At 47.2% G+C, this 71,788-nt stretch overlaps 1 protein-coding gene across 1 annotated transcript; it reads left to right on the top strand.

Annotated features, from left to right (window-relative positions):
- The first annotated feature begins 21,323 nt into the window (after positions 1-21,323).
- On the top strand, positions 21,324-71,585 carry MMP20 (matrix metallopeptidase 20). The gene is made up of 10 exons (XM_047071305.1): positions 21,324-21,449; positions 29,171-29,418; positions 33,637-33,785; positions 35,203-35,328; positions 36,096-36,257; positions 38,655-38,796; positions 49,818-49,954; positions 51,143-51,299; positions 70,475-70,578; positions 71,485-71,585. The coding sequence occupies exons 1-10, from the start codon at positions 21,324-21,326 to the stop codon at positions 71,583-71,585; spliced, it is 1,452 nt and encodes a 483-aa protein (XP_046927261.1).
- The last annotated feature ends 203 nt before the right edge of the window (positions 71,586-71,788 follow it).

Genomic DNA, 71,788 nt, shown 5'->3' with positions numbered 1-71,788 from the left:
TTTTGCTTAAAAATTCATCTGAGTTTGGCTTTTGATTGCATCGTGTATCTGTTTTTCCTTAACGTAAAAACATTATAGATTCAGGCCTAACCTGGCACATGTGTGTTGCTGTGGGGGTACTAACAAGCACAGTCTGAAGTAAGATACATTCTTGTAACATTTTTCCTAATTAAAAACTACATCAAAGTACAAAGGAAAAGGAAACAGTCCCACATAAACCCTCCCAGCCATCGTGGTAACCGCATCTAATATCTAGGTGCCTGTCCTAGAAATTCTTTAAAGAAAAAAAAACCATTATAATACATAGTGATACATTAGGGGCGCCTGGGTGGCTCAGTCGGTAAAGCGTCTGACTTCGCTCATGTCGTGATCTCGTGGTTTGTGAGCTCGAGCCCCACATGGGGCTCTGTGCTGACAGCTCAGAGCCTGGAGCCTGCTTTGGATTCTGAGTCTCCCTCTCTCTCTGCCCCTCCCCTGCTCATGCTGTCTCTCTCTCTCTCTCTCTCTCTCTCTCTCAATAATAAATAAATGTTAAAAAATTTTTTAAATAGTGATACATTCTAGTTGTGAGAAAAAGAAAGAAAGAAAGAAAGAAAGGGAGGGAGGAAGGAAGGAGAATTACAATTTCGATGGAAGGAAGGACCTGGAAATCTAACTTTGAAAGACCTCGAGATGGGATAGACAGAAGATTAGATATAATAACCATGTTTCCATTGTAAAACACACCTTTCCAGTAAGGATCCCAGTTCTTTAGCTACAGCATGACAGAGTCTAGAACACTAAGAAGGGATGTCTGCACAGTTATCACCTCGATGCCTTGTTAATGTCAGGTTAGGCGTCCGTATGCTCTTTAGTTAGCCTTACTCAGCGGCTGTCAGCAGTCATCGCACAGGTGAAGAACACAGTTGGAAATTTATTTTCCACTTCTACATGCAGGTCTTTCCAAGGGACTCGTAAGAAAATAATTGTGCCTGCGAGACTATTCAACTCTGTGGTTGGCCACATAGAAGACCCTGGAGGGTTTCAAGGGCCCAAAAGAAGTGAGTGTTACACACGCACACACACGTGCACATGTGCGTGCATGCACGCAGCGAGTAGAACCATGGGGAGGGCGAAAGTCCTACTGGACAACAACCTTCCACCAAACATCTGGCTTATGGGCCAGAATGTACTCCAATGCTGCACGCCTGCAGGTAGCAACAGTGCTCGAAAGACATGGAATGTTTGCCACGGAGAGGTCCAAGCTGTACTCGTGGTTCTGGTATTCAGCAACGGGTGAGCGTTTGCAAGCCACCGCTCTAAGCCTGCTTTCCTATCAGGAAAATGGGTATAACAATGCTCACCTAGAAGGACTAAAGTTATATTTTATAATGCCTGGAACATAATAAATACTTAATATATGATCGCTCAGAGGGTTGTTATTCTGGTAAATAAAACAGTATACGTGAAAGCACTTTGTGATCTGCGTAGTTATCTGAGGCTGGGAAGAAGCCAAATCTTGCCAGAATGCTAATGTTTCTAACTAAGAATTACATTGGATAAGGTCCTCACTGACTCAGGAAGGCAAACAGATTTCTCCTGGACGAACAACTCCAGTCACTGAGGAGCTGTTTCCTGGAGTGCTGCCTTGTGGAAAAAAATCCTGAAGTTATGTCCAGACACAGAAAGAAAGGGTTTTGTGAGAAATCAGTTATGTCTTCCAACAACACAGAAGGGAAGAGACTTACAGCATTCGCGCCTGGCCCTGCAGTGTCAGACCATCTCGAAGAACATGTTGGACCTGAAGCCTACCGCCGGCGCCCACGGAAAGGCACCGCCTGCACCCTGGCCCCTGATCTACAGCTGCTCCACTTTGTGATGCAGAGAAAGTTTTCATGAACAGAAAACGGCAACCATAAACATCAGACCTGCAAGGTGCATATGCTGCACGAGAAACCCACGATATTGCAACCCTTTCAGGTTTTTCCAAGTGTGTAATCTCCACCCCTTCTTTTCACTCCCTCTCTACTCAGATTCTAATTTTTTTTTATTAAATCAACAGTTTACATTTCTTCTTATGTAATGATCATCTACTTCCAAGTCAAAATAGTTTAATGTAACTTTCCATTTACGTACAACTTTTGTTCCTAAAAAGGTTTTTTTCTAAAAGTTAGTTGTTGCTTTACTTTTCATTGCTTAGTTTTCTATGTGCCCATTCCAAGTTTTTTCAAATGTGCCAGCTGATTCAATGTGTGCCTATTGACAATTATCCAACTCAAATCTTATCTAACCCTTTAATTTAGCTCTACTTTTCCTCCCTGAGGTTGAAACTGCCCATACTGACCTTAATGGTAGGTCTCTAGCCTTAATGATCAGCTATTTTTCCCTTCATTTCTCTTCTGGGTTGGCTCCTCTACCTCATAGATACCATTTCTTTCTCTTCCTTTACTCTATAAATTCACTGAACCATATTCTCCTGTAACTTCCTGAGACAGGGAACTCCCTCCCTCTACCATCCTGTCCCCTTTACCAGGCCTTCTCCTTCACGTGCTCTAGGGCACCAGACAGCCCCTCCTCCGGGAAGTTTCTTAATTCCCACAGCTAGGGTTTCCCCCCACGTTCCACTCCCTTGGCACAGTGACTGGTATTTGTATCATCACGTTTATCAAAAGTCTTTCTCAAGACAGGAGGCCAGGAAATCCACAACCAAGTGATCAGAGTTGGCACAATCTGTGTGCCTTGAGGTGACAACCAGCTCATACGTGATGTTGACCTTCAGCCTCCTTTGGCCTTGAAGAGTAGACAAAAAGGAACAGCCCTCCTCCACTCTGTTTGAGAAGAGGACAAAATGAGTAAGCATGAAAACCTAGAAACCAGATGGGAAACAACAGAGCCTTAAAGACAAGAATGATCTGGCAGAGTTCGCAAATGGTGGTGTTGGGCAAATCCCAGGAAGCGAGTCACCAGCCCTTCCAACCGCCCATGAACGCTACCATTGGGCCTTTTCTCATGCCCTGTCATCAGCTCTGGGTCTACATCCAGATGGGGGATACTGACCTGAGCAGAGGACCAACCAGAGAGGAAACATGAGCATGTCATGGTTCTGGGAAGGAAGCACTATGTCGAAAGAGTGAAGGAGCAGATTCGTTTATATAGAAAAGTGTACGAAAAGGTAATGAGATGAAGAAAAACCTCGGTTGCCGAAATCCCTGTTAGGGAAAGCACTACATTCATCCTGGAACAAACATCTTCAGCACAGCGGAGACTCACCCTCACCCTGTGGGCACACGCTCCAGAAACAAGAACTGATTGCTTGGTTGCTGTGTATGTAGAGAAGCTAGAGGTTGAAAGTTCCCTTCCAGGCACATGGGTGACTCGGTTAAACGTCCCACTTCGGCTCAGGTCATGATCTCACGGTGCGTGAGTTCGAGCCCCGCACCGGGCTCTGTGCTGACAGCTCAGAGCCTGGAGCCTGCTTCGGGTTCCGTGTCTCCCTCTCTCTCTGCCCCTCCCCTGCTCGCGCTCTGTCTCTCTCTCAAAAAAATAAACATTAGAAAAATTTTTTTAAAAAGTCCCCTTCAAAAAAAGATTCAGAGAACTCCCAGAAGGGGCAAGAAAAGGAAGAACTGAGGAGAATCGTCTATCAGATGGTTACACCATAACCAAAAAAGACTTTGATAAAATATTATTTATTCACATTATAACTAGACATCTGTACCTCTTAATCCCAGACAGCATAGGGAATATAACCAATAATATTGTACTGATGCTGTTTGGGATGACATTCGTTGCGATGAGCCCTGAGCAATGTATAGAATTGTTGGCTCCCTGTGCTGTGCACCCAAAACGAATATAGCATTATATGTCTGTTGTACTTGAATTTTTAAAAATGCGAAAGAACTGGACCTCTATGTGTCCTCCCTTTTCCTGGGTATTTTAGAAGAAAACTGTAGGGTAAGCAGTTGTTTGCCAAAGTTTAAACTCCCGTCTCCTTAGAGACGTTCTGAGACCTTCTGAGTCCTGTGATCCTCGGCCTTTCGTGGGACCAGGCGCGTGATTACACCTCAAGAACTATAATAACAACAAGCGCGAGACATAATTATAAACCCAAAAGTGGCGGCTTCGTCTCTGCTGCTGGGGCTTATATTCTTTGCCCAAATTGCTCCAAACTGCAAGTTAGCGTTTTAAAAAAGATCCTGGGTTCTCCAGGGGGAAAAAAGCAAATATTTCTGGGTTCAGAACACGATTCTGGTTCCAAGGCAATCTTTTGGCTTCTATAGTTGGATAGAATGAGTATTTGCTAAACTGCTCTCTGCGTTCATCTTACAGGGGTGGGACAGCAAAGGTGAGTGAAACGTGATTTCTGCTTTCAGAGAACTCATAATCTAGTTTGGGGCTCAGAAATACAATCAATAACCCAAGCAGAAAGGAGATAAACGTACTGAAACAGAGTTTTGCGGAAAGGCTACCTGATAAGACACACTTGGAAAAACACGTTCACTGCAAATCTGTAAGCCTGTCTCCTGGGTGCTATTCTATCCTGTTTTCTTCCTATCAAAACACGAGGACCATATCAGCAGGCTTGTGGAGAGAAACAACCTTGACAACAGATGATGACTCCCCAGAGAGGAAGAATAAGGCCGGGACTGAGAGGAGGAGTAGGACTCCATAGAGGCGACCAGCCTGGAGGTCGGATGAATTTGCAGTGGAAGCCAAAGTGTGGCCTCACCGCTGGAGAGGTCACAGGGGGTCGGAAGACACAGCAGACCCCAGAAAGAGTCCCTAAGGAGGCATCTCTCGCCCCCGCCGCCAACATTTCATGCGGGTGAAATCAGGTTCAGATGAACACCAAGGGAAGAGAAAGATGTCATCAAGGGCAATTTGCCTCTTTCTCGGGCTGTGCGTTGGTGTGATGATGATGGTCTTGGGGACCAACCCGGCAGGGCGCTGTAAACGCAGCCTCCGAGGCCGGAGGTGAGGCGCACACGCCAACAACTTCTTTCCGTCCCCGAGGGCTCCAATTTCTCAGGCATGCACAGCTTCAACCGAGCCAAGGTTCTATTCTTGGTACAAGAAACACAACAAGAGGTCAGTACAGGAAACGTCAAGAAGCGAAACCCTCCATGTTTATCCCTCACCTCCAAGGTCAAGTTCAAGCGCTGCCTGGTGTGCTCAAGACTCCCGCCATCGGGCTGCCGGCCTCTTCTGCCTTGCGTCCCGCCGCTCCGCTTGCCCTGTGGCCTCGTGAACTCTGGGTTGTCACGTTCTCGCACCACCTCATTCTGTCCTCTCCTTAGCCTGGTTCCTGCTGCCCGTCCCAACGCGCCCAGGAAGGCTTCCCCGGCCTCTGCGACGATCCCACGACAATAACAGCCCGCATCCACCCTTGACTCCGGTTTCAATTGCCCTTTTGCAGGACCACCTGTTGGCCCACCTCTTGAGCTGCTCCCCTGCAGAACCAGGTCCTGTTTACCACCTGTGACTGGTGCCAGGCAGGTGGTAGTTAAGTGAATGAGCAACTGGGGTATTTGTAAACTTCAATCAAATATTCTCTCGCCCTTCGTTTTGGCTGGCACGAACGTCCCGAGCACCAGGGACCGTAGGGACACCCAAGAGAAAAGAAAAAAGAAAAAGTGAGCCCGTATCCTCAAAGAGGATGCTTCTTAACTGTGCCGTGTGGGTGGGTGGAGGCAGGAGAGAGAAATTTAGAGTATGTTTGGGTTTTTTTTTAATGTTTATCTTTATTTTTGAGACAGAGAGAGACAGAGCATGAGCGGGGGAGGGGCAGAGAGAGAGGGAGACACAGAATCTGAGGCAGGCTCCAGGCTGTGAGCTGTCCGCAAGGAGGCTGACGCGGGGCTCGAACCCGTCAACTGAGAGATCATGACCTGAGCCGAAGCCGGACGCTCAACCGACCGAGCCACCCAGGTGCCCGAAATTTAGGGTATGTTTAAAAGACTGGGAAGAAAAAATGAAGGGGAAAAGAGCAGAAAAACAGGGAGTATTCTTGTAAGCACTCATTACGCCCTGCTCGCGTCCTTAGCGGTTCTGAGCATGTGTGAAGGACCCCAGTCAAAGGGGGTGAAATTGGAAGACTTGTGCAGATAAATTAGATCTTATGATTATAGTAATTAGCATCTGTGATATTGAATTATAATTGTAACTTGTAGATGAACATAATGTGCAATGGTGCATGTCATATGTAGTATATGTATCGCTGTGTAATGACAGCAAGCCCTACCCAGAGCTCTCTGCACACCATCTACACACCCCATCTCGCAGTTCGTACAACGTGGAGTGGGCTCCAATATCCTCAGTCCGTGGTGAAGAAAGTAACGCTCAGAAAGGCTAGCTTTCCCCAAACCAGACAGCTGTGGTACCTGCCTGTCTTGCGTGCATCCAAATAGCCGGAGAAATCAATACCTTCATTAACTGAAACGTGCCATCACTGTGACTAAACACACTTGCCCAAGAAGTAGGTGTTCTGGAAAGAGCTTGCGAGGACTACTGTTTTCTTACAAACACGTCGCCCGTGTCTCAGACCAACTAGTCCTTCCCAAAATGGAATGTTGCCCTCAGTTAGAACCTGGTTAATTGTAAGGGAATCAGAACTACTGAAGTGTGTCCTTTGAATTTGTCCCAGATTATTAGGGAAAGGGCTTATAAAACAAAATGAAGACTTCATGTAACCATTCTCTGGGTCTTGAGAAACCATTTACTGACAGAAGCACTTTGGGATTACCGAATGGAGAGAGTTAGGGATCTGTCCTCACAGAGAGTAAAATAAAATTATTTGAGAAGCTGGATGAACACAAAATACATTTGCAATTGCTGTGAACACTGCTCAGGAAAGTCTGAGGTCAGGAATCACTAAGATTACGCGGTTTAGGACAACGAGGCTTTATTTCCATGCACCTCCTTTAAATCACCACCACCCACATTGTGCCTTCTTCACCATTTCCCTTCTTTAAAAATGCAAACCTTCACATTCAGCTACTTGGATCCTATCTCTGGAGATTTTTAAATGACTGCATTTGTAGAATTTCAATACCTGATCTTGTCTATTCTTTGGGCAGAAGCACTAAGCATCATAAAGGCCCCTGGGAGCAGGAAGGGTGGGAGTTGAGGTATTTGAAGTCATTATTAGCAGATTCGGTTGGCGCTGGGCCCACAGCGGGAGTTCCATGGCCTCTGGCCTCTGTCTGCATCCGACGACCCAGCTCTCCTTCCCCTCCCTGCATGGCTCACTCAGAGGAGGAATTTTCCACCTGGCCCACAGCTCCCAGCCCGGTGCCTTCGTAGCAGGAAGGGGGGCTCTGTTCTGGCTCCCACGCTGAGGTCAGTGGGGGGCTGGGTGTGTGCCCCTGGCTGGCGGGCCTCCTGCACACACTCCTGTTGCGTCCACGGGAGCCTGGGGGTCATGACCACCCCACTCGCACCCCATACACTTGGTACTCATGGGGTCCAGACCCCCCAGATTGCAGAACTCGTAGATGCAGCACCCACGGGGGCATCTGGATGTCCCTCTGGGGATGTACTGATGTCCCCAGCTGTCATGGGCCCTACAGCAGACGGCCCTCAACGTGGGCTCTGATAGGAAGAGCCGTCCCCTTCCAGCCACCCAAGACTGGCCCGTGGGGAGGGCAGATATCGAGGCTCAACGACCACACCCCAACGCGGGTCAGCCCAGAGCTGCCCCCCCACCCCGGTGCCACCGTGGTGAGACTGCATCACCCCAGCCTCTCCCTCTGCCCAGTCCTGTTCCTTCCCTGCCCCACCCCAGGCGGTGGTCCCGCACGACCCCCGGTAACTTCTTGTCCCCTACTGCCCACCGTGGGGTCTACTCCCAGGGGAGCCTGCTCTGTGACAAGGGACAAATCACTCTGACGAGGGCACCACAAAAATCAAATACTTCGATTCAAACCGTATTATGTTTGAACACTTTCTCGAATCTCTAGAAACGACTATGCGATATTCTTCTTACAAACCAAGTCTTCCTGTTTCCCCTTGTTCCCAGTGATTCTGTTCATTCGTTCACCAAATGTGTTTTGTTAATTTATTAGACGTCTGGCCATCGACAAATGTATTTCTGGGTGTCAGCCTTCTAAGGAGCAGAGCAGGGTGGAGGGGGACAGCCACCGACCCAGCAGCGTGAGTACTGTTGCAGACACACAGACAGGGGGGCATCCCTGGGCCGCATTAGAGCCCGTGACACAATTCAGGGGCCACACGGGGTTCGTCACGGGTGCAGCAAAGGCCACAGGGAGAGAGAACGGAAAGGCGGCTGGTGAGGCCAGGCAGGGCGGGAATGTCCCACAAACCACGGTGGGTGTTTTCTGAAAGGTCAGTGGAGCCCTTGGAACCTTTACGTACAGGGTGATGTGATTCTACCTTATTTTTTAAATGTTACCTTGGTAACAGGACAGAGTTTGAGTCAGAAAGTTGCAAGACTAATAATGCAGGGGGACGGGTCAGGAGGGTGTGTTAGCGACCCGAGGGCAAAACAATGAGGCCGCTCAGACAGCCAGAGGCAGACCCCGGGAACATTGCAAACACTGGCTTCCAGGTTCTGGTACACCATTTAGAAGTGAGGTTTGGGGGTGCCCGGGGGGCTCAGTCGGTTCAGCATCCAACTTCGGCTCAGGTCATGATCTCACAGTTTCATGAGTTTGAGCCCGAATGTCCCTCTATCTCTCCCCCTGCTCGCTCTCTCTCTCTCTCTCTCTCTCTCTCACATGCTGGCTTCTGCTTCATTCTCTCCTACAGCCCCCTGGCATTTCCACCCATGGGTGACATGGCCACCAGTGACCCCACAATCTCACATCTCCGTTCCCAGAAAGAGCTCAGTCTCTAATCCCAAATCTAGTCATCCTGGAAAACCAGCCTAATCCTGGGAAATGGGTCCCCGATGGCACATTCCTGGACCAATTCGAGGTAACCAGGAAAATGGGAGCCTGTCCTCAGCCCAGCACAGCTCTATGGCTCACGAGGTTTTGCCTAAAGACCATGCACAGATGAGAATACGTAGGAGTGAACACTCACACAAGATGATTAAAGGTGAACCCTGGAGAAAACGAACCAGCATTTCAAGGCCTGAATACAGGAAGGGCGATAGATTAAGGAGACTAGGAAGCAGCCCAGGGACTGGGTTCCACATGTGCACACGGTTAATAGGTTGCGGGTGAGGCCTCGGTAAGCCACCTGGTAAAGGTTCATCTCTGTACAAATGTGCTCATAATTTCTTGTTTTCACTATGGAACTTGATACCATTTTTGAGATACTTAGAGATTCAGAAAATAAAGAAACCCGTTATTAATAGGATGACCTCTTCCATGTACATTTCTAACCGTTGTAATTTTTCCTGGGCATCTGCGAGATCGTATAAATCTCCTTCCCCAGTCAGGGCAAGACCAGGGCTATACTAATATTTATCCTGGTGACTTGAGATCCTTTCAAATCCATAATCGTTGAGTACTTCTCCAATACTTATTAAAAGGAGATCAGAAGAAATGTTTTCTGTGAATAAAGATCATATCTTTCATGTATAAAATGAGGTTTATCACAGCACTTAAGGAATCACAAAATTCTAACTTATTTGGACGTATTTGTAGGTTTTTCCCTTACATAATCAAGCTCAGCTATAGTATGGTTTTACTGATTGTTTATCATTTTTAACAAGATTTTTTTGGCTCGAGGGTTGTCAAAGCAGCTCCCGCTTTCCTTCTCTTTGGTTGATACAACAGTTGAAATTTATAAATAACTTTCTGGCTGTCCAGTTAGCTCCTCAGAGCCGCCCTGTGAGGTATGCCCCGCTGTGTGCGTTCCGAGTTCTATTTTTCCAGCATAGGAAACTGAGTCTGAACTATTTAGATGACCGTTTTTTATGATTTTTGAAAAATATTTAATTTTCAAGCAGATTCAAACTTAGGGAGGCGGCACGAATAGTAGAAAGACACTCGCCCAAGACCTCATCCAAATTCTGTCACTTGTGCCTGTGACGTCCTTTCCAGCAAGGGATCCGTGTGGCACCAGGTTGTTCCATTCCCTCTGTTTTCTCCAACCTGGGACAGCGCTCGGTCTTTCCTTCATTTTCAGGACCTTGACCTTTTAGTTAAATTACAACAGTTATTACAGAAAGTCTCTCGGTTTGGGTTTGCCTGCTGTATTCTCATGAACAGGCTCAGGTTACGTATTTCTGGCCAGAGTGCTACAGAAACTCTGTTCTTTTCTTGGCAACCTATTGGGCGGCATGTCACGTCCATTTATGTCCTTATAGATGACGGTAGCTTTTCCCCTTGGTAACTGACGCACGTTTTGTGGGACGACGCCTTGGAACTAGGTAAAAACCCCTTGCCTCACCCACTTTTACCCACTGCTCTTAGCCTCCCTTGCTGTTTCTGGCCTCGATCGATCATCACTAAGCTGGCTTCCAAATGATTATTTTTCTCAACTGTCATTCCCTTTGCATTTATTTATTAGTGGGCTTTCTACCAGAGGGAAGAGCTTTCTCTTCCCTCCACAGTTTGTTTGTGTGTTTGTATCGGTATCGATCACGGGTTCCGATTTCACCCAATGGGCTGCAACCCAGTACTATCATCATGTATTTTGGTGCTGAGTGTCCCAGATTCGGCCAGAGGAGGTTCAAGAAGCCGCCTTGGGTCCTTCTGACCCACCTCCACCACTGCCTGGGCACCTCCTTACTACCGGCACCACAACATGCTCCAGGCCTGTCTCTTCCTTTCCCTCCCTTTGCTCTAGACTCTTGCATTTCCCAGAAGCCCTGCTTCCTTTCTGTGGAGGTGGCTTTGGAAACAAAATCTGGGTGCAAGGTGTGCACGTCGTTACTGCTGTGTCCCTGCTCCCTTTCCGTGGACACTGATGGGAAATGTACATGGGGGGGAAGGGTGTGTGCACCCGCGCCCTTGCACACTCAGCCCCACCTTCATTTCTATGTTGTCTGAGTTTACAAGAACACCCGCATTCCCACCCTCTCTGGCTTCATTGAAGCTTCCCTGCATATCTGCGCCTCTCTTTTCTGACAGTGAGAAACCTGCCTCCTATCATCTTCGTCCTCCCTATGAGGCCAGTCTTGACCCGGCCAGGCTGTGGCCTCTCACTGTCCCCCTTACGTGTGCCCTGACCCCCGCTCAGGCCTGTCTTTCCCAGCTTACCATCTCCATTTGGCCTTGCTTAATGGCTTTTGGGGAAGGAAGGAAGGAAGGAAGGAAGGAAGGAAGGAAGGAAGGAAGGAAGGAAGGAAGGGAGAGAGGAGGAAAGAAGAAGCCCAATAAATTATTTTTTTAAGGCAGGGCAAGGGAAGCTCAAGATCCTTCTAGAAAGAGGCAAGTGGATGTCTTGTTTAATGTCAGGGTCAAGGCTGCCTTCCCTCCCTTCTCTGCCTGCTCCCCCCACAAGTGAACTCATTGACGGTTGTGGCTCTGACATCACCTACACCTCATGCCTCCCACGTTCACGTCTCCAGCCTCGACCTCCCCAACTCTGGGTGTGCGTCCGGCTGTCCACCTGCACTTAGGCGGAGCCCCCAACACGGACCCCCCCGCCCCCAGCTCCCAGCCTCACGCCGTCTGCGTCACAGCCACGGTCAGTGCCTCACTCGTCCCCCTCAGCCTGCGTCGGAGGCTGCCTGAATTGGAGGTGGCAGGCAGTCCCCATGTCTTCCTGAGGGCAGTGCACACCTGGCAGGTATGTGACACAGTCACGTGTGACACGGTCCGCATGCTCCGGAAGATGAATGTCTCAAGAGTAGCCTCGGGGGCCAATGGCTAAACGGCCCAGCTCGCTCGTCCTTCCCGGCACAGTTCTGAAGGACGCTGCATGCAGGGTCCCTGGGTCCTCGGTGGGGCTGAGTCCCAGATGCCCTCAGCGGTAACCTTGTCGTTCACGTACCCCTTTTCCCTGGGAAATGACACAGGAAGTCCCCCCCCCATGCTTGCAGGGTCACTGCACCCAGATCGAGGTCTCGGGGACACTGGGCCCGGTTCTGGGTGATGGAGTTAGAGTCTGCACCCGGGCCGATGCCCCGAACGGATGCAAAATCGCCGTGATTTACTGCATTCCCTTCACCCCTTGCTGGGACAGACTAGGACTCACGCTCACTCCTCCACGGCTCGTGCCACGTTTTTGCCATCAGCACGGCCCATACGCTCTGTGTGTCCCAGATCGGACAATGGCGCCCCGTCTTAGGCCAGTGGCCCTCATATTTAAGCGCGTGTCAGAATCTCCCGGGGTTGCTGGGCCCCGACCTCCAGGTTCCGATTCAGTAGGTCGTTGGGGGGGCCAGGAACTTACAAATTCCCAGGTGGTGCCGAGGCAGCTGGTCCAGGGGCCACCCGTCCACAGCCACCGGCCTCACGACCACCGTCTCTGGCCTGGACACAGAGCAGCCCGCCTCGAGTCCCAGCCACCCCTTGAGGCCTGTTAGGTCCTGACGCATCTGCTAGGAAGCCCTCCAGCGTCGCTGCCAGGCGGAGAGCCCGGGGCCGGGGGCCGGGGTTCGAGGCCGGCCCGGACTGATCCCGTCCCGTGACCCCTCACTCACTGTGCCCCAGCTTCTGCCCCACGCCTGGCTCCTCCCCACACACTCCAGGCCTTTGCAGCCACCCTTCCCTATGCCCGGAACGTTCTTCCCCCTAAATAGTCACGACCCTGGCCTTTTCGGCACCTTCAAGCGTCTGTTCCAATGCCCCCTTCGTGCTTCCTTGCCCCACGCCCAGCCGTGCCCGGCACACGCGAAGGACGCTCAACAGACATTCTGGGACGTGTGTGACAGGAAATCCAAGAGCGGGAAGCGGTGACGGGGTGGTAGTGCCATCAAAATGGCCACATGTTTACGTGTAGACGAAGGCAGAGCGGGAAAGGAGATGTTCAGAGGCACCGTGGGCAGAAACCGCTGACGCGGGCGCTGACGTGCGTCTCTGATTCAGCACGCTGGCTCGAGGGCCCCCGGCAGGTGGAGTGCGTTCTCATGGGGCTCCTGCCACCCCACCCTTCACACGGGCCGTAAACACGGCTCCTTCTCAACCTCAAACGCTGGCCTTGGTGGCCTGGGATTGCACAAGAACACACAAAATGCCAACTCCACGGACACACGTGTCCTTCATGGTTAGTGATCTAAGACGTACATGATGTCAGCCCCCTTGGCCTGGACGTCCCACACCCTCCTCCTTGACCCCTCCCCCTCCATGCCCGCTCGCCTCCGATCTGGGCCGCACCTCCCCTCGGGACAGCCTTTCACTAAATGCAAACCCAGTCCCGTGTTCCCGGACGGGAAGCCCTCCAGGGTTGCCCGTCACACACCCTTATGCGTGGGTGCCTCAGCCCAGCCACAGTGACCTGCCTGGCGCACCTTTCTCCAGGCCCTTCCAATGAACTCGGCGAGCCCTCAAAGCCTCGGTGGCCCCTGCTCCAGACTTGCTGTGTGACACTCTCCTCACACCTGCCAAACACGTTCCGCCTCTGAGTCCTGGAGCCTCGCTTCGGCCCTGCGCCTCGGACCTTCAGCATGGGTTGGACCCTGGCCTCTGCCTTCCGGCTTCATCGTCGGAACTGTGGGTGAGAGGTGTCCTCCAACAGATGGGTCTCTGCCCACCTTTCCTGCCCCATCTCCCCCCAGTCACCTTGTGCGTAAAAACACCTTCAGCGTCCTAGACTAGGTGCTCCTAGACGTCTCCGCCTCCCATCATCCCTCCCCGTTGGCCTCCACCACCCCTCCCTGTCCCCCGACCCTCTCCTTTGCCAGTCAGCACTTAACCCCACTCCGTGGACGGCCCACCCTGACCCCTCCCCGCACCCTCTCCTACTCTCAACAGCCCGGACGCAAACAGGTCCTCCCGTCTTCTGCTCTCATTGGACCATCACGTACCCCTCTTATCCCCCTAATTACACGGTAGCATATTTTGAGCTTACACCCAAGTCTTTCTCTGGAGACTCTGAGACCCTGGCAGGCAAGAACAGGTTTCTGTTTACCTTCTGCGCCCCCAGCACGAAGCCTGGTCTGGGCATCGGATGGAACGTGCCCATGCCGGACGGGCAAACACATGCGTCCGTGAAACACCCAGTTCACCGCAGGTCTTCTCTTTCCGCAAATGCACACTAGAACGTACATTGATACAGTCATTCAAAATTCCACTGACTGTCTTCAAAAATGCGTGATGGCTTTAAAGGAAAACGTACGAGAATGGTTAAATGGAAGGTCTTAAGACCCTGACGCTCGGATTTCGGTACCGTCGGCTCCCTTCCCGCTGTTGGTCTACAACCACATACTTTTCTTTAGCAAACTAGCCCCAAATTTGCCCAATTTTGTAGTTTGCTTTTTTGGTTAAAATTATTCTTTTAATGTTTTACGCACTGCTATTTTATTTCTAATGACTAAATTATATAATATTGAGTTGCCATAACTTCTGTAACCACTTCTGTATTTTTAGACACTGAGGCGGTTTCCAAGTTTTTGCTCTATAACTGGGCATAAAATAAACATTTTTGTCTCTATTCTTGTAAATGGCTTTCTCAGTGGAAATTCTTACAGATGGAATGCGGCCCAAACAGCATAGCCCCCTTTATGGCTCCTGGTATATATATACGGCATGGCTGCTTTCCGGAAGGATTCTGCCCACTGCAGTGTGAAGGCACGTGTTTCTCTCACAAAGTCTGTCCATGTTTACCTGGGGTTTGCTCCAAGGTCACCGTCCTACTACAGCAGCCGATCTGGGCTCCTGCCGCATACGAACGGTGCCTCACATCCTTGTATTTCCAGTGCCTAAAAAAGAGACTGATGGTCATGAATTGGGTATGAATTAAATGAAATAAATGGATGTGATTGAAAGAAATTGATGACGAATTTATTGAAAAACTTTATTGAATACATATATTGAACATAGTGAATTGACCTCTATTTTAAATATACTTTCTGTTTACATATATATATTTATAATTGTGTATGTAAATACATACACACAAATTGAAAACATCATCTAATCTAACTTCTCCACATACTCCCAAGCGACAGGCAGAACGCCACGTTAACTCAACCCATTGCTGTCCTCAAAGCCTCTCTGTCCTGTACTCCAAGACTGCTGGGGGCAAGTTCACAAACGTCTTCAATAGCTCCTTTGAATGCTAACAATTCCTAGACGTTTCCTTCTCTCCAACCAAACTCCTGTGCAGTTCTCGGCCTCTCCTCCCCTCGCTACCCTCTCCCCTCTCTTCCCTGCCTTTCTTCTCCTGTTCTTGGTGACCCCTCCTCCCTCCCCTCCCTTCCCCTCCCTTCCTCTGTCCTCCCCTCCTCTTCCTTCCCCTCCCCTCTCTCCCCTTCTTCTCTTCTTCTTGGTGAACCACCCCCCTCCCCTCCCCTCCCTTCTCTCCTCCCCCTCTCTCTGTTCTCCAGCTCCCCAGGCCCTCTCTGAGATGTTCATTCTCACAAGTGATGTCAGATCATTTCCCTAATTTTCTGTATGGGATTCTGAAGGTAGTCTGATTTCAAATACAGTTTCCTAAACACTAAATTTTGTTTTTTATTTTTATTTTTTGATGTTTATTTATTGTTGAGAGAGAGACCGAGCATGAGTTGGGGAGGGGCAGAGACAGGGAGGGAGACACAGCACCCAATACAGGCTCCAGACTCTGAGCTGTCAGCAAAGAGCCTGATGTGGGGCTTGAACTCACAAACCATGAGATCATGACCTGAGCCGAAGTCGGTGGCTCAACCGACTGAGCCACCCAGGCGCCCCTTCATTCTTTCTTAATGTGTATTCATTTTTGAGAGACAGAGACAGAGCGTGAGTGGGGGAGGGGCAATGGGAGAGAAAGACCCAGAATCCAAAGCAGGCTCCAGGCTCTGAGCTGTCAGCACAGAGCCCAACGTGGGGCTCGACCTCAGAAACGGTGAGATCGTGACCTGAGCCGAAGTTGGAGGCTCAACCGACTGAGCCACCCAGCACCCCTCAAATACACTTTTCTTTCTTCTATTTTTATTCCATCTGATTCTAGAATATTTGCTTACTTAGAAATTCATAATAGCGGTTGTTTTTCTCCATTCTTTTTTTTTTAATTTTTTTTTTAACGTTTATTTATTTTTGAGACAGAGAGAGACAGAGCATGAACAGGGGAGGGGCAGAGAGAGAGGGAGACACAGAATCGGAAACAGGCTCCAGGCTCCGAGCCATCCGCCCAGAGCCCGACGCGGGGCTCAAACTCACGGACTGTGAGATCATGACCTGAGCTGAAGTCGGACGCTTAACCGACCAAGCCACCCAGGCGCCCCTGGTTTTCTCCATTCTTAATAAAAACTTCTGAACTTCCAAAAGGCAAAATACAACTACAAAATAGAGTATTGCATGACTTACAAGTTAAATAAGTGAATATCTTGTATAAGTCGGCGTTCAAAGTGGCGTATATTTACTGGGGAGGTCTGGAAGGAAGACCGTGTTGAGCTGGGTGTGGGCTGAGGGGAGGTGGAAACCGGCCCCACTGGGGGGCATTCTTCCCAGTTGGGACTGAACTCCTTGGACATCCAGAAATTTAATCCAGTAAGCTACGTTACTAGAGATGGAAATACAGAAAGGAGGGTAACGGTGGACCGGTTGCAGGGACGAAGGCTATCGGCGGTCAGGGGGCTGGGCAGTCGGGCTGGCCGTGTTCTGTGAGGCCAGACCCAGGAGCGCCCGGGAGCCACGAGGCCTGCCTGCCAGCCCCAGAGTCCCATGTGCGCCCGGACGCTGCAGGGCCCAGGCACCAGGGCACGGACGCTCCTGTGACTATCAGGGGCACGGGCTCTGAGCTCGAGCAGGTCTCCGTTAAAATCTTGGAGACCACACTGCACTTGAAAAATGAGATGTCTTGGGCCTGGGGGGCTCAGCCGGGTAAGCGACCGACTCTTGATTTCTGCTCAGGTCATGATCTCAGTTCATGAGCTTCAGCCCTGCGTTGGGCTCCGTGCTGACAGCGCTGAGCCTGGGATTCTAAAATTTTTTTTTTTTCAACATTTATTTATTTTTGGGACAGAGAGAGACAGAGCATGAACGGGGGAGGCGCAGAGAGAGAGGGAGACACAGAATCGGAAGCAGGCTCCAGGCTCTGAGCCATCAGCCCAGAGCCCGACGCGGGGCTCGAACTCACGGACCGCGAGATCGTGACCTGGCTGAAGTCGGACGCTTAACCGACTGCGCCACCCAGGCGCCCCAAAGGGATTCTAAACTAACAAACAAACACACAAACATAAAAAAGGAAACTGAGATGTCTTGAAGTTGTGTGGAAAACGTACGTCGGGCATGATACGGGTTTAGGAACAGTTCTGACACCCTGGGGAAATGCTACACGCCTGTGTTTGATTTGAAAGTTACCCCTCCGAGGACCATCTTGATTTTCTTACTGGCTTTAGTCAGTCCCTCATCCGCGAGTTCGTACGTGCAGCAACTATTCATGGCACCGCTATTTTGTGCCAGACCCTGTTCTGGGTACCGGGGACACCGCTGTGGACAGAATGACATCATGCTTTATTTGTTCGCACAACTGGTGTTTTAATCAATGCTCCATCCAGTGAACAATGGTTGCTTCCAACTAAGAAAAAATCTCACGTTCATTTTTTTTATTAACCCATCACAATACTTGCGGGAAATAGCTGTGATTCGTACCAAAAAGTAGTTCTGGGGTCTCCCGTTTGTGACCCGGCCTGCGCACTAAGCGTCCGTTAGCCGTTTGAATCTTCTCCTCGTCCTGTGAGACGCGCCCATGTCACAAGGCGGGAGGCGGTGCCGACAGCCTCCCGGACTGCGGTGGGCATTTTCCGGGTTTGGTTCTGGTTTGTTCTTTGGCCGCCCGGCACGAACTTCCTCTCTGGGAGGCGTTGCCCTGCACGTATGGCCGGTGGTCTCTCTGGAGCGCGTCCTGCAGCCCGGCCGGACGCCAAGCTATGGGGCCCTCCTGCTTCTTGAGTCCGCACGTGAGGGTGAGGGCATGTGACCCGGGCCCAACCTACTCACCCAACACTGGAAGACTGGGCGCCGAGGGAAAGAGACCGAGGCCATGAGAACCAGGAGCCCGGCAGCGGCCGCCTCCCTGCTCAGCTGACGTATCGTCTGGTGACAGGAGCCACGGGCCCCTCTTTGGCTTTGGTTTCTACGGCCCTTTGTCCTGCTGGTTCTTGTGGCCTGGGGCCCCAGCCTTCCTGGAAATTCTGAGATACCAGCTATTTATTTCCTAGAGAAAAGAAATTTCTCTTAAATTAGCCAGAACTGGATTTCACAGCTCAAGACACTGACGACTAACACACCTAGAAGGTGGGGAGTCGATGTTTGATTCGAGGTCTGTCTGATTCCAAGTCTGTGCCACTCAACAAGGCGGTCAGCTGTCCGGTCAACAATTATTCACCAACCCATCCCATCACACGCAGGGCAGACACTATCTCACTCAGGATGGTGGATTTGTAAACGTCCAGGATTTGCTAAAACTCCCGTGGAACTGAATTCAGCCGGGATCGGGCAAGAAGCATTCTCTGTAGTGAACTTGATTCCGTGATTTAAACCCGTCTCCCTTTGCATTATTGGCACACAGAAACTCCCGTGTAAAGTGCCTGGGAAGTCCGCAGGATCCCCAAGACACGACCCCTGCTCGAAGGCTACCGACCTCCTGTTTCACGTGTATCTTTTTTCCACAGATACTGTGCTCTCCGTGGCTCTCTACGATATCGCCTCTCATTTCATGTCCTTTTACTTGTTGTTTGGCTTCAATATGATCTCTTTAGGTTGGAACAGCTTGGATTTAAATCGAGACTTAACACGAGAATGATAGAAGGGAAGCCGACTTTGCTCCCCTGTAATGAGGAGGAAAATCGGGAAAAGGACACACCTAGTGAGAAATTACCAGTCTGTTTGTCATGGTTTTTTGAAAGGTCAAGGATGTTGCCTCGCCCTGGCCTTGCGGTGAAACTTATTCACACTAATGTGTAAACGACTTATAAGAACATAAATTGCGAATCCTCTGCGGTGTTTGCACATTACAACTGAAGACTCCCAGTGGGAACGCAGGGATTGATCGCATTCCTGCATTAGAAGAGAGGATGCTGGAACCTTCTAGAAATACGTAGGTCACCCCCTCTTCTTGATCTCAGTCTGCTTCCAAAAATGGAGTTGAGCAACTCTCTGAGTTCTGTAGGTGAGAAGAGCCTCTGTTGACACATGTTTCTTTACTGTCTTCTGCTCCCTGGCTGCCTTTGCCTCAAGACCATCAGAAGGACTCAAGCAGTGACCTGGGGAGAACGCAAGCCAAGTGGAAAAGAGTTTCCTCTCTAATGTGGGCAGCTGCATGAAGATGTGGGAGAACAGGAAACCGCAAATGCAAGTTTTGACCTCTTTTCCTCTCCTCAGACCAAAAGCGACCAGGAGTATGTGTGGCACGTCCTTTCATTCATTTATAAAACGAACTTGATTGTGACTTTTGTATCATTCAGTCTTCGGGGAGCTTACAACTTGTAAGTCGAATGAGTCTCGTGGATCTCTGATTTGCCTTCTGTTACACAAGAGAATGCATTCTCAGGGTGCTCGACAGACAATGTTCACCCGTGCGACGGACACTCATCGAGGACCTGGCTTACTCACGAGACCCCACACACGGGCTGCTCCCTTCTGTGCAGGAGAGAATCTCGGAAGGCAACTGAATGACAGAGAGAAAGCAAAATCACCATGGGAATAACCTTGAATCTAGCGCAAGTGGAAGGCAAGCCACTGATACATTTTCAGGGCTTAACAAGTATGAACAATAAATTAGTTGCAACAAACTTAAAGAATGACGTTCAAATACGAGGTACGTCACCACTAAAAATCACTGCTCTGGATGGCAAGGGCAGTACTGAATACCTTCTGTGACGGGGATATTCTTGGCACTTTTCCTATATTTTTTTCATCCCGTCCCAGACCCCACAATGCTATTTGCTCAACGAATCCAGTGTTTTCCAACTGTAGCGTGCCTCAGAATCACCCAGGGGCTTGTGGAAACACAGACGGCCAGGCCCCGTTCCCAGACTCTCTGATTCAGCAAGGTGGCATTTCCAGCAAGTTTCCGGGTGACATGGATGCTACTGGCCCAGGAGCCACACTTTGGGAATCACCGATGGAGTCATCCATTCATCCATTTGTTCAAAGCTTCCAGGTGCCTGGCCCCAAAGCAGAGAGATGAGTCAAACATTACTTTGTAGGACCTGATGTCCCCTGGGCACTCTGCGAAGGGCTTCCTCTTGACCTGGTTTTCTCCTTTGTGACAATCCAACAAAGTAGATCTCGTCCCCCCCCCCATTTTATAGATGAAAATGCCACAGAAAGAGATTGAGTAACTTGCTCCAAGTCACGTGGACAGGTGTCAGCCTGGGATTTGGGTCCACGCGTCCTGGATGCCAAGTGGCCATCAGACAGCACGCTGTGTGCTGTGCCTCTCCTAGAACGCTGAGCTTACACCAGTACTGTCAGTCTTCTGCAGATGGAAACAAACCAAAGTTCAGAGAGGTTAGACAACATGCCCAAACTCACACAGCTAGGAAGTGTCTCAAGATTGAGTCTCACTTTGATGCCAAAGTGCTTTCTGCGCCAGGAAACCCATTTCTCCACGCCGTCTCCAGACCGACATCTAAATCAGAGCCGGGAAAGAGAGTACGAGCCCAGGTAACCAGAGTGCACAGAGAACGGGTACTTCTGTCCAGTGTTCCGGTGAGCTAATATAGATCTCATGCATCAACTTATTCAAGAGTTTTCAAACAGCTCAGTCTACTTTCCAGCCTAAGTCAGCACCGTATAATGTAACGTTTCCTTGATGATTCAGGGTCCTACATGCCCAGAACCGTCATCACGAACAGAGTTCGTTACTGAGAAATCTGAATGCGGAAGAGGCAGGTGACTGGATCGAGTTTTGAGGGGCGGGGGGCAGAATTACTGAGGACAAATTAAACTGTGTTCGAATCCCTGACTTCTTCTGCCATCAGAGTGGAAAAAGGCCCCCCTCACTGAGGCCCATCAAATGTTTCCATTGAGTTGGGTTAAAATTAATCCAGTTTACCCCAATTTATGTAAGCAGCTGACAAACTTCATTCAATCCGACTGTCTTTCTCCTTTCGCGACTCGGTAAATCACAAAGAACGAAGCTTTCCCCGACTCCCGAGTCCCGGTGTGTTACCCCATCATCAGGGAGAGAAATGAGCTCTATAATTACCTTTTGAGACATGAGTCATCCTCGCTCCGAGGGCCCAGACCCGGTGGACGCTATAAAAGCTGCTCAAGGTCGAAGTGCAAACGCGCAGTCTGCCTTCCCCGGGACTGATATAACTGCCGAGCCGCCCCAAGGAGATGAAGGTGCTCCCCGCGTCTGGCCTTGCTGTGCTCCTCGTCACGGCTCTGAAGTTCTCCACCGCAGCCCCCTCCCCACCTGCAGCCACCCCCAGGACCTCAAGAAACAACTACCACCTGGCACAGGTTTGTGAGTCTTTGCGCGCCTTCCCCTTCCCGCCTCCACCCCGGAAAACCTGAAAGGGTGTAACGAGAAAACAAGGAAAAATCTGTTACTGTTCCGCCATCGTCTTGTGAGTCCGGTAGAGTCTAACGGACACCGCCTCCCATACGGCGAAGGTTGCTGTCTAGGGCGCGTTCGGGGTATGTGCTGCAGGACTAAGCAAAGGGAGAGCCAGGTGGCTGGTGTCCCACAGAAGTGAAGCGGCTTACCAAAACGCATGCGATGCTGAAAGACCAGGTGTTCGAGGGAAAACGTAGGAGGAAAACAGGGACAGAAAAATAAAAACCGAGGTGCAAGTTTTGTGCACTAGAGGTGGGCTGTGAACTTAGTGCTGGGTTTCCTGGCAGTCACCTCAAAAAGATTTCTTGCGTCCACATGCTAGAAAACAGCTCTTCCTTCAGGGAAAGCTGGATCAAAATCTAAAGTGAGCCGAGTTTTTCCTGGGTGTCTACTGCTCCTCGCTTGCGAGCCTTTCCTCTCTAAAGCGTACTCCCCGAGTACCTTATTGACACACGCTTTCTGTATTTTCTTCTTGGAAGACTTCTCTCAACTGGTTGGAGAGGATGCGATACAAATGATGCACGGTAGAATTTTTGCAATGATCATGTGACTCAAAGCGATTCATGTCTAGTTGCTTCCAAGTGGTTTTTGCATGTAACGGAAGGTGATGATCTTTAACCTAAAGAAACATCCTAGGGGCACCTAGTCGGTGGGGCGTGCGACTCTTGAACTCGGGGCTGTGGGTTCGAGCCCCACGTTGTGGGTAGAGATTCCTTAAAGATAAAATCTTGGGGGGGAATAATCTGTAAGGATGGGACTCCCAACGTTAGTGACAGGTGTGCAAATGAGACGTGTCTGTGTGAAAGGCGCTCTTTCAACGGTCTGTCAAGTGATAGCACGTCCGGGATTCCCAGCCCTGCCTCCAGGTTGCCTTCCGACCCGCCAGGCTGCACCCCTGCACCGCGCTGGTGGGGGCACTGAGGAAATGGTTTGCACACCCGCACCCGTGTGGCCTCACCGACTGTGTGCACCACCCGTGCCTTCTGATTAGCGAGCTAACTAGTCAATATTTTCACTCTCAGCCCTGCTTATGAACAGCGTCGTGAATGCCAAGCACAGAGCAGTTACATTCAGCTCCGCGAGACGTGAGCCCACTGTTACGTAAACTCATTTCAAGAGAACGTGTCTCAGCATTGCAGGGTCTATTTCAAATCATGTTTCACCGGTGCCGGCTGGCTTTGGGTCCCTTCCCCCCACATGCAATGTCCCCTCAGCACTCGTCATGCCACTTTGAGGAACCACAGAGTGTTTGTGGCCTCGGAAGAAGAGTCACGCAGAGGCCAGAATGGATCTGAGGGAGCCAAAGACTGTGATGGTAGCCCTGGTCCCAACAAACGAGGGTCATCAGGCCAAACGGTCCCTGGCCTTCTGTCTGCTTCTCGCCTACGGCTTCTGGACCACGATGGCGAGGTGTGGCAGAACCGAAAACGTTGCCCATCGGCCCTTCGCAGAAGAAACCAGCTAACCCTGAGCGGTGTACACAGGGAGAAGACCGGAAAGTCTCGGGAAAAGATACGCTTACAATGGGTCTTGGGGAAGAGTGAAGTGGCCTTGGGATGCTGGGGATCCCTCACTTCTCCCTTTCAGAGGACCTTCAGACTAGGACCAGGGACCCAGGCAGCGCCTTCTTCTGCCTACAGCAGGCCCCGTCACCAACTAGGGGCAGGAACAAACCGTCACTCCTTAGCAGGCTAGAATGATCTGGGCAAGACTCACCGGGGGGGGGGCTCAGTCAAAGCAGCTGACTCTTGATGTTGGCTCAAGTCGTGATCTCGTGGTTCGTGGGTTCAAGCCCTGCATCAAGCTCTGTGCTGATAGCACGGAGCCTGCTTGGGATTCTCTCTCTCTCTCTCTCTCTCTCTCTGCCCCTCCCCTGCTCGCTCTCTGTATCTTTTTCAAATTAAATAGAAAGAAACTTAAAAAAAAAATGATCTGGGCAAACCTTTCAAGTGGATCCCAGTGACTAAAAAGAATTAATCCCCTCCCCCTTAGAGTTTATAGAAATAGAGCAGTCACTCCTTATTTCTTTGCACGGTTTCAGTTACCCACAGTCATTCATGGTGGGGAAATCGATGATCCTCCTTCTGACATATCAGAAGGGTCATCGGTAGCCTAACACCGCGTCACAGCGCCTACGTGGCTCACCCGCCATGTCACAGCGCCTACGCCATTCACCTCGCTGCATTCCGTCACCTTACATTATCACAAGAGTGTGAGTACAGAACAGTAGGATATTTTGAGAGAGAGCCCACACTCACATAATTTTTATGACACTATATCGTTGTAATTGTTCTACGCTGTTATTAGTATCTGTTGTCAATCTGTCACTGTGCCTAATTTATAAATCAAGCTTTCTCATAGGTATGTGCGTGCAGGAAAAAGTGTTTATATAGGGTTCAGATCTACCTGAAGCCTCGGGCCCCCACTGGGGGCTTGGGGACGTATCCCCTGTGGAGAGGGGGGGCTTCTACACATAACAGCTTTGGCAGCCTCACGATACAACGGATGAAATACTACAGAAGCATGCAGCGTAAGCTCATCTGTTCAACGATCACTTACCGACAGCTTACCGTGTGCTGTAGGCCAGGGTCTGTTCCGAGCACTCGAGAAACACCAGCGAACAAAACAAGTCAAATCCTTGGGCCTAGGGCACTTACGTGGGGACAGTGGGGATGGGGGAGGGGAGGGCGCTGGGAGAAGATCAGCAAGTGGTCAGTCAACAAGCGCCCAAGGTTATTTCAAAGTGATAAGTGATCCTGAGGGCGGAAGGAGTCAGGATGGTAGTGACCGGGGCGGCGGGGGACATCGTCACTGAGTAGTCCCGGAAGGCTTCTGTGAGGAGGTGGCTCTCAAGGTGAACTGAACTCTAAGAAGGAGCCAGTCACATGACTGTCTGGGGGTGAAGGAGCCTGGCCGCCACGCCAGGCTGGTGGCGGGAGCCGGGAGAGGGCACACAGTGGGACTGGCCGAGTCCCGTAGCCGGTGGCCAGCGGACCAGGGGGTGCCTGTGAACCGGGTCAGGATAATTAGCTTCCGCGTGGCTCTCTTCTCCCCAGACCACTTGTTCAGAGACAACGGACGGTCTCTTGTGCCCGGAAACACCAGACCAGCCAAATTTCCAAATGCCAGATGCTTCCTGCAAACCCATGAGTCCGATAACCTGCACTTGAAAAAATGAACGAGGGTTTAGGTGACTTACTTGACGCCCTCTCATAACTCTTTAAATTCTGCTTTGCTGATGAGCATAAAGGCTATGAAAATGATGGAATGATAAAATGCTTAGTCTCTTAAACCAAAGTTTTATTGTATTTTTGTTTGTTTTTTTAAAAATCACTAATATCAATACAACGCTTCAAACAACAACAGGTTGTTAAGTTGTCCTTAAAAATAATATGTTTCATTATCACATTATTATAAACTCATAATTAAAGAAAATAAAAAATTGAAATTGAAACCTTTCAAATACAGATGTTAAATTCAGGTGATTTTAATACCACTTTACTTTCTGTGCACGAAGAGATACTCTAATTTTTATATTTGGTTCCTACCTTTATTACTGATTATTGTATCATAAGAAAATTTTTATTTTTATGCTGTTTTCCTAAACATCACCTTCAAGAGTTACAAATATTCCAGAATGTAAGTGAGTTATAACGTATTTAATTGGGCCCGTAGATTATATGCAACCTAGGAGTCCTCACACAGCATCAGAAGTCCTCACAATTCCCGTTCTGTGGCTTAGCCACAACACAAGAAATGCTGAAGAAACCGTATCTAGAACTTTACCTTGTTTTGAAGCACACTTGACTCTGAGTTTTTTAAGTTCTTGATTCTCTAGAAGGATGCCAGGAAAGTGCACTGAACAAAGAGCTGGGGGCAGAGAGTGGACCTGGGCCACTGGCTTGCCAGGACTGACCCTCTAGGCCTCCATTATCTTATTCTTTCAAACACTGAAAGAGAAGCAGAGAGAGACCACCCAAAAGCCAACCTTAAAATTCTGTAATTTTAACAACAGGGGAGGGGAAAAGGTGGGGAGCAAATAGGACACTTCCGGGGGTGCCTAAAATCCTTGACCAGGGCCAACCTCACCCAAGGGTTCGGATTAACACAAATGCAATTCTAAGTGCACATCTAAGTGCCTCCCCGAATGTTTTGACTCTGAAAAGATGCTAAAACCTTGTCAATAACTTTGACAAGAAAGTTTCCAGAATGATTTAGGCCCTCGGGACATCTGATAATTCTTCAAAGAAGCAAAAATGCGTATTTTACCTAGAGAAAAAGAGCCCAAATATTAACTGAACATCTCCTCTGAGCCTAGGACCGTGTCGAGTACTGTTTTAATACTGTTGTTTATGATCGGACTTAAACCTTTTGAGCTAAAGATCTAGCATCTTCTGTGTATTTATAAGAAAAAAAAACATTGTATAAATTGTATATGTTCACAGTAGAAAAATTATAAAACGGGGCCACTTGAGTGGCTCTGTTAGGTGTCCGACTCTTGGTTTTGGCTCAGGTCATGATCGCACGATTCGTGGGATTGAGCCCCATGTCAGGCTCTGCACTTACAGCACAGAGCCTGCTTAGGATTCTCTCTCTCCCTCTCCCCTGCTCCCTGGCTCTCTCTCTCTCAAAATAAATAAACAATTTTTAAAAAGCAAAAACAAAAAAGAAAAGAAATATTATCCAACACAGATAATGAAAAAAGTCAATTCCATCACTAAGATAAAACCACTGCTCACCCCTTCATCTATATTTTTCAAAACACTTTGCTGTGACTCAGGGCTGGGATTAGGATGAGCGAATGAGGCAGGATTGGACCTCGTCTTAGTTAAAATATTGATATTTTGTTCATCATGGATTTTTTGCATTAATTTTGATTGTTAAATGTGGCACTCCATATTATTTTTCTTGATTACTGAGTTTTTGGCCACCCCTCTCTTCGTCAGCCTAGTCCTGGCTTATGAGGACCTATCTGTGTGTGCATCATTCTGCACACCTTTCTCTTCACAAACATGGCTTATCCTGTAAGCGTAGTTCTAAACCTCTTTCCAACTTTTTTTTTTTAGTCTTTATTTTTGAGAGAGAGACAGAGTGTGAGCAGGGGAGGGGCAGAGAGAGAGGGAGACACAGAATCCGAAGCAGGCCCCAGACTCCAAGCTGTCAGCACAGAGCCCGGTGCGGCACTCGAACCCACAAACCGTGAGATCGTGACATGAGCCGAAGTCGGACGCTCAACCGACTGAGCCACCCAGGCGCCCCATCAACCTCTTTCCAACTTAATCCATCTTCCCTTCTATGACTGTATTTTGTAAACCAAAATTAGAACCCAGAGTGTAAGACTCACACATAACCTAACATGGGAACAAACTATTTGAATTCAAAACTGTCTCAGAAAACATAGAGTGTCTGGTCTCCTGCACAGAGCTTACCCCTGGAAGAGCCTAATCTAGACTTGGCGTGAGCGTCGTGTTGTCACAGCATCAACCTGAGCCAAGAGGAATGGCTCGGAGAACCATTATCTGCCAAAAAGATCAGAAAGAAGGACATAAAATGCTTACTTATGATGGCCTACCCAGAGATGGAAATGAAACAAGATGGTCACACCTTTGTTTCAGGGCTCGCCTGGGCTCCAGGGCTGGGGGCTCCAAGCTAACCCCCTTCTTCTCCTTTTGGGTCTTTGCCTCATTAAGAATCTCACAAGGATGGGGCACCTGGGTGGCTCCGACTGTTAAGCGCCCGACTTCGGCTCAGGTCATGACAATCACAGTTTGTGAGTTCGAGCCCCGCGTCGGGCTCTGTGCTGACAGTTCGGAGCCTGGAGCCTGCTTCGGATTCTGTGTCTCCCTCTCTCTCTGCCCCTCCCCCCGCTCATGCTCTGTCTCTCTCTCTCTCTCTCAAAAATAAATAAACATTAAAAAAAAAAAAACAATTACAGTCTGCATTCACAGCAGGAAACCTTGGGATATAGGAAAGGATGAAAAATAAGTTGCCACCCTTGGTATTACAACCCAGAGGTAAACAAGATTGATATTCAGATATATTTCTTTCCGTTATTTATGTCACTCGTGCTCATTATAAGTTATATGCATGTAGTAACTATCAATACGTCAATCGATACCAATTTTCAATGTTAATTTGCACATTAACCTTCTGTTACTATACGTATATAACAAACATGAGTATAATATGTACACGTATATATGGTTTGGTTTGTTTGGGGAATTATGATTATAATCTGTATAAAGACTTCACCTAGGCTTTTCTCAGTATATTGTCATTATACTGAGTGCATTACTCCATGCCACTAAATATTTTTCAAAAATGTGATCTTAGAGGCCTAGTATTGCTTCACATGAATATATAAAAATATAGCCAACAAAACCCCTATTGTTAGACATTAAGGTTGCTTTCAATGTTTTAGTATTCACATATATAGACATGTAGATAGAGCAGAAATCATATACATAATTTATACGGAATCTAAAGTAATGCGATACGTAAATATTCATAGGCAGTAAATAAATACCTCATGCATAAAATGTAAATATAAAATTTTGCATCTAATGCAACACACACTGAAATCTTCAGCTGCTCGGGGTCTCCCTGCAATAAGGTGGGTCGTTGAAATCCTGGACCAGCGTCCAACTCCGGTCCTGCATTTACATGATGCCATCTCACTCCACCCAGGAGTTCCAGAAGAGTTTTGAATGATAAATGTAGAGGTTTTAACCTTTAATGTGCAAATAAAATACTTTAAGGCTAATTTTACTTGCGGGGGTGGGGAGGGAGGGCAGGGAGCGGCGGTGGTGGGGGGTGGTGGTGGTGTGGGAGACAGAGACAGTCCTGGAAGCCTGGCCCCGGAGAACAGGTTCACAGACCTAACAATGAAAAGCCACCGGAGAAACAGATTGTCTGACGTTGTGTGGGATGTCAGGTTGGACTGCAAGGCCTCTGTGTGTAGAAACACACTGATCGTGCATAATGTTTGATGAAAACATGACACCAATAGCCACCTCCCAGAGAATAGTCTTGGATTTTGCAAATTGGGTGGAGATTTCAATGACAAACGATCCCTGGGGAAAATGTTCACATTATTTCCTTCTATTGTTGTTTCCTCTTGAAGTTTATTTATTTATCTTGAGAGAGAGCATGAGTTCGGGAGGGGCAGAGATGGAGAGAGAGGAGAGAGAGAGAGAAAGAGAGAGAGAGAGAACCCCAAGCAGGTTCCACACTATTAGTGCAAAACTTAATGGGGGACTCAAACTCAGGAACTGTGAGATCATGACCTGAGCCAAGATCAAGAGTCGGACGTTTAACGGACTGAGCCACCCAGGAGCCTCTATGTTTTCCTCTTAAAATAATTAGTCCTTATAGGAAAACTATGAAAGATAAGTGGGTAAAAGGAGAAAATCTCCAATCCCAGCTACGCAAACGTAATTAATATTAGTAACGCGGCATACGTCCATCAAAGCTTTATCCATGAGAATGTACCTAATTCTTTTCAAGGCGGGAGTACGCCCTCCACACTGCATGCCACTTGTGGAGAAACGGTCCCCTCCTAACCTGAGCATGAGTCTCTCCTGGAGACGGTGCACAGACGTGTCCGCCTGCCTATCTGTTCCAGGCCTATCTTGACAAGTATTACACCAGGAAGGGAGGCCACCAGCTCGGTGAGATGGCCGCGCGAGGAGCCAGTTCCCTGGTCAAGAAGATCAAGGAGCTGCAAGCCTTCTTCGGCCTCCGAGTCACGGGCAAGTTGGACCGGTCCACGATGGACGTGATCAAGAGGCCCCGATGCGGAGTTCCCGACGTGGCAAACTACCGCCTCTTCCCAGGTGAACCCAAGTGGAAAAAAAATACTTTGACCTACAGGTAATGAGATGGAGTCCTTCCAGGTCAGAGAGAAGCACCCCTCTTCTCCTGTCCGTGCTTTCTTTTCTTTCCTTTCCTTTTCCTTTTCCTTTCCTTTCCTTTTCCTTTATTTTTTCTTTTCTTTCCTTTCCTTTTCTCTTGCCTTTTCCTTTCCTTTTCTTTTCTTTTTTTCTTTTCTTTTCCTTTCTTTTTCTTTCTTTTGTTTTCTTTCCTTTTCTTTTCCTTTCTTTCCTTTTCTCTTTTCCTTCCTTTTTTCTTCCCTTTTCTGTTTTCTTTCCTTTTCTCTTTTCTTTCCTCTTGTTTTCTTTCCTTTTATTTTTTTCATTCCTTTCCTTTCCCTTTTCTTTTCCTTTCTTTCTTTTCTTTCTTGTCCTTTTCTTTCCTTTTCTTTTTTCTTTTCCTTTTCTTTCCTTTCTTTTCTTTCCTTTTATTTTTTTCTTTTCCTTTTCTTTTCTCTTTTCTTCCCTTTCCTTTTCTCTTTTCTTTTTCTTTTCTTTTCCTTTCCTTTTCTCTTTTCTTTTCCTTTTCCTTCCCTTCTCTTCCCTTCTCTTCTCTTCTCTTCTCTTCTCATTTTGAAACATCTTCCTTCTGATCTGTATAAAATCGTGGCTCATCACAATCCTAAGGAAGACTTTTTAGGGCTGATTTTAGACAGTCACAGTGAAGGATTTACTACAAACTATGACCTCAGGATTATCGTGATGACTGGCCATTTTAGACATTACAATAATTTTATCGGTAAGAGACAACACACTTGTCTTTGAAGAAGAATAATCTAATCTAGGATTAATAACCTGACGGTACCAACCAGTTTTCTTAAAACAGTTTCCTCAATCAGAGGGAAGCAATAAAACTCACCTATTAAAAAGTAACTTTTTATCAACTGCAAAAATAATTTATTGATGGTTTAGTAAGTGCCTACTACAGGCATTCAGTTTTGGAGATACAGAGATGACTAGACCACCTTCCCGACCTCAGGGAACTCAAAGTCATTTGGGGGAGACACAAAAGCCAACAGACCATCGTGGCTGCAGGTCTAGCGGAGAACTCTGGGAGCAGCTGCTGGGAGCACAGGGACCCAGGTCGGGGGGGGACAGCAGACCTCCTTCCTGGGGGGCCCCTCCACCCTAGGGTAGCTCAGAGGCAGGCAGATACCGCTGCCCGCCTGGGCCCGCACCTGCATTTTTGCCCAGGCCTCACCAACGGTGAGGATTTCCCAAGTGCTAGAGGAGTCGTGACAGACAGGGGCGCGCAGTGGGGCGGCCCGGTGGGCAGGTGCCCAGGGCAGCGGAGAGCCAGGCCCGGCTTGGAGCCAGACTTTGTTCTTAGGACGAGCACATTTAGTCGATGCCTGGGGATGGGGCAAGGCCGGACTGTTAAAACAGTCCGCACAGGGCTCACAGAAGCCCCTGACGCTCTGAGGAGTTTTACAGCCCAGGAACCCTGTAAGCCAGGTGCTAAACACAGCGGTTTTTTTTTAAGTTTATTTATTTATTTTGAGAGAGAGAGAGAGAGAGAGAGAGAGAGAGAGAATCCCAAACAAACTCCACACCATCGGTATGGAGCCCGATGTGGGACTCATTCATGGAACCGTGAGATCATGACCTGAACCAAAATCAAGAGTCAGACTCTTAACTGACTGAGCCACCCAGGTGCCCCAAAACACAGCCATTACTAAAAAGTAAGCCCTACAGGGGCACCTGAGTGGCTCATTCAACTGAGTGTCTGATTTCGGCTCAGGTCATGATTTCACCAGTCACGGGTTCGAGCCCCGCGTCGGACTCTGTGCTGACAGCTCAGAGCCTGGAGCCTGCTTCACCTTCTGTGTCTCCCTCCCTCCCTCTCTCTCTCTCTCTCAAAAATAAATAAACATTAAAAAGAAGTAAGCCCTACAAACCTACAATTCAATTATATGTATGCACAAATTATCATATATTACTTTGTGTACGTTATATGGAAAAAGCCAAGGTGACCAAAACATTGGTTTCTGATCACGACACCTTCCCACTCTCTGTGCTCACACGGTCGTTCACGTTTGTATCTGAAGGGCTGCTGCTCATCTCTCGCCAAGGATACCTGTGGGGGCGGCCAGTGGGTGGCTTGTAACGGCCACACCCAGTCCCCGGGTCCCTAGGGTCAAGGGAGGACCTGTACCCGCGAGCCCAGAGGCTCCTCTGGGCCACCTGTTGGCGGCTGGGAGACTGAGTCCATAAGGTGACACTCTGAACACAAATGTTCCCCTGCCGCGGTCCGGGAAAGCCTCAAAATCCAAAAGCGAGGGCAAGAACTCCCAAGTGTGTGGGGGGCGGTGGGGGGGGGGGGGTACGGGGGGCAAGATGGGAAAATTGTGTATAAACCCAGGAAGTCTTTCCAACATTTAGCTGCGTCACAGAACTGTGACTAAGCACGGCCAAGACACGGAATCAATGCTAGTTGGAAGCTGCGAGACGTAGAATATTGTGATACTGGGGCGCCTGGGTGGCGCAGTCGGTTAAGCGTCCGACTTCAGCCAGGTCACGATCTCGCGGTCTGTGAGTTCGAGCCCCACGTCAGGCTCTGGGCTGATGGCTCGGAGCCTGGAGCCTGTTTCCGATTCTGTGTCTCCCTCTCTCTCTGCCCCTCCCCCGTTCATGCTCTGTCTCTCTCTGTCCCAAAAATAAATAAACGTTGAAAAAAAAATTAAAAAAAAAAAAGAATATTGTGATACTATTCCTCGGACAGCCCCCCCTCCCCGCCCTCCGCAAAAGGAGAGCGAGAGAAGGAGGGAAGGAAGAGAAAGCACAGAGGCATCTCAGTACTCTACGTAGCCACTGGATCTCAGAATAACTGCTAGTAACCACGGGGTTAAAACAGGAGACGCAGCTTGGTGCTTATGTGTGTACATCTTGGAGCCAGACTGGGCTCGGATCCCGACCGATCACACGATGCGGATCCTCATCCTTATCTCCGCAGGTCGTTGTGAAGGTCAGGTAGGCTCAGGGCCGTGGCCCGCACGAAGCAGGTGCTCGCAGAGTCTGACCGTGACCTCTACTGCCTCAGCGGTCTTCAGGTGCGGACTCTTGTCAGGGCGCCTCTGTCCATCCCTGCGAGAGGGTTCCGTGCTCCCGCCTCTCCAGGGCGGATGGCCACCTGCATGCGGGCTCCCTGTGGGACCCCGCCCCTTCCCTTCGGACCCCCAGGATCAGCCCCGCTGCTTTCTGGCTGGGACAGTCCCACCCGCGTCAGAACACCCAGGATACTTGCCGAAATGCGCGTTTACGCTCACAGCTGTGTATCTCGACCCAGCCTCTCAGGTGGTTATCACAGGTGCTGACATTTGACCAGCACCCAGAAGCCCTTGAAAACCACTAGCTTTGACTCAGCACTTCCTGAGCTTACCAAGTATTTGTTGGGCTCCGACTGTGCGCACGGGACGGGGCGAGGAACCAGAGAACGGAAGCAGGGCAGAGGTCCGCTCCCCAGGGTGGCTGTCGCCGAGGTGTCTCCTCGCTCTGCGCCCCTGGCTCCCTCCGAGGTCCCAGGGGGCACCTCCTTCCTCCTCCCCTTCCTCTGCTTGCTGTCGGAAGCCCCAGCCCCCGCGTCCCGGAGGCCCGCCAACGGCTCCGCTGTTTGCCCCAAATGCCCTCCACTTCTCTGCCTCCAGAAGTCACTGTCGCAGCGGCCCTGAATGAAAGACTGCAGCCTCTTTCAGTCTACGTGAGCACCCTTGCTTAAAGCTGGTGTTTCCTCTTTGAGATAGCGTATGGTTTCAAGAGAAAAACCTTCCCCCCCAAAGGGGGAAATCCCAGTAGCCTTTGAATATGAATTTGCTCCGTGTTTTTACTTGTCACGACTGAAAATGTTCAGTCCAGTCGGGGGAAAAAGCCCTGCTCAGCTAAAACCATCTTAGGGGAAAATGGGCTTCTGACTCCCTGTGAAATTGCACCGGGTTCTGATCTTTAAAATCAAGGGTAATGTGATCCCAGTGAAAGCCAGCCTGTCTCAGCACCACAGGATCTCGACCCTCATCCCCCTTCAACTTTTCCTAATTGCCCACCCGTCCTAGTAATGTAACAAAGGTAGAAGCAAAGTAAGAATTGTTTGGGAGAAAAATTCCCAAGTGGTAGATTCGTGTTCGGCCTCTCGATCCTCAGCCCCACCCCGACCTCCACATAATGGTCGCCCTTCTTCACCAGGAGCGTCTGCTGAAAGGAAGGCCCGTTCCTTGTGTCTTCACAGGATATCCAAGTACACACCATCCATGGCGGCCGCTGACGTGGACAAGGCAGTGGAGATGGCCTTGCAGGCCTGGGGCAGCGCTGTCCCCCTGACCTTCGTCAGGGTGACTTCGGGAGAAGCGGACATCATGATATCTTTCGAGAGCGGAGGTACCGTGGGGGTCCCTGGGCTCTGCCTGCGAAGCCAGCTGTTTCCTCCTACAACCCTCAGTGCAAGGGTGGGCACCGTCCTCTCTTGCACAGGGTGAGACGGGCGGAGGCCGAGGTCATGGCAGAGTGATGACGGCCATCAGGCAGAGACTAGAACCGGGGGGTCCCGGCGAGGGCTCGTCATCCTGGCCCGGACCGTTCGGCAGACTCAGCCCAACCGGCTTCCGCTGTGCCGTGGCCGCATCAGAGACAAAGTCTGTCCCATCTGGCTTCCTGTTGGCCTGGGGGGGCCACCTGACCTCTCCCCACCCCCTGACGGTGTCTGCTACACAGCAGGAACCTGCACCTTGAATCCTCACCGAAGGGCACGCACGCCCCGTGACCCTGACCGCTTCTTCTTCCCTGCAGCAATGGCCGGGCGTGGTGGGGGAGGGGGTCTGCTGCTGTCCCGTCCACACGTTGTGGGGTCCCCAGGCCTCCACCCTGCTCACCCCGGTAAGGAGTGGACGCATAACCTTGCACGGGGAGCCCTGTCCAGAGCCGCGTGTCTAGTGGGCAGATTAAGGAAAGGCCGCGAAATTCCTTCCCTTTGTTGGCTTCCAAGCAGCAGAGGGGACCAAGTGTCCTGCCCTTTCTAAGGGCCCCTGAGACTTCAAGTCTCCACCTGAAGTTTAACCTGCTGTCCTGGGGTGGGCGCGCCCAGAAGCCAGGAGAGAGGAGGTCAGCAGGCCCCGGTGTGAGCCCTCCGAGGTGGCCCTGGGTGTGGCCGGGTGCGTGGTGGCTCCCATTCCTCCTGGACGGCAGGGCCACCGTGGCCACGTGGCTCAGGCCGGCTTTGGAGACCGCTTCTCTCTTGACCGTGCAAGCCTGCGCTCTTTCCCGTGAAACACAGGCTGGGTGGGGGCCGTGCTGCCATGTAACAGGGACCTCGGGGCTCACAGTCTGAGGTCCCCGCACTGTGCTGAACCCCTCGAACGGCACACCAGAGCTTTGTTCTGTTGGATTTTAACAAAACAAAGTATTCCCGCTGAAATCCTCAAAACCCACGAACGTAGCTTTACAACATTGCCTCGTTTTGTTCTTCCTCCTTTTTAAATTAAAAACTGTCAGTGAGGGGCGCCTGGGCACCTCAGTTGGTTAAGTATCTGACTTCGTCTCAGGTCATGATGTCACGGCTCGTGAGTTCGAGCCCCACATCAGGCTCTGTGCTGACAGTTCAGAGCATGGAACCTGCTTTGGATTCTCTGTCTCCCTCTCTCTCTGCCCCTCCCCTGCTCATGCTCTGTCTCTCTCTAAATAAATAAATAAACTTAAAAAATCTGTAAAAACAGTATTGTCCGTTCCCTGTAACGTGAAATATGCTTCGAAAATCGTCCGCAGGACTAACTTCTGTTGACCTCTCTCCCCAACTGTCTAGACCACGGGGACTCCTATCCGTTCGATGGGCCTCGAGGGACCCTAGCCCATGCATTTGCACCTGGAGAAGGTCTGGGAGGGGACACGCATTTCGACAATGCCGAGAAGTGGACTATGGGAATGAATGGTATATATGCACAATTGACCATAACCTGGAAACTATTGTACCTTCTTCTGGGCCTCCACCATGAAACCTTGAGGTCAACGTCCCAGGCCACCCTTAAAGTAGGGGGGCTGGCTAGGAAAAACAAGTAAGCCAAAAATCCACAAGGGAACACCATAAGGGGAGCGCCCCACCCCCAAGTGTGCCGTAGACTCTCCCGAGCCCCGCTCAAAGCGAGGGGTGTCGAGGAACCTCAACCCTCCCTCCACAGCACTCTTTGCACCGCACTTACGGTCTCTCACTCGTGCTGGCAAGCAGGCTGTGCTCAGAAAGGACCTGAGGGTCGTACTCTCCTAACAAGTGTGCTGGGGATGGGTGGAAAGGTTCCAGAATATGATGCCTGTCATTGGAAGTCTTCCTCGGGAAGCGTGTGTGGATGACAAGGGGTGGAGGCTGTCACAGCAGGGAACTTACCCCGAAGTCGTGGCCAAATCTAGATCTCATTGCCGCCATGAGCTCTAACTGGGCCCTCCTCCACCCATCGACTGAGTGTCGCTGACAAGGAGCCAAATGGACCGAATCACATTTCCATCCTTTCCCAGTCTGAAGCCCCGTCCAGCCGAGGGGGAAACATAGGTAACGTCAGCAAAGCTCAGCACCAGAATAACCTGGTTATGAAAGGCAAATGAGTTTCCTACTAGGATTGGGGTATAAATTCTCCTGTAAAGACAGAAGGCCCTAACAATAAATCCCCACATTGACGCTGTATTTTTCTGTCTCGCACCGTGTAGGTTTCAACTTATTCACCGTAGCTGCTCACGAATTTGGCCACGCACTGGGCCTGGCGCATTCCACAGACCCATCGGCACTGATGTACCCGACCTATAAGTACCAGCATCCCTACGGATTTCACCTGCCCAAGGACGATGTGAAAGGGATCCAGGCCCTGTATGGTACAGTCACCACACTTCTCTGACTACTAACCCTGAGAGTCACAGGCTTTCAGTCTCCAACTTAGGGAAAGTGTATTTTGCCAGGAGTTACCTGCAGGGGTAAAGATCAAGCGGGGGACCACAGCCCCCACTGTGGCCTTTTATGAGGAGCTTATCTACCAGATAAGAACATGGCTTTCTTTTCTAAGACGTGCAATTAAATTCTACGTCTTTCCTCCAGGGCACTTGGTCCCTCAACAGCCATAGAAAATATCATCAATTGTCTTTGGGCGGGGGGAGGTTTTGGGAGGGTGAGGGTCAGAATTTAGATACTGGGAGAGGATGGGTATATTTTATAGTTTCCTATATATGGTTCTGACCCATCTGCAGATAATTGATCTGATCTTCCTAAAAATGTCAGGGAGGATGACGACTGCATTCCCAGTGGTGTAGATAACCCACAGGCTCACGTCGCTCATCCTGTCACCCCATCCTCATGACCAGCCTGCTTAGAGTGTTAAGTGTTTTCCTCACTGGACAGCTAAGCGGAGGCTCAGGACAGTAGGTACCCCGAGATAATCAAAATTATCCCATGGCTTACCATTCTTTCAAAGGTAATAAGGAATTATTAAAAACTCTAGACCTAGTCTTCCTTAAGAGAAGGATCCACAAGGCCCTGAGAAGGAATCTTGGAAGTCTTAGACCTTGACACTTTTGCTTTCATGTTTTATCCCAGGAAACTCTGGGCCACTGACTGCCCCCTAAACCCGGAGGGTGGTTACTCCGCCGTAAATTGCCAAAGCCCGTCTGCATCCTCCCGGCCTAGAAAGGGCCTGGAGAGCCCAGACCCCTCTTGCTAGGTGTTGGTGAAGCCACCTGGCAGTTCAGACAGAAGCACACTCTTTCGCAGTCAGATGGCATCCGATCTTGGGAGACCGATCTTCTCCAAAGACGTGCTCAGTCAGCTCTGCCCACTGCTCCTCCTGGGAGAGATAGGAACTAATAGCGTGAACGTCTCCACTGTACAAACTTGGCTGCAGAGCACCGAGGGCAGGGCTCCGATGTGAAGCGACTCCCCTGGGCCACTGAGCCCAACGATTTGCCTGCCCTCTCTCTACGGATCCTTCCGTACTGGAAGGTCACCACCATTCTGATGGCCGTGGTCCCTGGGCCAGGGGCTGGGGCATGTATTTGGACATGGCCAGTCTTGCACAGGTGAACAAAACACAAAAGCATCGTTTTATATCTCTTGGCGCATACACATCACCCAGCCCTGACTACCTGTCACCTCCCACCCCTCCCAGGGTGCTTGGCTCACAGTACCTGTTCACTAGCACATTTCTGACCTGACCACCTTCCAGTTTCCAATAGTTTCCCAAAGCCTCACCCAGCCCCGATCTTCACCCCATCGCTGACCCTACACCCCAGATCTTACCCATCTCTTCCTCTCATGGGTCCTCTGTCTCTGACCCTCACCTCTGTTGACCACGGGGCTCGATCAGGAGCAGGCACCTGCCAGGGCCAGTGAGTGGCCCAGGCAGCCCCTGCTCATTTCCTGTAGACAGCAGACAGCCCTCAGGAGCACAGAGGGGGAGTGAAAACTCACCAGCAGGCCTCCCAAGGAGCAGGATCCACCAGAAGGTGCCTTTAAGTAGTGCCCACCTCAGTGTAGTGTGTTGGCACTGGAATTCGGTCTTTCCTGGGTGCCTGGCAAAGGCTTATGCACAGCAAGATGCCCAGAAGCAGATGTGCACGACCTGAAAACACACAAGAAGATGACCATGTCTCTTAGAACAAAGAATTTAATTACAAAGAAATAATCAGGGGCGCTTGGGGGGCTCAGTCAGTTAAGAATTCAACTCTTGATTTCGGCTCAGGTCACGATCTCGCGGTCCGTGAGTTCGAGCCCCGCGTCGGGCTCTGTGCCGACAGCTCAGAGCCTGGAGCCTGTTTCCGATTCTGTGTCTCCCTCTCTGTGACCCTCCCCCGTTCATGCTCTGTCTCTCTCTGTCTCAAAAATAAACATTAAAAATTACTTAATTAATTAAAAAAAAAAGAAATAATCAGTGGCAACTTTTAAAAGACACCTCTAATCTGGGACTCCTGCAGCTGCGATCCCTCTAACACTTACTACGCGCCAATGTGTCAGGTGCTTTACAGATATTCCTTCTCACAAAACCCCCTGCTCCCTCCCGTTTCACTAACGAAAGAACAGAGGCGTGGAGGGGTTAAGTGACAGGCACGATTTTCACACAACTCAGCACCTAGCACAGCCGGGATTCAAACCCGGGTCTGCCCGCCACAGGCAGCCACGCGCCTCCTCACCTCGTCCTGTACCGACAAAGAGCGTCTCTGGAGTGCGAGTGCACAAACCCTAGATTCCTGGTACCGTGCTGACCAAGTCACTTTGAATCCTAGGACCCCGGAAAACATTCCCGGGAAAGCCCACCGTGCCGCACGCCCCACCTCAAAGTCCATCCACCCCCGACCTCTGTGACTCCAGCTCGTCCTTTGATGCCGTGACGATGCTTGGGAAGGAGCTCCTGTTCTTCAGGGACCGGTAAGCCCCAGACGCGCCACCAAGTCCTCCCAGGCCTCAGCTCCACGCGTCAGTCACTCTAGAAGTGCTCGTTGCCGCCGCGAGGGAGGACCGTGCAGAGATGCCGTCCTGTGTGGCGGTAGGGTGGGAGGCGGGGGTCTCCGGGGAGACCGAGAGCTGCCAAAACACCATGTGTGCAGCGCCCACCGTGCCCTTGGTGCTGGGCGCAGAGTTTTCCGTATACGTAAGGTACTTCTGACCCTCTTCGTGGCGAAGTAGAGATTAGAAGCCCCAATTTACAGATGAAGAAAGAAACTCAAAGAGAACGAGGCACTCTTCTGAGCTAACGGTTTCACTAAGTGTCCGAGTTAGAGCACTAGCCCAGATTGATCTGATGTCTCTTCTGTCTATCATGTATCCCTAGTGAGAGCGCATAGGATTTGCTCAAAAAATATTCGGTAGTGGGGGTGGATAGATAGCCAGGTGGACAGACAAGTGGATGGACAGACAGGAGGGTGGGTGGGTGGATGGAAGGATGATCAGAGGGATGGGTAGACGGGTGGGAAAACTGCAAAGACGGCCCTCTTGTGAAAACCCTCTTTCTCGGTGCCCCCTGACTTTTCCGCTGTCAGCTAGAGGGCAGACAGTGTAGAGAAGGCAGGAATATTGATGGATTTTAGCTACACCACAGCTGACGCTCCTGAAGAACACCCTGAGGTTTGAGTTTCTAGTACTGTGGCCTTAGGACTGTTTCATTTGAACTTATTAGTAGAAGCGTTTGCAGTTCTGTGAGTTGTAAAGGATGGTGAGGCCGAGCCGGTATTTAAATGCGATGGCGTGGGAGTAATTTATGATATAATTTGTGATGCCGGAGAAGCTGGGATTGTTAGTGTGGACGCTGTAGGGATCGCTGCCTTTACAGCCGTGGGAGGTGATAGTGGGGGTTCCGGTTGGTCTTTATTTATTAGTGTTTTTATTGGCATGGACATCACTCAGGGAAATTAAATAGGGTAAATTTAAGATTTGTATAATAAGGAAAGAGGAAATAAAATTTGAAAACAATGATACTCAAAAATTCAAAGCCATTGGGTTTGAAACTCATGTGGAAGTTTTACTAGAAGACGGGAAATGGTTGGTGGTAATATTTTTTCTACTTAAAGTACATCTAATAATATCGTTGTGAGTTTTCTGTTGGTTGAAAGAGTGATGAATGGTGAGAGGCAGTGGTTATCCTCGGAAAAAAACGCAAGGAAGTTGGCAAAACGTATGCAGGGTGAAGGAGAATTAAGTTTCCCATTTTGTGTTACAAGGTCACATTCAAGTGCCAGAATGAAAGCTGGGGCGTTTCTGCCAAGGACTGTCCATTCCAGTAGACGTCGGTGGCGTTCACATAGGAGGTGACAATTCTGGTCACCGGTTCTGATGCGGGGGGTCTTCCCCACCACCCAGCAATTCTCTGACACCAGCTGTGTGTCCTACAATTCAACTCCATTCTGACACCATCTACCTGGAAATAACATCGGATGAGTCCACAGGTTGAGGGCTCTGTCCACTTCAGATGCCACTTCTGCCCCACCGGCTGTGAATCACGGGTTCCTGTGACCCTCCTTGGGTGTGGCTGCCATACTAGAGCAGCTTTACTCTACTGGACTAAGTTTAGTATAAAAGGATAGAACTCAGGAACGGCCGGAGGGAGAGGTGCCGAGACCAGCGTATGGGGAAAGAGTGCAGACCTTCCCTGCCCTCCCTGGATGCACCACTCTCCCCACAGCTGCACATCTATCTACATGTTCACCAGCCCAGAAAATCTCCAAAACCCCCTCCTTTGGGGGTTTTATGGAGGCTTTAATCACAGAGGCATGACTGATTAAATCGCTAGCCATTGGCCACGGATCCAAGGCCCATCCCTCCCCCCAACCCCAAGATGGGGGTGAGGTGGGTGTTGGGATTGAAAGCTCTAATCCTCTAATTGCCTGGCCATTTCCTCCGGCAACTAGCCCCCATCCAGAGGTGAGGTCCAAAAGTCACCTCGTTAACATAACAAAAGACACCTTCATTGCTCTCCTCACCGGAAATTCCAAAGCAGCTCCGTGCCAGGAACCAGGAGGGAGACCAAATATATACTTGCTATTATAAATCACAAAATCACGGACGTGTTAGTGGTTTTGATCATTCTTCCGTGGCCGAGAATCTGTAAGGAAAGGCATACCTGTGGGGTTAGTCTTCAAATAATAAGGAGGTTGTAGAAAGGGGTCAAGCTTCAAGCCACCTACTTTTTGGACATCCTTGTTCGTTGTTTAACTGATCAATAATAGACCCACAGCATGTAAATAACATGCAGTTGAAAAAATGCATGTGTGCAGATGTGAAGGAACATCTGTGAAGACTGTGTCTGATGGTTAATATCAATAATGACCGTGATTAAGCCTAACCGGCTTGAGGTAAGAAGGCGAAAACCTTTCTAATGTCATTTTGGGTGAAAGCCCAGATTGCCGTAAACAGCGTGGTGATAGCAGCTAGACAGAGTGCTCATGTTTGAATAGCTGTATCATTTTCTGCCGTTGGGTGGAAGCGAATTAATAAAAAGACACCCGTTCGAATGAAGTAAAGCTGAGACCGCGTTAGGTCTTTCGTGACTGAGGGAGGCCAGGGGTGAAGGCCAAATTGGACTCCCCAGTTGCAGTCGAACAAAGTGCACTTAGTGGAATCCGATCGTGACTAAGGTGAAATATACAAATTTGCTGGAAATTTCCTAATTTTACGTTAGGTGGTCCCTTTGGTCCTGGGGCTCTGGCCTCGCAGGGAGCTGGGGGACTTGGGTCCGTGACGCTGATTACTGTGGTCGCTTCTTTTCTTGGAGGGAAAGAGAGACCTACCAACTCTCACCCCACTCCCCGCTTTACCGGGGACAGAATCCATTCACACCGGAACAGGCAGAGGTAGCTGAGGAATATGCATGTCTGAATACTTTTTTATTCCTTTTCTTCACTGAAAAAGTGTTCATGGAGCCCTTATGGGCTGGCCCAGGCACCACTGTAGTGGCTGGAGGTATGAAGAAAGATAAGTACTCGCCCTGCCTTTGCACACCTCGGTTCCATAAGGGAGAAAAACATTCACAAACACTGCCATCGTCCTCCGTGCCCACACAACCTCTCTGTGCACATTAGGAGAGACAGCAAGCTCTCTGGGGTCTAGTTTTATAAGGGTACCAGTCACGTCAGACTAGGGCTCCACCCTCAGGGGCTCGTCTAACCCGGTCACCCCCGACGTGTCCCGTCTGGTGGTTATCACCGCACCATCACACTGGGGGCTATGCTTCAATACATCAATTTGGGGGTAGGGAGCGGGACACATTCAGCCCCTAACAGAGTAATCACGTTTTTAAACATGTTGTATATCCTTCCAGATTTTTTTCCAGATAGAGAGAGAGAGATACTAAATATGGGAGGGAATCAGGGATGTCCACAAAGATGGGATTTTATTAGATGAGCTAATCCATCAACCTTTTTTACTCAACAGTATCTCATCTTTCCATGCCACTGAGTTTTGTCATCTTTTTTATATATATGCAAACATTACTCCAGTGAAGAGATACATCATCATGTATTTAACCAATCCCATACTTAGAAACATCTCAATTCTTTCTCACTTTTAAAAATTAGCAACCGCTTGAACTCAGTCTTCCACTGTGGGTGGGCGTCAGGGGCAGGTTGGAGCAGAGCCCAGGTTTTAGTGGCGGGCGGACTTGGTGTAGACTCTGGCAGTGTCTTACTGATCAGGTAACCTCGATCAGAGAGCGCACCAACACCGCGGGCAGTCAGTAATAACAGATGATATATTTCGGAAGGGGAATCTGAAAATCTGTGTCGTGGATTAAGCCTTAGGAACAACTTGAAGGCTTTTTATTATTATTAGCTTTTAATGATTTTTATCGATACTTATTGATTATAGACTTTTTATTATTACCAAAAAGTAAAGCAAAACAGAATTGGTGGGCTTTGAGCCAGGAGGGCCAGGCGTGTGGCGGGAGGGGCCTGGGTGTGGGGAGGGGCAGGGCTGTGCCGGTGGGGTCAGACAAGGGCAGGTGGCCCTGGGCCCCCGAGGAAGAGATGAGATGCTGGTTGTACGAGTCGCAAGGAGACGCTGAAGTCAAAGACATTACGCCCTTAGGTACAATTGTAAGTGTTTTCTTTAAAAAAGCAAAAACGTGTTTCAAAACCCTCAATATATCAAACCATGAGTGTTTAGCAATTGCTAACAACTATTTGATAGAGTGTCGTCATAAATGCTGGGAGTGGTAACAGAATGTGAAGGGAGGCCTGGGTGCAGGAGACACTGAGAAATGGGGGGGTCAGGGGACAGGAATGCTCAGTCACCACCCCCTCGTGTCCTCCCATTCCGCTGGGTTGTGGGGGCGGGGCCGGCAAGCCCAAAGGTTGAGGAAGTACCCGAGGCAGGGAGTAGGAGTGGTCCCTTTCCAAGCTGGCCGGGGGCCCTGAACCTCTCCTGCTCCTCTTTGGGACAGGTCGCTCAGACATCACAGGACATCACAGGGACCCCCATGAGTGCGGCACTTACAGTGATGAGCACTCTGTTATCAGGTCCTTACGATGGCCAGTGAGGTACGAATGATGGTTCCCTTTTCACAAGACTCTGAAAGGAGCCACAAGAGCACAGAGCTGGGGACCGGCCACCCTGTGACCAGCCAGAGCCCTCACCCCCACCGCTGACTCCCTGCCTCCCTCGGTGCCATCTGGAGCTCGAATCCCATGACTGCAGCTCTGATCCCCTGCTGGTTGTCACCTAAAGTCCCTAAGTGCTTGCTAAGCTTGGACAAAGAACAGAGAATTCTTTCGAGGCACGGCAGGCCATTGTTCTCCCCCAGCCCAGGGTTCCCCAATAATCCATGGAGGAGACAATTCAAACCATGGACGTCATAACCACACGGTGTGCAATGCAGAGCTTTTCACGGTCACCGTGAGACGGTTGCACACTCTCGCGGTGTGTACAGGTCCATTGGAACATTCCAGCGTTCTGTTTGAAGAGACTGGGCTTCGACTATACTAAGGTGAACGTCATAAATACATACGACTTACATACAAGTGTATGCCCATGTTTAATTCACACGCGTTTATTCTTTATGGTGGATGGCAGAATATTAACATCTCCTCAGGCAATTAGGGAAGAGAAGGGGCCAAAATTGTAGTTGTGTCTCTCAGACTGTTGCAGGTTTTATCCAATTTAATGTTACCGATAAAACCAAGACTATCCCAGCCAGCAATAGACCTCACAAGAGGAATAGCATTTTGCTTATGGAATAAGCCTGAGGCTTGACTGTGTCCACATCCTTCGTGTTGGAGGTGAGAAAGGTGGGCCCCGTCTGTCTGTCAGCCCAGCAGACCCTCCTGCCAGCCGGGTCTTCTCACTCCTGGTCCAGAGTCCATCTTGTCCCTCACACAGAAAACTGGCCATGCAGGGGAGCTCCCAAGGGAAGCACTCGACATGAACGCCATCTAGCCTTCTGACCCAAATGCGCTGGAGTGTGCTGGGAAAGGGCGTGAGGGCCTTCATCTACCACAAGGACAAGAAAGTCCTTAGACCATGGAGGTATGTGGAAAATATTTGAGGGGGTGGTCTGCATTCTGTTTTATTCTCAAAACACAATTCTTTATTAAGGATATCCGTCCCTCATTAATGGCTGCCTCCTGAACGATGTTACGCATCTTAGATCAGCACGCAGAGGAAAACATTCACATCGGGCTGCGCAAGGAAATGCAGAGGATGAATGAAGGGGCGTCCTGAAGGGAGTCGCCTGCATGACCTGGCTCGTTTAGTGAGGAGATAGTGGAAGAGAAGAGTCAAAGACAGCAGGCAGGAAAACCACAATCTGTGAGACACACACAGGAACGCTCGGTGTTAGATGTCCACAGTGATGGTGATGGCGATCTAGTTTTACAGAAGCTGGTGCTCAGGGGAGCACTCACAGTGGCCCCGTGGGTCCTCCCATGTGGACGAGGCAGTGGAGGATCTGAAAATGAACCCTAATAATAACGTCTGACGTTCCATGATCACCTACACTGTGCTGTGCTAAGCATTTTCCAGACGCTCACTCATGTATGCACAGTGTTCTTTTCCCCAGCTGGAATTTTAAACCTACTTGACATCAGAGACAGAAAGCCTTCATGGAACCTCAAATAAATGAAGGAAAAGAGGATTCCCCGCCCCCCTGGCCCCCCACCAAACGCGATCAATGGTGGAAAAGGATGCCGAGCCCATCAGACTGAGGACTGAAGAAAGGAGACAGGCTGGCCAGGATGAGGGAGGAGTGAGGAAGGAATCCAGGTCCTGGGGAGCAAAAGAACAAAAGTTGGGGGGCATGTGGAAACGGTAGATACGGGTCGTTCGCCTGAGAGTCTTGTTGGTAGCAGAGAGAGGTAAATTAACGGCTGGATCAGGCAGCAGGGTCCGACGTGGGAAAATAACCAGACATGGTAGAAGGCATGACAAGGAGCCAGTGGAGAAACGTAAGTGCGAAGCTCCTGGGGAAGGAGGGACAACAAACTAGAACTTTCTGCGTCTGGCATCCCCCAGGACTCCGTGGCTTTGAGCCCAGCCCGCACACCTGAAGGCTCCCTGGTAATGTGTTTTTTCTGGGTATGAGATTGCGTCATGGAAAGGGAGCGGGAGGCAGTGTATTTACTTGGACTGATTCTCCACTGTGTATTCAAGAATTCCAACAAAGGGGCAGAAGGTAGAGTAGAAGCCCGGATTCCTTGTCCCTTCCGAACACCCTCCTGGCTGAGGATGAGCCTTGACAGCTTCACGGGTTCTGGCTGATAAATATGGACGCCCAGGCTCCTCAGAGGGGTATAAACAAGCTAAGGACCCCACGCTCTGCTCTGGCCGTTTTTAAGCACTGTCTACATACGGGTCTTCAATTTTATAAGCTGTGTCTTCCTTGGGCTCCAGGAGATGAGCGATGACTGTTTTATTTCTTGGCGTCTATCTGGTTAGTGGAACCCCCAAAATGAGTGGCCTGTCAGCCAATGATGTGATAGTTTGGACTTCAGAGCTTCCAATGACAAAAATTTCACATCGGCGAGACAGATTTAGAAAGAAACTTAGCTCTACTAACTTCAAGGTTACCTATCACCAATCAGTACGTTTGCAGGGTGGAAACGTGTCTTCCTACGATATCTACAAATTATTTTAAGAGTAGTCAAGAGCTTCTAAAACACTTCTATGTGCATTATCTCAATCGATCCTCTGAAGTATCAGCACAGATAGCATGATATCTCACTTTTATTTGACAGGAAATTGAGTCTCAAAAAATTGAGTGATACACACGAGGTCACACATCTCCCCAAGCTCCCTTGCTCCTGTCACAAGGCCACACAGCCCCACCTCCGTGGGACATAAGCAGAAATTCGACCAAAAGCATCAAAAACATAGAAGAAAGATCCTTCTTCCCCCTGAAACTAGGGAGCAGGATTAGAGAGAAGAGTGGTCAAGGAGGACAGAGGGTCGAAGTCAAGGAAAAGTAAAGGTCCCCATTTGGCTCATGCTGAGTTACCCTGACAGTCGGACAGTGAGGAGGTGGAGGCCTCTCCTGAAATGAGAGGTGAGGGACAGACAGACGGACGGGTTCAGCCCACACTAGTGGGGAGTGAAGACGGTTGGTACAACCAAGAAAGAACAAAAGTTCAGCAAATGTGGAGTAAGTGCCCTGGTGTTCGGGGGCTAGAAAAGTGGATAAGCCGTGACCCGGCCCCAGGCGAACGCCAGGTGAAGGTTGTGGGTAAACGAATCTCACACTTGGTGAATTAGCTGCTGTTCTTTAGGAAAAGGGAATAAAAATTTCAGAGACTATGAAAGTTGGTGATCTCTTTAGCTCCTCTCCATCCCTGGCACCGATTTATGAAGTCAGCAAATATTTACTGAGCCCTGACCACGTGCCAGGCACGGCACTGGCTCCAGGGAACCAAGAGATAAACAGTGCAGCTAAATGTATGATCAGCAGATCTATCCTGTCAATAAGTCCCATTGTCCTGCCCCTCTTATCAAAGATCGGATTACAGACTATCGATAGGGTGTTTACCTATTCCCACTGCCAGTTCCAATACGTCCTCCAGCTGGCCTTGTCCAAGAAGTACGTGGATTGTCTTTCTTTTTGCTTAGATTTTAAACCCATTGACAGATGAATCAGGAGATTATTTGCTGTACTCGGTGGGAGAGCGTTGTCAATTTTCATTCATTTATTATTGTCATCAATAGCTCCAACTTTGTGTATCCTCTGAGTATGGGTTCTGTTGCTTCACTACCCACCATTAGCGTCCTGAAAATGTTCATGATTACAGATTATTCTGGAACTTGCGCTGTTTTATGTAAGTGATGGACAGTATTTATTTCTACCTTATGTGTCCAGTTTACGCATTACAATACGTTGTGACAGTGTTTCAACCAGGGTTTCATAACTTGGGCCCTACTGATGTTTGACCAGGTAGGTCTTGGTTGGCTGGGCTGTTCGTGGATGGTTGGATGTTTAGTGGCATCCGTGGTCTCCACCCATTACACCCCAATAGTACTGACCGTCCCCAGGTACAACAAGCAAACTTGTCCCCAAGCATTGCCAAATGTCTCCGGGGGCGCAACATCGCTCTTGATTTACAATGCTGACTTTCCTTCGATCTGGTCCTCACAATACCTGCAGTATCCGAAGTCAAGGTGTTTTTAGAAAGGAATTTTAGATTCTGCCACGTGTGACAAGCTCTGACAGTACGTTTTCTCCTGATCACTGCATTTTCCTCCCTCTCGTCCTGAGTCATTCGGGACATCTGTGTCCCTACTGCACCTGAGAATGAGGCTTAAGTTTGCCGAAAGTCACCTGTTGACTTTTAAATGAAAATTAATGGAAATATTTCCCAGCTTTATGGTGCCCAAGGAGAAAGAAGTAGGAATTTGTCTGAGCCTCGTCAGAGACCTGATGCAGGTGGTGACTCATCCCCAGAGGATATGTCTGCTCCTCTCTGCCCGCTCTCCTCACCTCCTCTTCCCCAGCATTCTCATCCCTGCAGCGCATGCTCGCTCGGTGCCTCGGTCAGCATCTAGCACCGTGACATGAACAGTCAGCATTTCAGAACTACATATTGAATTAAGTGAAAAACACTTGATTTTTTGGATTTCTCATCAGGTTTTTATTAACAAAAATCAGAAGACAGACTATGAACTTGACCTTTTTGTTTTCATTACCCAAAATCTTCTGGGTTCCCAAACCTGTCCTCCTGTCCTGGTGGTGGAGAGAGAGAAGGGAAGGGGGTCCCTCTTGCCTTCAGAGAAGGATAGCTCTGATTGGACGAGGCACCAGGTTATGAACAGAGGAAACCTGAGATCTGGGGCTGAGAGTGAACATGTGGAGGAGATCATTGTGAGATGAAAATCAAGACAGCTCTGTCTGCCTCTAACCACCAGATGACCTCTGGGCCCACCAGCCTTCCTGGGTCTTGGTGTTTCATCTGTTAATACATGTTCTAGATAAGACTGTGATGTGCAGGGCGTGGACAGCGGGGGGGGGGGGGGCGGTGCCCTACATGGATGCCTGCCACCCTGGGGTGCCCAATTGGTGGGTGGGTAGCAACTAGGCAAATAATAATTTTTAGGATGGACAATATCTCGCTATTTGGCACTTTACAGTTGATAATACACTTTCCAATCACTATCTCGTTACCCTCGTAATGATCTCATGGGACAGGCCAGGTATCAGTAGTTGTATCTAAGAGATGATAGGACTGAGCTTAGAGATGCCGGTCAGAGTTAGAACCCAAGCCTATGTCTTCTAAAACACGATGGGCTTTTCCTTCTGCATCATGATGCTACTTAGGAAACATGAACACGTCTGTTGTAATAAAGCTCTTTTAAATTTCAACATCAGCTTACACCGCCTCCCCTGGGACACTTTCACCACAACGCGGAATGCGACAGAACTTCCGTCCTGTGGGGCATGCGCTGTGCTCCCAGGGCGTCCTAAACTTGACTCTGCAGCACAACTACCTGGTTGTAACTATGATCATAACCGCCTAATCACCTACCTGTCTGAATTATACGCCTAGTTACATACCCGTCTGGAGAACTGTAGCTCCTTGGGGGCTAGGCCTGGGTCTGTTCAGTGCTTCATCTTTGGTATCTGCCACAGTCCCTGCCGATAGGCGCTCGCTGTATCTGTTAAATTAACTGAACACGAAAACCCAACGTAAGATTGAGGAGTTCCTACCCTAACTACCCAGAAAATTAAATGTCAAAACTTTATCACAGTTTCACTCTCGATAAATAATTTTATGTATAGATTCTAGTTTCTACAGAGTCAAGTCAGCTCTTCATGTTTTGTAAAAATGACTTTCACCTCCAAAATTCAAAATGGACCACATTTATATTGACAGTTTCAGCCCAGTGCCCTTGTGGTACTACCATGGTTTTATGGAAACAATATTGGAAGAGTTGTTAAACCTCGCGTTAATTTGTGCGTGCCAGATTTTCTGTTAACAAGCCATCAGCTTCAAGGATATGAACACTTTGAATAGCTAAGTATATCAGCGGTATAATTGATCACAGTTAATGTTCTTGCTGGCTAATGGTTCTGGCGGGAATAATTCGCATCTCCTAACCACAAAGTTTTGGTTCATTTGTAATACTCATAATGTTAACCTGGATTGAATTTTCTTTTTGTGAGATCTTCATTTTTAAAAGATCAGAGTAGGAAAGGGACATGTGTACCAAGAGATAGTTCCGATGGAAGGTGCACAGCTTAAATACGTACATCACCAGTAAAAGGGGATTGCAGAGATGCTAAAAGAACAAAAGGGAACAAAAAAGAACACAAAGGGAGAAGAGCTATTTACCAAGGTCAAAAAACTGATGTTCTCTTTGCAAACAAGGCAAGGGTGAGAGGCATTTAGAAATGGCCTCTGATGTGTGGCTGGCAGTACGTTTCAGTCCGAGTCCCATTTAAGATCAACCTCAACCTTGATGTCTTGTCCATTGGCCAACAGGATTTTCTGGCGTCGTCAGGTGCACATGATGGCAGGGATCCGCCCCAGCACCATTACCAGCTCCTTCCCCCAGCTTATGTCCAACGTGGACGCAGCTTATGAAGTGGCCGAGAGGGGCACCGCCTACTTCTTCAAAGGTACTCGACAGACCCCCGAAGGGAAGCCACGGCAGGGGGCAGGGCCCGGAATGCTGGGACATCTGGTGCGGTCAGCCTCTGTCCCGTGATCATGGAGCGTGTTCCAGTCACACCTCCTCAGGTTGGGTGGGAGATGCCACTCTGCCGTTACAACAATGGCAAGAATGGCAATGACTGTCAGAGCCAGGACTTTACCCAAGACAGGCACCGTGCTAAGTGACAGCACCCCCGGGGGCTACAGACCCGGCTCCTGCCCCGCAGAGTGGCACATCCCACTGAGATCCTCCAGTGAACAGAAGCCAACACAGAACCCCGTGTGAGGACAGCACCCTTGCTATGTGCCCTGCGGGAGGCAGCTGGGCATGGAAGGACCCCTGTGGTTTCAGGAGGTGGGCATGCACAGTGTCACTCCCTGGCTCCAGCCCTTTCCTGTTTGCGTGACTCTGGCCAATTCTCTTCATGATTCGCTTCGCACAGTGATTATAGTAACACCGACCTTGGAGATGCGACAATGGCTAGCCAGTGGACGTTACCCAGTTAGGGACAACTGTCACTTTTAGCTCCTTTTTCTTGATGCTGAGGTTAGGTAAAGACAGAAGGCTGGTGCCAGCCTAAGAATCACGGCACTGGCACATCCCACACCCGTCCTCTCCCATGCACGCGTACGAGACCCAAATGAGATTGTACACATGGAAAGTGTCTTGAAAAAATTAATGTGTTAAATGTAAGACCCAATTGTATCAACGTTATTGCTTTCTTAAGGCATCGCTTGAGATTTTTGCCTCAAGAGTAGTTTTAATTGAATAAAATCTTATATATTGGGTAATAGCCACAGTGACTATCCCATAAACCACTCCCGTCGTGACCATGCATAGAAATCCTCATGAATGAAATGCCTTACTGAGTGGCACAGAATTTTTGTAAACTTTTTTCATATATAAATTTTTTAGGGTTTTGTTTTGTTTTGTTTTGTTTTGTTTTTGATAGAGCGCACGAGCAGAGAGGGGCGGGCAGAGAAAAGGAGAGAGGATCCCAAACATGCTCTGCACCATCAGCACAGAGCCCCATTTGGGGGTCAGACTCACCAACTGTGAGATCACGACCTGAGCCAAGCTCAAGAGTCGGACGCTCGGTCGACTGTGCCGTTCAGGCGCCCCGAGTTTTTGTAAACTTAATTTCTGTTTTCAGGCCCCCACTACTGGGTAACAAGAGGATTCCAGATGCAAGGTCCTCCTCGCACCATTTATGACTTTGGCTTCCCAAGGTATGTACAGCGAATAGATGCTGCCGTCTACCTCAAGGATGTGCAGAAGACCCTTTTCTTTGTCGGAGACGAATACTACAGGTACGGCTCTTCTCCTTTTGATTTTCCAGATGCGTTCAATGAGAAGGGAAAAGCCCTCAGCAGAAAAGAATGCAAAGCAAGTTAGCCAAAGCCCGTGGGCTCCTCTTGGCCCCTGGGGTGCCATTTACTCATGGTGGACACTGTCTCGAAGATACAAACTGTCCAAATGAGTGAAACATTCATTCAGTAATCCCATTACGTGTTCTCCAGCACATGAAACACCCTCATGTTTCAATGCACTGGATCTCCAGTGGGTGCAGCTTCCCCAAATACATGGCTACCCGCAGGGAGTGCCTGGGGGTAGAACTGACTCCCTGGATGTGGGTACCAGTGTATCCCAGAATACTCTGTGATTTTGTGCAGAATGGATGTGGTCATGACTGTGGGGCTTTTCGAAGGAAAGTTCTGCTGAAAGGAAAAGCACTATTGCTAAGTTCTTTCATGCAACCCAGACCCTGAAGGCTCTTCCTATCCGTAGTGGATCACATAGGATAGCCCTGTCCCACCTGCAGGGGTGTTTATAAGCAGACTGAGCAAGGCGCCATCTGTCGACCAATCCCTGCACATGGGGCCACACCTCTTCCCATCTGCTGGGTTTCTGTCCTTAACTGACTCAAGTTGAAGGCAGAGCACGCTCTGCCTCTACTCCCCACTCTCAGTTCCGAATTGCCTGTTCATCCAAAGTTCAGAAGAGGGGACTGAGAAAACCAGATTCTAAGCAGTTGACTGTGCTAAATACATCAGGTCCATGAAGGATCTGTTGGTAAGTGGGAGAGTACCCAACTTGGGCCCAAGGGTTTTCATCTTTATTGTATGTCACTTAACTATTTTTAGGTTTTTATTTTAACTCCTGTTGGTTAACGTACAGTGTGATATTAGTTTCGTGTGTAGACTATAGTGATTCCACACGTCACCCGGTGCTCATTACAACAGGTGCCCTCCTTAACCCCCATCATCTATTTCCCCCATTCCCCACCTACCTCCCCTCTGTAACCATCATTGCGTTCTCTAGTTAAGAGTCTGTTTCTTGCTTTGTCTCTATTTATTTTTCCCCTTTGACCCTATGTTTCTCAAATTATACATACAAATGAAATCATATGGTATTTGTTTTTCTCTGACTTGTTTCACTTCATTTCTCTAGCTCCACCCACGTTCTTGCAAATGTCAAGATTTCATTCTTTTTTGATGGTTGAGTAATATACCATTCTATATATACACCAGCTTCTTGATCCATTTATCAGTCACTGGACATAAGGGCTCTCTCCACAGTTTGGGTGTTGATGATAATGCTGCTAGAGACATGGCGGGGGTGGGGCCTGTATCCCTTCGAATTAGTATTTTTGTATCTTTTGGATAAATATCTAGTAGTGCAATTGCTGGGGCATAGGGTGTTCTATTTTTAACTTTTTGAGGAACATCCATACTGTTTTTGCAGGGTGGAGGCCCCAGTTTGCATTCCCACCAGCAGCGCAAAAGGGATCCCTTTTCTCCACATCCTCACCAACATCCATTGTTTCCCGAGTTGTTAATTTTAGCCATTCTGACAGGTGTGAGGTGGTATCTCATTGCAGTTTTGACTTACATTTCCCTGATTATCAGTGATGTTGAGCATCTTTTCATGTGTCTGTTGGCCATCTGTGTATCTTTTTGGAAAAAATGCCTATTCAAGTTTTCTGCCCATTTTTAATTGGATATCTGTTTTGGGGGTATTGAGTTTTATAAGTTGTTTATAGATTTTGGAGACTAACCTTTTATCAGATATGTCATTGGCAAATATCTTCTCCCATTCTGTATGTTACCTTTTAGTTTTGTGGATTGTTTCCTTCACTGTGCAGAAGGCTTTCATCTTGGTGAGGTCCCAATAGTTCATTTTTGCTTTTGTTTCCTTTGCCTTTGGCAACATGTCTAGTAAGAAGTTGCCACGGCAGAGGTCAAAGAAGTTACTACCTGTGTTCTCCTCTAGGATTTTGGTGGTTTCTTGTCTTACACTTAGGTATTTCATCCATTTTGAATTTATTTTTGTGCATGGTGTAAGAAAGTGGTCCAGATTAATTCTTCTGCACATTGCTGCCCAGTTTTCCCAGTACCGCTTGTCGAAGAGACGTTTTTCCATTAGATATTCTTTTCTGCTTTGTTAAAGACTAGTTGACCATGTAGTTGTGGGTTCATTTCTGTGTTTTCTATTCTGTTCTATTGATCTATGTGTCTGGTTTTGTGCCAGTACCATACTGTCTTGATGACTGTAGCTTTGTAATATAGCTTGAAGTCCGGAATTATGATGCCTCTAGTTTTGCTTCAACTTTTTTCGAGGTTGCTTTGGCTATGCCGGATCTTTGTGGTTCCATACAAATTTAGGATAGTTTGTTCTAGTTCTGTAAAACATGCTGTTGGTATTTGGATAGGGATTGCATTTAATGGGTAGATTTCTTTGGGTAGTATAGACATTTTAACAATATTTGTTCTTCTAATCCATGATCATGGAATGTCTTTCCATTTCTTTGTGGCCTCTTCAGTTTCTCTCATCAATGTTTATAGTTTGCAGAGGACAGATATTTCACCTTTTTGGTAAATTTCTTCCTAGGTATCTTATTGTTTTGGATGCTGTTGTAAATGGGATTGATGCCTTAATTTCTTTTTCTGCAGCTTTATGATGACTGTAGAGAAACGTAACAGATTACTGTTGATTTTATATCCAGCTACTTTTCTGAATTCATTTATCATTTCTAGCAGTTTTTTGGTGGAGTCTTTCAGATTTTCTTTTTTTTTTTTTTAATTTAAATTCAAGTTAGTTGACATACAGAATAGTCTTAGCTTCAGGAGTAGAACCCAGTGATTCATCTCTTACATATGATACCCAGTGCTCATCCTTAAAAGTGCCCTCCTTAATGCCCATCATTCATCTAACCCATCCCCCCACCAACCTCCCTCCATCAACCCTCAGTTTGTTCTCTGTACTTAAGTGACTCCTATGGTCTGCCTCCCTCTCTCTTTTCATCTTATTTTTCCTTCCCTTCCCCTATGTTCCTCTGTTGCATTTAACAAATTCCGCATGTGAGTGAAATCGTATGATATTTATCTTTCTCTGACTTACTTTACTCAGCATGATACACTCTAGTTGCATCCACATTGTTGCAAATGGCAAGATTTCATTATTTTTCATCTCTCAGTAGTATTCCATTGTACATATATACCACATCTTCTTTATTCATCAGTCCATGGGCATTTGGGCTCTTTCCATAATTTGGCTATTGTTGAAAGTGCTGCTATAAACATTGGGGTGTGTGTGCCCCTTCGAATGATCATTTTTGTATCTTTTGGATAAATTCCTCATAATTCAACTTCTGGGTCATAGGGTGGTTCTATTTTTAATTTTTTGAGGAAACCTCCCTACTGTTTTCCACAGTGACAGGACCAGTTTGCATTCCCACCAACAGTGCCAAAGGGTTTCCCTTTCTCTGAATCCTCACCAACATCTGTTGTTTCCAGAGTTGTTAACTTTAGCCATTCTGATAGGTGAGAGGTAGTATCTCATTGTGGTTTTGATTTGTATTTAACTGATGATGAATGATGTTGAGCATCTTTTCATGTGTCTGTTAGCCATCTGGATGTCTTCTATGGAAAAGTGTCTATTCATGTCTTCTGCCCATTTGTTCCCTGGCTTATTTGTTTTTTGGGTGTTGAGTTTGGTAAGTTCTTTATAGATTTTGGATACTAACCCTTTATCCAATAAGTCATTTGCAAATATCTATTCACATTCTGTTGATTGCCTTTTAGTTTAGTTGATTGTTTCCTTTTTAGTGCAGAAGCTTTTTATCTTGATGAGGTCCCAATAGTTCATTTTTGCTTTTGTTTCCCTTGCCTCTGGAAACATAGCAAGTAAGAAGCTGCTGCAGCCAAGGTCAAAGGGGTTGCTGCCTGTGTTCTCCTCTAGGATTTTGATGGCTTCCTGTCTCACATTTAGGTCGGGTTTTCTATAGAGTATCAGATAATCTGCAAATAGTGAAAGTTTGACTTCTTCCTTGCCTATCTGGATGCCTTTTATTTTTTTGTTGATAAATTGCTGTGGCTAAGACGTCCAGTACTATGTTAAATAACAGTGGTAAGAGTGGACATCCCTATCTTTTTTTTTTTAATTTATTCATTTATTGTTTCTGAGAAAGAGAGTCAGAGAGAGTGAGCACATAGAAGTGGGGAGGGGCCAAGACAGAGAGGGAGACGCAGAATCAGAAGCAGACTCCAGGCTCTGAGCTGTCGGCACAGAGCCCGACGTGAGACTCAAACTCACAAACCATGAGATCATGACCTGAGCTGAAATTGGATGTTTAACCAACTGAGTCACCCAGGCATCCCATCTATCTTCCTGACTGTAGAGGAAAAGCTCTTAGTTTTTCCCCACTGAGGATGATATTAGCTGTGGGTTTTTTGTAAATGTCCTTTATTATGCTGAGCTCTGTGCCTTCTATATCTACTTTGTGGAGGGTTTTCATCGTGAATGGATGTTGTACTTTGTCAAGTGCTTTTTCTGCATCTATGGAAATGATCATATTGTTCTTATCCTTTCTTTTATTAATGTGATGTATCACATTGATTGATATTGAACCACTCTTACAACTCAGAAATAAATCCCATCTGATCATGGTGAATGATTTTTTTAATGTATTATTGGATTCGATTTCCTAGTATCTTGTTGAGAATGTTTACATCCATGTTCATCAGGGATATTGGGCTGTAGTTCTCTTTTTTAGTGGAGTCTTGTCTGGTTTTGGTGTCAGGGTAATGCTGGCCACATAGAATTAGTTTGGAAGTTTTCCTTCCTCTTCTAGTTTTTGGAATAATTTGAGAAGAATAGGTATTAACTGTTCTTTAAATGTTTGGTAGAATTGGCCTGTGAAGCCATCTGATCCTGGACTTTTATTTGTTGAGACTATTTTGATTACTCATTCAATTTCTTCATTGCTTTGTGGTCTTTTCAAGTTTTCTATTTCTTCCTGTTATAGTTTTGTATGTTTCTAGGAATTTATCCATTTCTTCCAGGTTGTCCCAATTTGTTGGCATATAGTTTTTCATAATATTCTAAAACTGTAATTGTTTGTATTTCTGTGGTGTTGGTTGTTAGTTTTCCTCTGTCATTTGTGATTTTATTTATTTATTCTTTCTCTCTCTCTCTCTCTCTCTCTCTCTCTCTCTCTCGATAAGTGTGGCTAGGAGATTTATCAAATTTCATTAATATTTTCAAAGAACCAGCTCCTGGTTTCATTGATCTGTTCTATTGTCATTTGTTTGTTTGTTTGTTTCTATCTCATTTATTTCTCCTCTAATTTTTATTATTTGCTTCCTTCTACTGGTTTTAGGTTTTGTTTATTTTTCTCTTTCTAGCTCCTTTAGGTGTAAGGTTAGGTTGTGTATTTGAGATTTTTCTTGCTTCTTGAGATGGGCCTGTAAACTTCCCTTTCACTTTTGCTGTACCCCAAAGATTTTGGACCATTGTGTTTTCATTTTTATTTGTTTCCATGTATTTTTTTATTTCTTCTTTTGATTTCCTGGTTGACTCATTCATTGCTTAACAGTATGTTATTTAACCTCCATACATTTGTGGTGTTTGCACATTTTTTTCTTGTGATTGACTTCTAGCTTCATAGCAGTGTTGTCAGAAAGGTGCATGGTATGACTTAAATCTTCTTGTATTTGTTGAAGTCTGTTTTGTGACTTAATATGTGATCTATTCTGGAGAATGCTCCATGTGCACTCAAAAAGAATCTGTATTGTGCTGTTTTAGGATGGAATGTTCTGAATATATCTGTTAAGTCCATCTGGTCCAGTGTGTCATTCAAGGCCATTGTTTCCTTCTTGGTTTTCTGTTTAGATGATCTGTCCATTGGTGTAAGTGGGCTGTTGAAGTCCCCTACTATTGTGGTATTGTTATCAATGAGTTTCTTTATGTTTGTTACTGTTTTATATACGTGGGTTCTCCTATGTTGGGTGCATAAATATTTACAATTATTAGATCTTTTTGTTGGATAGACCCCTTAATAATGATATAATGCCCTTCTTCGACTCTTGTTCCAGTCTTTGTTTTAAAGTCTAATTTGTCTGATATAAGTATGATGACCCTGACTTTCTTTTGGATCCATTAGCACGATAGATGATTCTCCATCTCCTCACTTTCAATCTGCAGGTGCCTTTATGACTAAATGAGTTTGTTGTAGGCAGAAGGGTCTTGTTTTTTTCTCCATTCTGACACCCGATGCCTTTTGATTGGAGCATTTAGTCCATTTACATTCAAGGTAATTATTGATAAATATGACTTTATTGTCATTTTATTACTTGTTTTGTGCTTGTTTCTGGAGCTTTTCTCTGGTGTTTTCTTGTCTTTGTCACTTCCATGTGTTGCTGATTTTCTTTAACAATATATTTCAGTTTCATTCTCTGTCTTCTTATGTGCTTATTAGGGACTTTTGATCTATGGTTACTATTAGGTATGTATATAACATCCTCTGCAAATAGCATTTCTGTACTAGGTTGATGGTCACTTAAGTTTGAACCCATTCTTCACTCGTCTCCTCCCCATGGTTTAGATGTATGTTTTTGTATTTTCTACCCCTTCTTTGTGAGTTCCTTGGCTGATTTTTTAACAGAAATATTTTTACTGCTTTTGTGTTTTCTGCCTTTATACTGTCACTTTTGGTGTCTCCTTTCCACCCAAAGTGTCCCCTTTAATATTTCTTACAGGGCAGGTGAAGTGGTCGTGAGCTCCTTTAGTTTTTGTTTGTCTGAGAAACTCTTCAACTCTCCTTCTATTCTGAATCATAGCTGTGCTGGCATATCACCTACTCTTAATAACCATTTCTAGGCATAAAGGAAATGTATAAATACGTTTTTGGCTTCTTCCATCTGACTGATAGCTTCTCCAAATTGGAGCCAAGAAAGTAATATAACTGGAGAACAGATCTGTTTTGTGAGAAGGGAATTTTATTTTATAGAAATGAGTGCCAAACAAATGTAGACCTGCTGACTCCAGGCCACTGAGAGCCCTGGGATCACTGCTCAGAGCATCATGTGTTGTCCTGACCCGTCACTTCCAGTCCAGTGATTAAACCAAGAAGCCAGAGATCTTTCTTTCGGAACTTCCTTTCTGAAATCCTGATCGTAATTCATTTATTAAGCCCCTGGTGTCTGCTGGGCAGATTCCCCCAGGTCCTCATTTAAAATAAAGTGGCTGTAATCACAGTGCTGACATACCGGAAGATAGGTATTGAGAAACCCAAGTCCCATTGCAGATTTTCCAAGAATGAGATTGGAAATGCTTGTAGAAGCCTGCGTGTGGGAGTGTGAGGGCATTTGTGTTAATTCAGTTAATTTCTCAAAGATTGCTCACAGCCCGAATCTCACTTGGGAGATTATCCACTCTTCCATTATTTCAATTCTCCATTCATTGCCTAGTCTTTGAACTAATCTATCATCTACCAGCAAAGCATGCACCTCCAGCCAGGCGGAATTGAGGTTTAACAGCTGACACAAGAGGCTTGCTGAGAGGTTTTTAATTCTCTGAGAATGTAAGGTTGGTGAGGAAGGGTGTCTCTGATTATAATGATGCCTGGTTCCCCCCTGAGGAAAGCACAGTGCACCTTTCCAACTAGGCTTCTGTGAGTGTCTATTAAGGAAAAGTCTTAGTAATCTGGATAAAACAGATTCATTAAAAAGTTGGTCTAGGGGTTTAACTCAAATGTCAAAGACCCATTTTGGTATTATGGGAAGGAAACCCAGCAGGCACTTTTAAAATTAACTTTCCAAGGCTGGGGCAGCTGGGTGGCTCAGTCGGTTAAGCGTCTGACTCGTGATTTCGGCTCAGGTCATGATCTCGCGGTTCCTGAGATCAAGAGGCACAGTGGGCTGTGCGCTGACAGTGAGGAGGCTGGTTGGGATTCTCTCTCTCCCTCTCTCTTTGCCCCTCCCCTGCATGCAGTCTCTCCTCTCTCGCAAAATAAATAAACAGTTAAAAAATAATAATACAAGAAAATTACCCTTCCGAGGTTATTTAGAGTATTAAGTGAACAGTGCATGGAGACACCTAGACCGAGCCTGGCACATAGTAGGTGTTCAAATAGAGTAACTTTTCAGTAACTGTAGGAACTTACATGGTGCCTAACAACTGCTTAAAAACTTGTGATGATTAACAAATGATTGTTGAAACCTCAGCAGTTCTCTGAGCAGCACTCCAATCAGAGAGCTGGTCACAGGGAAGTTCCTTTCACCAATGAGAGTCTTCTGTGTCACATGCTCCAACACACCTGGTTTCTGCACCAAAGAACAAGACAAACAACCTGGACTTACAGCTCAGAAGTCGAGCAAAGGCTATCGTTAGCTACTCCATTAACAAACTCTCCCACCCTGAACTCCGCACCCCTGGTTTAGCAGAGCCTCAGATGTATGACATCTTATTGTCATGTGAAGCCATGCGTTGGTTAGAAATTATGTTCAGCTGCGAGTGAGAGACACCCAGAAATAACTGTAGCTGAAACACGTAAAGGTCTGTTTTTCTCATGTATGTAATGTGTCAGGAGTTTAAGAGACTTAGAGTGAATCCATGGTCACCAGGGACCCAAGTTCCTTCTAACATTTTGCTCTGCTATTAACATGTAGACGCCACTCTTGCGGTTGCCCCAAGACTCAAGGAAGCCTCTGTCACTACATCTTGTTCCAAACAGGAAAGGCAGGAGGGGCAGCTGGGTGGCTCAGTTGGTTAAGCCTCCGAATCTTGACTTTGGTTCAGGTCATGATATCATGGTTTGTGGGCTTGAGCCCCACATCAATGTGGAGCCTGCTTGGGATTCTCTCTCCCTCTCTCTGCTTCTCTCTCTCTCTCTCTCAAAATAAATAAATAAACAAACTTAAAAAAAATAAACAGGAAAGGGGGGAAAGACCAAAGGAGACAAATGTTCTATCAGTAAAGCACGTGGCCATACTCAAAAACACAGAAGGCCGCAGCCTCAAGTTATAGACCAAGAATTTGTTTGATGTGTTACGACTTACTTTCTTTAGTCACTCATCAGGTTCTTCTTCGGTCGTCATGCTGGTTCAGTCTGTGACATAAATGATGTGCCAAGGGAAGAGAAGTCTCTGGATAGGCTTAATGTCAGCGAGATTCTCCATGACGTCCGAGGGCTGGGACCCGTTTCAGTGACTGATGTGCCATGAGACAACTATGGAAGAACATCCCCCACTGAGGATTGACGGTTAGCCTGGGGCCAGGTTGGTTTAGGCTCTAAGAGTGAGAGCCCACATGTCACTGTAGTAGTAATTCACAGGGAGCAGCCGCAGAGAACTACAAGTTGAAATCCAAAAGGGAGCTCTATCATGCTGACGCCACCGCGTGCCCCACCCTGCGCTCACAACACCACAAGCTACATGATGTGTTGCTTAAACATAACAACAAGGGCTTCTTCCCCATACGTCCGTTTGCTTTCACTCCTTCCTTTCCTCTTCCTGGCGGGCCCCAATGGTCCAGCCACTTTTTCTTCCTTTACGTTATTTCCGTCACCTTTGGCTAATTTCTCCCTGTAAATGTTCTCTCTTGCTTACCAACAGCAGAGGAGTGGCTACACCAGGGAGTTCCTGGGGACCGGGGGTGCCCTCAGATCCATCATTCTTTGAGGTAGTCAAAGAATTTTGTGTACAGTGACCTGCAAATCTGCAGGCCCCACCCCTTTCCATCCATAAGGCACTCTTCTATGCAGACAGACTGGAGGCGTGATTGATGCAAAGTAGGACACGTTCTCCCCTTCATGATGCCCCAAATATACTGAAGTCACCATAGAGAAATAAGTGATAAAAACCAGAAAGATGGGTAGAGTTCAAAATCTTGCTTTTTAATCTTAAATTTGTTGGGTACGTTTCTGCACCAGGCTCTGTACTAGGACCCTGACACTCAAGAGAGAGCTCAGAGTTTGTGGACTGAGAGTGCAGGAAGGACTAAGAGAGTGTTCATCTCAGCAGTCCTTGGGCAACAGGGATGGCCTTTCTGTTTTGGTTTCGTCATCGTCCAAAGGGAGGCAGAAATAGTATCTGCTTCACAGGGCGGTGGGTGTGAGTGAGAAAGATGTGAAATGACTGTCCCATAATAAATCCTGAGCTCATATGGGGCACTGCCCAGGCCCTCAGCAAGGCGCACAGTTGAGAGTACATGCATGGATAAAGATTTAAGAGCAATCCAAGTGTCACAGGTGCCCCCGTAGAAGACTGGATGGGGATCACTGGGGCAAAACAAATAGGAAATGGCCAGCTCTAGTTAAGGTGTCGAAGAAGGAACTCTTAGAGGAAGTTAAGGTGTCGAAGAAGGAACATCTTGAGAAGAAAGTAGGAGTTTCCCAGGAGGGAGGCGGGGCGGGGGGGCGTGGCTTCCAGACAAAGCAGAGGCACTGATAACGCAAAACAGCCTGTGCGTCTGGGGACAACTGCAGGCAGCTCCAAGGGTCATAATGCAGCTAGAACGAGAGATGGGGCCCAAGGAGACGGAGGTGTAGATGACAGGGGGCCTGCACCTTTCCAGAGAGACCAGTGTGAAGTTATAAAAAAAGGATATCTTTAAGTGTCCTGAATAAGGGAGTCACCCAGTAAGATTCATGTGGTAAAAATCTCACTCTGGCAGCAGTGTGACTGGAGCAGAGCCAACAAGATGGCAGGTTGGCTAAAGCAGGCAGGCCAGGACGTGCTGGGAAACGTCTTCAAAGTGCTCAAAGAAAAAAACTCCCAACCAAGAATCCTGCACTTGGCTAAACTATCTCAAAAATGGAGACCAAATACGACATTCCCAGATAAACAAAACTGAGAGAATGTGTTGCTAGCATATCTGCCTTACGAGAAATACTAGAGCAAGTTCTTCAGGCTGAAGGCAAGTGACGCTGGACAGCACTTTGAATCCACATGAAAACAACAAAGAGCACCAGTAAACGTAATTATGTAATTATGATAGAATAAAGGTATATTTCCTCCCTTTCCTTCTCTTAACTGATTTTATATTTTTTAATGTTTATTTATTTTTGAGAGAGAGAGGGAGAGATAGAGAGTGAGCAGGGGAGGGGCAGAGAGAGAGGGAGGCAGAGAATCTGAAGCGGGCTCCAGGCTCTGAGCTGTCAGCACAGAGCCCAACGCGGGGCTCGAACTCATGAACCGTTAGCCAAAGATCATGACTGGAGCCAAAGTCAGACTCTTAACCAACTGAGCCACCACCCAGGCACCCCCGATTTTAAAATTAACTGTTTAAAACTGCACGTATATATGTTTATTATTTATATGTATAAAATTGTATCGTTGGGCCCATAATATTCAGAGACATATATTTATCAACAACAGCATCAAAGAAGTGGGTGTAAGGAAAATTGTATTAAGCTGGGGAAATGATATCAAATGATATCAAATCTGTAATGCAGGTTCACAAGAACAACAAAAGAAAGGAGAAATGATAAAAAAAGGTTAATATATCAAAAACTGTAAACATATACTTTCTCTCCTCTCAGCTTCTCAAGAAGACATTAAATTATCTAAAATAGTAATTAGAACAACATATTTTGGGGGTTCATAACATATACAGATGTAATAAGTATAACAATACCACCACCAAAAGGAAGACCAAAGAATGAATTTTATACGAATAATGTTTCTGAATCTCAGTGAAATTAAGTTAGTATAAATCCAACGGTTTGTGGTAAAGTAAGGTATATATGATATGGTCTACAGCAACCACTAAGGAAATAACTTTTTTAAATGCAGTGAAAAAGTCATGGAAGAAATTAAAATGGTACACTGGAAAATCTTCACTAATGCAAAAGAAAGCATTAAGGAGGAAAAAGGGAACCAAAAAGACATGAGACGTGTACAAAGCAAAGTGGTGGAGTCAGATCCAATTACATCAATAATATTAAATGTGAATGGATTAAACAGTGTAATCAAATGACAGAGGTTATTAGACTGGATGGAAAAAAAAAAAAAAACAAGACCCAGCTCTATGCTGAAGGAGACACACCTTCATATTCAAAGATACAAATAGACTAAAAGTAAAAGGACGGGGAAAATATCTATCATACAAACAGCAATCATAACAGAGCCAGAATGACTATGCTAATATCAGGCAAAACAGACTTTAAAATAAAAAGCATTACTAGGGATTCAGAGGGACATTTTTTAGTGATCAACCAAGGGTTGTTGATCAAAACAAGGGTTGATCAAAAGGGTCAATCAACCAAGAAGATAAAACAACCCAACAACAGACCCCCAAAATTCAGGAAGCCAAAACAAACAAAAAAAAAGACTTGACAAAAATGAAGGGAGGAAACAACTGAATAATTATAATTGAAGGCTTCATTACTTCACTTCAGTAATGAACGGAGCAAACACACAACAAGATCTATAAGGCACAGAAACTGTGAACAGCGCCACAAACCAACGAGCCCTAATGGTGATCTAGCAAACGCTTGACACAAAAACTAAATCACGTTCTTTTCAAGTGCTTATTGCCCAGGATAGGTGACATGTTAGGATGCCACACACATCTCAACTGAATCATACCAAAGATCTTTTCTGACCGTAATGAAACTAAGCTAGAAATCAGTATCAGAAGGAAAACTGGATAATTTACAACTATGTGAAAATGAACAACCGGTGTGTCAAAGAGGAAATCACAAGAGAAATTAGAAAATACTTAAAAGAAGAATGAAAACAAAAACACTGCATTTGAGAACGTATGGATTCAGTGACAGCAGTACCCAAAGGGAAATGCACAGCTCTAAATGCCCTTTAAAAAAAGACCTCAAGTCCATAACTTAAACTTCCACCTAAGACCCTGGGTAAAAGGTGCAAATGAAACCTAAAGCCAGCAGAAAGAAGTAAATAATGAAGATTATGGTGGAAATAAATGAAGTAGAGAATATATAAGCAATTTGAGAAAAATCAACAAAACTAAATTTGGTTCTTTGAAAAGATCAACAAAATAGATACGTTTCTCACGAGGTTGACCTAATTAAAAAGAGAAGATTCAGGGTGCCTGGATGGCTCAGTCAGTTGGGCATCCAGCTCTTGTATTTGGCTCAGGTCATGACCTCAAGGCTCGTGGGAACAAGCCCCACATCACGCTCTATGCTGACAGCCTGCTTGGGATTCTCTTTCTCTCTCCCTCTCTCTCTGCCCCTCCCCCACTTGCACACACTCATTCTCTCGCTCAAAATAAATAAACTTTAAAAAAATAAAAAGAGAAGACTCAAATTACTAAAATCAGAAATGAAAGCGGGAACACTACTACCAACCTTACGGAAATTAAATGGATTATAAAGGAGGGCTTATGAATAACTGTATGCCAATAAATATGATAAAAGACCTGAAATGGACAAATTCCTAGAAATAAAAGAGTGAAGCTGATTCAAGAAGAAATAGCCTGAACCAACCTATAACAAGTGAAGGCATTTAATTCATAACCAAAAAATGATCCATGAAGAAAAACCCAGGACTACATGCTTCAGTAATGAATTCTACCAAAACATTTAAAGAGGAATCAATGCCAGTTTTTCACAAACTCCTGTAAAAAATAGAAGAGGAGGGGCCATTTCCCAACTCATTATATGAGGGCAGTATTACCCTGATACCAAAACCAGACCAAGGCATCAGAAGAAAATAAAACTTCAGAGCAATAGCTTTTGTGAATACGGATGCAAAAATCACTCAAAAATACTTCTGAAAATCAATTAACGTAATACACCATATTGATAGGTTAAGAAACAAAAGCCATGTGATCATCTCAAATGCAGAAAAAGCATTTGACAAAATCCCACACCGTTGCAAAATGAAAACTACTAAACAAACTAGGAACAGAAGGACACTTTCTCAGTCTGGGAAAAGGCATCTATGAAAACCCACAGCTGACCTCATACTCAATGGTGAAAGCCTTGATGCTTTCCCCCTAAAATGAGGAACAAGACAAAAATTTTCACTATCACCACTTCTATTCATCACAGTAATGGAGGCTCTAGGCAAGGCAATTAAGCAACAATGAATAGAATAAAAGGCATTCAGATTGGAAAAAAAGTAAAACTGTTCAGATCTCATGACCTTTTATATAGAAAAGCCTAAGGAATTCTCAAAAAAAAAAAACAAAAAAACCCGGTAGAACTGATAAGTAAGTTCAGCATATTTGCAGAATGTGAGTTCATTTTGCAAAAATCAATTGTATTTCTATACACTTCAACAAATAATCCAAAAATGAAAGTTAAAATAAACAATTCCAGTTAAATAACACCAAAAAGAAAAATAATATTTAGAAATCAATTTAATAGAAGTGGAAAACTTCCAACCTGAAAATTACAAAACACTGTTGAGAGAAAGTAAACAAGACCTTAATGGAAAGATACCTCATGTTCATGGACTGGATGCCTTAATATTTTTTAAATGACAGTACTCCCCAAATTGATCTACAGGACTCCGCACGATCCCTATCAGAATACCACTGGATTCCTTTGTAGAAATGGACAAGCTGATCTTAAAATTCACATGGAAACCCACAGGACCCAGGAAAACCAAAATATCTTGAAACAGAAGAACACAGTGGGGGACTCAGCCTTCCCAATTTCAAAACTTAACTACAAAGCAAGAGTAATCAAGACAGTGTGATAGGAACATGAGGATAGACTTAGAGATCAATGGAATAAAATCGACAGTCCAGAAATACACCCATATGGTCAGCTGATTTCTGGCAAAGATGCTAAGGCCATTCAGTGGGGGAAAGAATACAATTAAGTACAGCAGAAATAAAGGAATAAACAGGAGTTCCATTTCGTACATGTGGCGTTTGGCATCTTGGTGAAACCCAAGAATGGAAATGTCCAGAAGACGGTTCTCTATACAGGTTTTGAACTCAGAGAATTCAGGCTGGCAATGCCAATTTAAATGTCATCATACAATCAGGTGGAAATGGAGGCCATCAATATTTTTCCACATTGTTACAGAGTCTTTGTTCCAAAATCTTCCCACAGCCCTTTCCCTCAAAGGCAGGGTTCCTAACCCCGATGTGGGATGGTCTCCTCCCTTCTTCCCACTCCTGACCACTCTCCTCCTAGACCACTTGTAGAGAGTGGTCTACACTCTGCACAAGGCCCTTCCTCCCCAAAAGGCCATTAATTCCTAGCTTGAAGTAGATTATGAACTTCAAAGGGGATTCCAGGTTTTCATCTCACTAGAAAGGTCTCCTTGAAGAAACTTCCTGAAAACATGGAACTTAGATACCTTACCACTAAATTACCCATTTTGCCCTCCTTTCTCACATTTTCCTTAAGCAGACACAGCTCTCTTTCAGTGTTTCAAAGCAGGCAGAATGGGGTCAGTTTTTGCTACTGGCACATGCTAGAAATCATCATAATCGACACACCAGAATTCCTACCCGATCTAAATTCAGAGCATTAAGTTAAACCACATGCTGGCACTTTACCAAAATAGTCCCCCAAGCCCTTAGATTACCAAGGTGGAGAGTAAGATAACATATCTGAAAAAAAAGCACCTCACATTTATGACGCTATGATATCGCCAGTAAAGTTTAACTGCCAGTCGTGATTTCTTTAATATCTATTTCCATTAACCAATATTAAATGATGAAACAGAAGCTCATAGAGGAAATAAACATGGTTACGGGTCAGTCATTTTTAGTTGGTATTCAGGTTTTACAAACAAGATAAGACATTGCGGGCAGTGATTTTAGCAGGTGCTTGGTACATGACAGACGCACAATAAAAATGCATTTCTTTCCTGAACATTCTCATTCAGCTAGTTTTGGGATGGCTTGTGTGTTAGGAATCATGGTGAGTATTTCCTCATATTCTTTCATTTTCCCTCTGTCTTCTCAACAACCTTGAGAAGTAGGTGCTCCTCTCTCCACTTAACAGCTAAAACATTGCCTCTCAGAGAGCTTACATCATTAGTTCCAGGCCACCTCGCTAGAAAGTGGTCCATCTGAGGCTGGATTTCGTGCCCTGTGAGTCCAAACCCAGAGGTCCTCGCCAACCTCCGCACATTCTTTGTGACCTTTTCTCCATTCATGTTCCGTCGTCAAACTACGCACACCCGTGGCTCTCATCCTGTCTCACAACTTCCTTTTATCCTCAGCAGAATCCGAAACGTAACAGTAGACCTTCTGAATCGTAATCGCATCTCCGCTGTGCTCTCTGGACTACCTCCACATTCTGTAGTCCTCCTTTCTCCACCTCTTCTCACCCTTGCCTCTACTGCAAAATGTTACCCGGATGAAGTGTGCTTGAAGATTAGGTAAAGATTAAGCTCCTGGATGACTTAAGGGCCCAGGTCAAGTCACCAAGTTTACTCAACCCCATGCCAACAGGTCCGTTAATGGTTCTTGGTGTCTACATATGCCAGGAACGTGTGTGTGTGTGTGTGTGTGTGTGTGTGTGTGTGTGTGTAAATTGTCTCTCGTCCTCATGACCACTCTTTTCCAAATAAGAAAACCAGAGCTCAGAGCTCTTTCCCCTGATCTTAGAGCCGGGAGGTGACAGAGTCAGCTCACACCCAGAGCCATCTGATGGTACACAGTATGCTTTTTGCTCTGTAGCAGAAACCCTCACAATCTGCCCACAAACCAAGGACTAGATTATCACAGACTTTGCACCAACCCACAGCAAAATAGGAACAGAACAACTTCATAAATGTAGGGGTACAGTCCAGGTCAGTATAAAGACACGTTGTTGGCAAGAACCGTCTTTTACGCTGAGATTATGTCCTTTCTGCCTTTTTGGTGTTAAGGTCTCTTTTCTTTACGAAATGATCATGAAAATAAGTGGTAATTCTTTTCGATGGTTTGATGGTAATGCTCTTCCTGTTTCTCCCGAAACACTTTTATGTATGTTATTACCCCTGTCATCCTCTGAAGAGTTATGTATAAGATCTTAGGTATTACTGCCACCCCTCTTTGTGAATAAGCAGACAGATAAAAGAGAAAGATCTTTCCTCCATATCTTCCTATTGGGTTGATAATCAGTATTCTCTCTTTAAAATGTATTCCTGCCTTTAAACTGTTTTTCTGTTCTCGAGAACAACAGGTATTTGCTCTGTCCTTTCCCCAGCCCTCCCCATCCACTGTGATACAACACCCACCCACTGTAACATAACACCCATCCACTTTAATATAACACCCATCCACTGTAATGTAACACCCATTGACTGTAATATACCACCCACCCACTGTAATAAGAAGCATGCAATGCCTGTAACAGGCAGACCCCCACTTGCAAGTGGTTTCCCTGCAGGCGTTCTTTCATCAGTCACTCGTTCGGATGGAGAACATGTTTTGCCGCAAAACAGTATAAATGGCGATTATGTTTTCAAGGTCCCTCCTAAATGTTTGGTTACCATGCACAAAGCTGAGGCACAGCCTGGTGTACAAAGTGCAGCCTCGAGGGCTCCATTCCGAGCAGGCGAAAGAGAACACAGACACGAAAGTCCTTCCACCACTCCCTGAGCACGGGGCTGGCTTCAGACAAAGAATTTGAGGAAGGCAGGGGCACCACCCTCCCACCACCTCCCTCTCCGCCTGCAGACCCTCCCCTCGCCCTCCCCTCTGCACTTACTCCCCAAGTATTCTAGGCTTTAGATCTCTCTTCCTCAAAGCTTCCATTTCCTCCATAAAACCGTGTCAGGGAAGCAAGTAGACACAGCCTAGTGAACAAAGATTAATAAGCAAAGCACTTTGAATGAACGACTGCAGATTTTTCACAGCCCGGAAGGGAGTGAACAAAAGAAATGTAGGAGCCAATGTGCCTAGGCCGTTCCTATTTTTTCCTCCAGCTTTGCCCTGACTGCTCTCCTGAGACATTGCGGTCACTCCCCACACCCAGGTGCCCCGTCCCCACACACGGTATCGACACTTCTGGTGACACAGTAAATGCTTCCCACTTTTATCTGTGTGCAGTGACTCCCGAAAAGGGAGCTGGGGACACTCGGCATCCACTCCCGTCCACACCACTCCACCAAGCAGCTCAACCCACTTGTCACTTTGGCCCGACTACTTCTTTCCTGGTGTGGGGTCCCTCCCAGTGTCCAGACAGGTCTGTCCCCAGCCCACAGCCCGCACTCAGAGCCACCCGCCGGGCGCACTGGGCAGGCGGCTGTCGTCTGTGGCAGCAGGAAACTGCCCCGCACTCCAGGCACCAGCAGGAACCGGCTGACCTCTCGGGGCAGGGGCGGGAGGGGGCGGGTGGTGTCCACTCTGGGAATGTGCCCACGGGGGGCTCCGTGCCGACGAAGAAGGAACTTTCTCACACTTGAGACCAAGTCTGCCTAACTGCCTACGTGCCGAACCGTACGAGTCACGCTGATTCATACGAGTCAGTCTCTTTCACAAGGGGCAACGCAGATCACAAAGAGATGTATTAAACAGTCTTCTGAGTTATCACTGCGTGGTGGTTGCTGATCCAGAAAAAGAAAGTTAATCTACTATCCGGTCAGTCGTATAATCTTTCCAGGAAACAAAAGCGATTTAACTCAGTTCAACTGATTTCAAAGCAGAGGCTCAGTTATCCGAGATTTTCTTGTTTCTGATCGCTATCTATTGACTGTTCACATCTGTGTTTATTCGCTCTGCATTGTTTGTTTGATCCTTCCTCCACGGCTTCGAAGCAAGAAGCCCATGACTAAAAAGTCCCCACGAAGGGCTTTCAACTGATTCTTGGACGAGAATCTAAGCCCACAGATTCATGCGTGGAGGGGGGCGGGGGATCATTGAAACAGTTAATAAAGCACCAAAAATATATGTAGAGTTCCTTTCAAGAGGCAGCGTGTCTTTTTTTTAATTATAGGAACATGTTGCTATAACGCATAGAATAACTCTAAGAATTAATGATTAATTAATAATTCCAAGAATAATTCTAAGAATATATCTGTTTAGACTGTTTGGAGCAAATGATTGCCAAATTAGTGGTCCTAGAATCCCAGGAACTTGGAAGAGAAGCGATAGAGTGTGTGTGTGCACGCGTGTGTGTGCACATGTGTGTGACACAGAGAGGAAGAGGCACACACACGTGCATGTAAAGCCACAAATCAGCCCTGGCTAAATATGCCGGAGTAGCACCGTGTCACCTGCAATGGATAAGAACCTCTTATTAACATCATTCATGAAATAACACTTCTTCCAGCTATGACGAACGAAAAGGGAAAATGGAAAAAGACTACCCAAAGAATACTGAAGAGGAATTTTCAGGAGTTAATGGCCAGATAGATGCTGCTGTGGAATTAAATGGTGAGTGTTTCCACCAAAAGCTTTCTTTGTGGAAACTGTGGCAAGAAATCTGGGCTGTGTGTTCACATGACAGAAAACCGGTTTCCAAATGGGAGTTCTTGTTCTTAATGTCAGTCCTGAGTCCCTTATAAATTTAGCGAACCACGTCGCTAGAAAGAGTATAAAATGTGTGCCATCCAGAATCTCTCTTTGCAAATAGAAAGTTTTAAAAGTACAGCTTCAGTCCATCAGTCGGGTACATCTTAAAGCCCATCCAGTAAAAACTGCCCTTTTCATCTTGAAAATGTGCATATTCTTGGCCCTCCCAGGGCCTTTCCCTTTCCCATCACTCAACTCCTGAAATCTATCATGTAGCCGGGAAAGTTGAATTGAACTGAACCAAGTGGAATAAATGCGATTGGATCTGGTGGACCAGTCTACACATTCTTCTTGAGCATATAGCACAGAGCTGGACTCTGTTCAGAAATTCAGAGACCCTTCCTGATACATTCTCTGCTCTTGGGGAGAGGCTAACAACAGTCGGAAATGCCCCTCCATCCAACATAGATAAGATTACTAGAAAACAAGACAGTGTAATTTCGTACTGAGTTGTGTGGCCATCTTCACAACAACTGCAGCAGGCGATCTAAGAAAGAAAAGATGAGAACCAACATTCCCAGTTGGAGACTTCACGGTGGGACTTCAGCTGAGGCTTACAGAATGGCCAGTGGTTCACTAGGGAGAGACGGGGGAGGGGATTTCCCGGAGGGTATACCCCAGCGGAAGGTGAGGGATGAGCGACAAGTCAGAGGTCCTGTGCTCCGGCTGACAAATCCCCAGTTCGCCTCCAGGACGACCTCCAAATCCTCCATTTACGGATTTCTAGGTCATCTTCAGTAACCACATTTTCAACTTTGTCTCTTCTAGGCTACATTTACTTCTTTTCAGGACCCAAAGCGTACAAGTATGACACAGAGAAGGAAGATGTGGTCAGTGTGCTGAAATCTAGCTCCTGGATTGGCTGCTAGACAGGAAGGTCTCGTGTTTTCTAGGGAACGAACGCGAGCGCAAGCAGCTGGTCCCTGGACGTAAGGACCAAGGCAGAATGTAGGATGGGGGTTGTTCCCGTGGCCTTCGATCCTAAGGGCAGTTTCCAGTTCATCAAAAATAATTACACTTCTACATTTCTTCACGGTTGTGAATTCATAATTTTAATCAAAATGGGAGATTT

This window comes from Lynx rufus, unplaced genomic scaffold (assembly GCF_022079265.1).
Source record: "Lynx rufus isolate CCGP_SWC_20201006 ecotype Redwood Valley unplaced genomic scaffold, mLynRuf1.p SCAF_9, whole genome shotgun sequence".
NCBI classification, from domain to species: domain Eukaryota; kingdom Metazoa; phylum Chordata; class Mammalia; order Carnivora; family Felidae; genus Lynx; species Lynx rufus.
The sequence above is the reverse complement of the archived record's forward strand: the minus strand, read 5'-3'. Positions and strand labels throughout refer to the sequence as shown.

Coding starts and splice junctions, on each gene's coding strand:
- MMP20 (XM_047071305.1), top strand. CDS start 21,324: ATGAAGGTGCTCCCCGCGTCTGGCCTTGCTGTGCTCCTCGTCACGGCT. Junction 21,450..29,170: donor ACAACTACCACCTGGCACAG/GTTTGTGAGTCT, acceptor TATCTGTTCCAG/GCCTATCTTGACAAGTATTA. Junction 36,258..38,654: donor AGGGATCCAGGCCCTGTATG/GTACAGTCACCA, acceptor TTTGAATCCTAG/GACCCCGGAAAACATTCCCG.